Below are 68,109 nucleotides of genomic sequence, written 5' to 3'. Positions count from 1 at the left end.
ATCTAGCTGTGAGGCAACAGTGCCACCTTACTGCCCTAGAAACATAGTCAAATCATTATATGTAGATTGATATAGATTTTAGGATAATAAAACCAAAACAAATCTAGATGTGTTCACTGCCAGTAATACAAGTCTACATCATCTTTGACATATGCAGATGTCTACAACACAAACCCTCACGTCTTCCTGGCTAAGTATTTTATGAAAGCAGGTCTAAGTATTGTACAAATGCACATCAACTTTTTTATACCAATACTATAGTAAATACTAATCTAAAGCAAAGCACTCCAGCGTGTTTTTCTGCCTCCTGATGCACATCACCATAATATTTCATATCAGTGTATGTTGTATTATGGCTTATGATCAGAGTCTTGTTTTTGAGCCAGAGCAGAGCCTCTGGAATTCAATGCCATCCTCAAGTCTCAAGACAGAAGGCAACTTGGCTTTTGCCAGTTGAGTCCCTAGCTGTTGTAGCTACCTTCTTTATAATCTAAGGCTGTTGAATCCATATATATATTAAAAAAACCCTATAAGTCAGTGTCCATAATCTGACAAAACTTTTAGGTTTCTATTAAAATCATTTTTGACAAATTGTCTCTGTATTCCACAGTTTGTTTGCAGACAAATAATTAATGCATCAGAATTTAATTGCTCATCTTAACAGCTTGTCTGCATTGTGAATTGTTAATAGCACTGTTGATAGCATTGTTTGAAAAGAATGGCATACCAGAGGTTTATTAGCTTGCCCCATCTGTTTGGAGGGGCTCTGTAGGGCTGTTTACATCAGACAACCTGATATTTACGTCACTCTTTGATGCCTGTCTTCAGATGTTTAATTGATAAAAAATTGCCCACATTAAGTACAACAGAGTAACATCATTAAATTCTATTTTATTTGTATAGCACCAATTTGCAACATATTTCGCACTTAACATAGTAAGGTGAAGACTTTACAAATATGAAACAGAAAACCCAACAATCCAAAATAGTCTTTGGATTCCCTATGAGCAAGCAGTCTGCGATGGTGGGAAGGAACACCAACAGAAAAAAAAAGAGACTCCAACAGAACCAGGCTCAGGGAAGGCATCCATCTGCCTTAACCAGTTGGGGTGAGAGTGGGGATGAGGGACAGCTGGAGGGTTTGGGGTGTGGATAGCAGGTGGAGAACAAACAATACAAACAGAACAATGAATATTTTGGAGGTTGGTGAGGCCAGTTACTGCAGATTAGAGACATGTAGCTCCAGATCCAGAGACATCTGCAGAGAGCTCAAGTACAGGACCTCCAGGGAAACACAGAGTTAGTGACATGTAATGGTAGTACACTGAACAAAAATAGCGCAACACTTTTATTTTTGCTCCCATTTTTCATGAGCTGAAGTCAAAGATCTGAGACTTTTTCTATGTACACAAAAGACCCATTTTTCTCAAAAATGTTCACAAATTTATCTCGATCTGTGTCAGTGAGCCTTTCTCTTTGCTGAGACGATCCATCCACCTCACAGGTATGGCATATCAAGCTGCTGATTAGACAGCATGACTATTGCACAGGTGTGCCTTAGGCTGGCCACATTAAAAGGCCACTGTAGATGTGGGGGCGGGTCAGAAAACCAGTCACTATCTGGTGTGACCCCCATTTGCCTCACGCAGTGCAACACATCTCCTTCGCATAGATTTGACCAGGTTGTTGACTGTGGCCTGTGGAATGTTGCTCCTCTGCTCTTCAATGGCTGCCAACTTGCTGGATATTGTATGTATATATATATCTATATATATAGTTTCCAACCTAAGTTTACGTTATACTCAGATATGTAGAGACAGGGTCAGGGTTAATCCTGTCTCAGCAGTTTTACAGATCTTTTTGCAGGTCAAATGTAAACAGAGAGGCTATAAAAAAAATATAGAAGTACATCCACAACATATATTATATTTACATACATGTCGGCAATTTTATATTTCCTGCATTCTATCTAAAATATACCAAGTACTTATTGAATTATGTGTAGATTTGACCGTGGTGTCATCGCAGCTGTTTTAATGTGGCAACAACTATTGTGAATTTTTAAAGTTTAATTAAACCTACATAATCAGTGTCAAGTGTGAAGCAGTTAAGATGAACAGCTGGTAGGTAGAATTGGTAAAGCTACAAGTAGCAATATTGGAGGCCTCTTCCAAACAGGCATATTTTGAATGGGCACTACAATATTTAACATAAGTTGTCCTCTTCAGCAATAACCCTGTTTGTGAGACACATTCAAAGTTGTGCAGCATTTTGTATAATACCCAGTTTTACTTCAGAAGTAACAGTTCAGTAGCACAACAACAGAATCTGACAAAGCTCCTCTTTTGCTGCCAAAAAACTTCACCTAAAGTACATGATTATGTGTTCAGTTTAAAAAAAAAAGCAGTCCTCCTTTACAATCTGGAACATTTCTTACATCATCAATACATTTATTTCACATTCTTCATGGGGAAAAAAATTAAATGAAAGATTAAATGACTTGCTGAAAAGGCCTTTTTTGGCTTCTTTTTGCCCATTTTCTGCACTCTCATCATCGTGTTAATCCTGGGCTACTAATATTTAAATCTATGGCCTCTGCAAAGTGATCTAATTTACCTCCTAGCTCATTAGCAGCGCTTCAAATCCTCCCAGTATCACGTCTCCTTTGCTTTTGATTCGATCACTTGGGGCAGCTCCCTTGCCTCTCTCTCCCTCTCTTTCCCTCTCCCTCCATCTCACCTCTTTGCTCTTTTTCTCCTGTTCCTTTTGCTTCTGATGATGGTGCATGAAGGTGACTGGTCTTGCCTTTTAACCTATCATACATATGTTTCATGAAAAGTAGTGAAAACAGCAGGGGGAGTGGGTGTTTAGATAGAAAACAAAGACAGTTGTAGTGGGTAAACACTACCTGACAGAACTCTCAGGATTCTTACTTCCTACATTTCAGCCAAATACTTGCTGCATTAACACAAGATAGAAATGCTAAATACTGAATAGGGTTTTGATGTCTTTGGGAAGTCATTTCACCCTAAAGCGGGATGAAAGCAAACAGAAAGGAAGCATGACTGGAATGAGGTATGAATGCCATCTCCCTTAGGGCAGCCAGATTAGAAATGGCGACAGTGAGCACGGGAGGAAGAATTGCAAGGCATGGCAAAAGAGTAAGCTTAAGAGGGAAGGAGAGGGGGCAGGGGAATGGTTTATTGACACAAAGATTAAATGGATCTCTTTGTAAAACCGCTCGTTCTTTCCCTTGTTGATCACACACCCAAATTATCATTAGAGAAATAAATATGAAAGCTGGTATCACATGAGTAAATCAATACGCTTGTTACACTTTTGCTTTGGTATATGGTTGAATTAAAAACTAGAGGAGTGTGTAAAAGTGTGTTACCACGGTACAGCTTCAATGCCATACTCGAGATGTTAGACTCTGTGTGTGTGTGTGTGTGTGTGTATAAAGATAAGAGGTAATGGTAATCACTGCGGCAGTTTGTGCTCTTTTGTGGCCCTCAGTTTAAAAAATTAAAACTGCATCCAACAATTACTTGAAGGGACAATCCAATTATCAGTATGAGGAGTAGTTAAATATGTGCTTGAAGGTGTGTTTTTTCAACTTAAAGGATTAAAAAGATGCTAAACTTAATTATTCAGGAATCACTAATTGTTATTGCTTGGGTTTAGGTTCCAAAACTAAAAGCCAAGGACAAAGAAGCATAGATTTATATATAGCCCTGCTTCACCAATACCCATTTTTACATTTTGGGAAGGTGAGAAAAAAAGGGGATGGGATTGCTTTTCTTAGATTAAAACTGACATCAGCATCAGAGGTTAGGCCCATTTGGGTATTGAAGTATATTTTGCAGGTTAGCTGTAGTGTCCCAGACCACAAATGTAACCAACAATAATTCTTGAATATACTGGTATCCTATATCAAGTTTGCACAAGGAGCAGTAAAGTTGGTCCTCACTGGATTTACATATTTCATTTTGTTCTCCTAAAATAACAACAAACTGGATCTTCATCACCTATAGTATGGTAAAGTACTAAACAAATTACAATGCCATGTAGACTTGGCAGACCATTGCACTTTCAGTCTTTAAAGCAACACTAATCAATTTGTTATTAACAACGGAAAAGTTACTTTGTATAATATGGAAGTGCTCTCTTTTACATCAAGCTATATAACATGTTAAAGGAAAGGGAAGTTACAGGATATTTAATATTTAGTAAAGTGCTTTTAAAAAAATCAGCTCCAGAATCTAAATGTGCTCAACAGGACGGACAGGAAAACTAGCCAGAAGCCTTTAAAGAACACATTTCAAAGCTTAAGACAATCATGGGTTAAATTGTTTGACAGACTGAGGCCAGCTGACTGGCAGGCTATAGGAGTTCAAGGCTGACAAAAGGAGAACTGACATTGAGGGCAGAACTATTTTTTGACTGTGGAGATTAAAGTTAGAAGGTTAGATATAAAACAGAAGTGGGTGTTACAACCTAATGGGAAGAAATCTTGGTTGACACATTTTGTTTTTTTACACCTTCATGCCTTTCAAATATTTCTTTATTTCATTTCATTATGGATTGCTATTTTTCATTTACATTTAGGTTTCAGTCAGATTTGTACATCTGGATACTGCAATTATACCCCATTCTTCTTAGCATGCAATTCAAAGGGAAAACTTCCAAGGGGTTGAATGCTTTTTGTAGGCACCACATTAGATGGGTTGGGACTTGTCGCCATGGTAACCCAGAAACTGGAAGAGAATATTTAAACATGTTTTGAAAGGGTTGTATTTTAACCCAAACCATGACATTTTCCTCAACATAACCATTCAGTGTTTATGCTTGAGCTTAACTTAAGCTTGTAGCATTTAATTATCATTGTGAAAGTTTCAACCAAAGTGTGATATTTTCCCAAACCTAACCATGTAGTTTTGGTGCCTAATCCTAACCAAACATCTTGTGAAAACTCAAGATAAGCAACGAGTCAACATACAGTTTTAGAATGCCCAGTCTTTATCCCTTCCAATCTCCTTACGCAGACTTTGGAGAACTTTCAAATTGAAAGCCTTTCATACTTGTAGATATAAATCAGTAAAAGTCAACATCGTATCAAATTATCAATTCTTGTGACGTTCTATATCAATTCACAATATTGCAGGCTGTGGTTTACAAACATTTTATTCTGAATGTATGAAATAATAGCTTAAAATGGAAAATGTCATGTGTAGTTAACAGTTCAGTAGTTTTGTCATAGTTCTGCTGAGCAAGAATGGAAAAACAGAACCATACATAGCACTATCAAATTAAAAGAGTGGTATACTGGTATAACTTAAGCCGAATAGAGAATAGTTGTATGAATGCTGTACAAATCCAATATTGTTCATGTTGAGGGGCAGATGAGAGATGCATTCAATGAAAGATCACATGGACTTAAAGAATCTAACCAAATGGTGGCTTGTGAATTTCCCTGGTGATGGATCAATAAAGTTTATCTTGTCGTATCTCAATTCCGTCAGGATTTTCTAAAGAATATCTTAACTCGATCTGTCATTTCAGCCTGAATGTTATTAGAAAACAGAAAATGTATGCAAACAACTGGTTGACTTTTCTCCTGCAATAGCCATTTAAACAGCATCCTTTTGGGCAGTACTTCAAGAATGTCTTGTCTCATGTGTATACTTTGGGCAACTAGTCATCTTCGCCCTCTGTGTCAGTGACTAAATGCCGGGTGGGATGTCAGAGGGTTGCTCTGCGCTTTGATGATGACTCACTATGGCATGGTGCCTTTGATCCTCTCCCTAGCTTTGTGAATAAAGAATATACTTTGATTGACGCTGCACACATTATGGCCGATTGAGAGTTGGCAGGGGAGAAAAAGACGCGTCTGTCATGTTGAAAAGCTTCTTGTCTCTGCCGCTGAGGGCCAAGTTGGAGGAAAGCACTTTTGAGCTGATTTCAACATCTAACCCTACACTATGCCTGTTACAGGAGCCTACCGTGCACTGCAGCTATCTATCCTTTGTCATGTGCAGAGTGTTTGATTTCAGCAGTGTTTGATCAACACCCACGGCTATTTAAAAGCAGAGACAGCCAAATACAGATTGAGTTAGTTACAGTTATAGGCTAAAATGAACCTTCAGTGCTTATCACGCACACACAATGTGACACGGCAAAGTAGAGTGAGGATCAGCCTTAATCAACCATAATGGGTGATAAAATGAGCTTAGCTACTGCTACAAAACACAGCTCTCTTCTTAGTTTCAGATCCTCTTCAGTATTCTAACTCAGTGCAGCCTTATAAGCAATCACAAGCCTATTATGCAGGGATAACAAGAAAACAAGAGAATGAGAATCGAAGCGCAGCCAGTAACATACGAACCCCATGTACTGTGTTTTAACTAATTGAGGTGTGTGCCTTTGAATTTCACAGAGTAGGTGGAAAAGACTTATCCTGCCAAAAATGACAACGAAAAACAAAATGTTTAGAATTTCAGTTCACCACCAGCGATTCATCAGATACAGTAGATATACATATAAATAATGCATAGCAGGCAAGGCTAAGCCCCATGAGGGTAGCTGAGTCTGGTGGTTTTAATATGTTCAGGAAATGTATTGAGCGCACACATTCATCAGTTCAGTTAAGGAAATCAAGTAGACATCTTTGAATGTAGTTAGGTTGGTTATTGGTCCCAGTACAGGACATAACATACATTTTAACATATTCAGGGATCTGGGGATATAAAACCTTGCCTGTTATGATCAAGATATATGCAATCGGTGGGCAGTTACAGAACATTATCATGTTGTAAAAGGTGGAATAAAGATATGACTTGCAGACTGCAATCCCGTCAGCAACCCTTCAGACAAGAAAAGCTGAAAGTCTCCAAAAAAATTTCTTGCAAGCACACACACATATACACAAAAAAAGATGTGTTAAGTTCCTGTGTGTACAAGCATTTGTTCAGCTAAGTACTGGGGAAATTCAGAGCAATCTGCCACCTCTCCCAAAACTAGCCAAGCGCTCACTGTAACACAAAGGATGGCGCAGAACACCTGCTAAGATGATGGAGATGGCTGGCAGCCAAGACAACATATGAGTCTCATTCTGGCCCTAATGAAGACAACCTGACATAAAGATTGGACAAAACGGTCCACTCTGGAGACTAACGCTGTCTCCCGGCAGTGTTGCTGACATTGATGTAAATATTTGATCATCCTTTGGGTGTTAAGGACGGAGAAGGCAGACTGGAAGCGATGCAAGAAAACAAAACTGGTACTATATATTAATGCATAACAACACAGTTTCCCAGAAGCATAAACATGGCACTTCACTAGCCTACAAGTAACAGAACATACAACTGCAGGATGAAATGATTTAGCCGCTGTAAAGAAGTGCTTGCTCGCAACCTTCACAAGGCGTGTGAAGTGTCAGAATACCTCAGTGTTAAAAGAAAAGCTTCTTGGAGCTTAAAAGACTGTCTATTCTTAAGCTCTGAGCCTGTGTCAAAAAAGACAAACATCAATCAAGCAAGAACACAAGTAATTTAGTTAACTTAGTGCTTAAAAAGAAACTGTTTTTGATGCTCATATTTAAAAGCAGCACCTCGAAACAGCAACATTTAAATAATGCATACGGTCTTGATCATTTTTTTTTTTTTTTTTTACAGCGGCTTTTGATAAGGACAAGCAGCTGTGTTGTCTTCTCGATAATGACCCAGGAAAATGGAAGATTCAGGAAAAGAGATCCCCAAACCACCGGTGCTGTCGCTCCAAACAGTACGACATCACGACCGAGTGCTGCCGCTGGAAGAATCAGACNTTTTTTTTTTTTTTTTTTTTTAAATATAATAGAGATTAAAGGAATCCTGTGCCAAACTGTTCTTCCAGTTACACAGACTGCTTTGTTCTTCGGCTCAAACTGAACACCACTCCTTTTTAGAACAATTCAAAAAACAAACCACAAAAAGTCGCACTAAAGCAACTTGCTGTCCCAAACCTTCATCCTCGTTGTGATCCATGTGGAAGCCTGAGGCCAGTCAGGGAGGCTAACTGTTAAAATAAGTGCCTGACAAGGAAGCTCTGGCTGTTTAGAGAGATAATGGCCTGGACCACAGACACAATAATAGCCTTCCTCTGCGAAGAAATGTTATCCTGTCAGTTTATAGCCCTCCATGTTCCCTATTTATAGCACACCATAATTAATACACAGTAATCGAAGCCTGCAAGGAGAGTTAAAGAGTGCTAAACACACGGAAAAAAAAGTGAAGCAAAGATGTGAAATGATAGTCATCACAGCTGTCAAAATGAATATCAGTAGACGTTTTTTTCTATCTTTTTTTGTAATTCTGCATTAACATCTGGGATATTCTTCAGCCTTGAGTTGTATGTTACAAATGCTGAACAGAACTTGTGAAACAGTACAGCACACTTTTGTTCCCAACAGACAAAGGCAGTTTCAACAGCATAAGACAGAAAGGATCAATAATCATCAAATAATGTCAAAGTTTATCAGCTTCATGTTTTACAGGGTGCATGTGTAGCACCAAACCATGCCAGTGACATCTTGGGATCCATGTTTCACAGCTGAAGTCACAAGTCCTCAGGGGTTCAAACCATCCAATTTAGCATTCTCATGTGATATGCCGGTGGTAATCTGTTCATTAAGGAAACAATCTTTCTGATAATTGATGGCATTTAAATGATGATATGATGTACTGTACTGTATATGAGGGAACAGTCTTCCTTATACCACATTAATGATCCACAGCATTCTGCTAATCAGTCAATTAATCACCATCTTATGAATTTAATCTCTTACTTAGGCCCTGTTCTACATAATAGGTTTTAAGCATTCAAATCCATGTTTGGATTACAAATGAAGCTCATTCTGGTGCCGTGCTCATAAACTGGGCTTAAACTGACAGCCCTTCATTTTAGATGTTCTTAGGTAACATGTTGTTTTTCTTCCTCAGCACACAAGTGTATAACCCAATGACATTACAATGCATCCATTGGAATTTTTTGCAAGGATCTATTAAAACAGATTTATATTTTTTTTATTTTATTTTTTTTGTCCTTTATGGGTGTACCCAGTGAAGTTCATAGCATTCAATGGGGGTATTTTCTGAAGAAAAAAAATCATCAAAATTTTGCTTCAGTAATTTCACTCTGTAGGTAAAGAAAACAAAGTCATGTTTATTCATTGCATGCTTAAATATCTCATACCAAGAGCTTAGTTGGGTAAAATGGGACCAATAGAAGTCTCTCAATTACAAAAGTAAACATAATAGTGGATGATTTTGTAATGGATTCTGGATTGGCTTTTTGCAGTGAAACTAATCAGTTTCACTAAAAGTTTTTAAATAGTTTTCCTCAAATATTTCAAAAATGGCAAAATTTAAGCTTTGACCTTCAGTTTGTTAGAATTGTTGAAAATTTGTTATTGAAACCCAATGATTATTTTTTATTGGATTAATAAATTGCATTTTTACCAAACAGAAAATAGGGCTGTTTACAATTTGGCAATTCAAATTTTGTTCTTCTTAATGATTTAGAACTAATCTGTAAAGCCTGTATAAAGGATGTATGAACTATTCAAAAAGTCATTGGTAGCTTAATGTTTGTCAGTGGATTTCAGAAATGAATATAGATGATGTTAGCCATACTAGCAGTACGGTCTAGGAATGATGATATTGCCCAGTCAGGCTACTACTTTGGTCCAGACTGTAAGAGTCAGTGGCTTGCCAGAAGACTTCGTTCAGAATATGAACCCTGACGGCTTTGGTGCTGCCCTAACTTTCCTTCGACCACCACAAGGATGATGTTTGTTTTTTTGCATTACAACATCCTACTCTAGGGGGATAAACATGGTCAATGATTCTGCTTAGCATCACCATGTTTCCATTGTCAACATTATTGAACATGCTGGTGTTAGTTATCCGCTCATACCACTGCTATGCCAAGTACAGCATCATGGGGCTGTTAGCATCATTGTAGACTGTTTGTCATGTTGTGATATGCTGGAAACTGGACACCAAATGTTTTGCCATGCACACAGAATATTAAATATTATATTTTATTCCTCTCTGAGTCAGTATATTCATCAAAATGACCCTATTTGCACTCTTCTTTTTTTTTTTTGGAATGGAACATTTTGAGATGTCCACAATGCAGGAGTTTTCAGTGTTACTTGCTTTAGGCAAACTTTGTTTGTAAGACCACTGCCAGTGCTTCCTGATGTGATAAAGTCATATCTTAATTTGAAACATACTTCAGCTGACAGAAATACAAATGTGATTTGCGTTCTGCCTGAAGGATTCAGTGACAGGAGGAGAGGATAGATAAATTCTGTTTCTACTGAATGTGAGGCCCACTAAAGTTGAACTCAGGGAAATGTTCTTGCTTAATTAACACATTACAGTTTCTTTTACACAGCCTTGTTTTCTCTCCATGCTAATATTTAGACATGTTTTGTTATTTATGGATGAGTCCAGTGCACAAAGTGGGCTCCTGCTGGCAAGTTAAGCACTTGGAATCTGTACTTTTTTTCTTTTTTTTTTTTTTTTTTTTTAAACAGATGCCTTTACAGCCTCTTTGAACCTGTCATATGCTCCAACACACACATCAGCTCGAATACAAAATAGGTCAAAACAAAAACACCTTGAAATATCATTCAACAACAATAGAGTGTGACTGGAGACTGGAAATGGAGCTTTAACTGATGTAAAATTAAATACAGATGAGCTTATCATTATCAATATCAGTTTGATACATGAATACAGACAGTGAACAAGACACATTATAGATGAAATGTGATTTTGTTTTCTGAGCTGGTGTTGCACCACAAGAGAAGTTAGGATAACATTGCCTTTTAAGCCCTGACTAAAAATACTGCTGCATACATCCTGCAATCATGATTTGCTTGTTTCAGTCTAGAAACTGCATCACACTGACTCAGAAAATATGCAGGAAATGAACTGTCTGCCATCGTTTATCCCATTTTCCCTCACCCAAAAAGAAATGTAGTGCCAAGTAATGCAGAAAAAAAGAAAAAGACGTGCAGAGCAGTTAGCTGCTATATGAGACTTTTAAATTGGCTTCTACAAGTTTTTGTAATAAATCCTCTATTAATTTAACTCCTAAAATATTAAGCTACAGGGTAATATGGCCCCTGATATGCTGAATATATTATAATCATGGGTTGCCATGGCAGCATATTAAGCCATGCATCGAGATGTCATGAGACACATCACACACAATAGAGCGATCTTACGCAATATATTCTGTGCCATCAATAGTGAAACAGGCTATATTTGAGCCAAGCTGACACATTACTTGGCTCCTCATATGTAGAGGGCCGTTGGCAATGAAACTGTGTTATATGGCCCAGTAGTGCTGACAGGTTTCTTTCCCCCTCTTCTTCTCCTCCTCCCTCCCTCCCTCTCTTCTCTTCTTTATTTCTCCCTCATCTAGGCTGTGGAGAGGCTGGCACGTGGCAAGAGGAGGGGAAAGGATGGATCCTCAGCCCAGTGTAAGAGCCTCCCCCCAGGGAAGCCGGCCTCAGACGCAAGGCCTCATGGGCCGTTGACCTGCTGTCTCTGTGATTTATGGCGGCTGGGGGCCTCTGGCCACTGCAGACTACTCTCCTCCATTTCCCTAAACACACTCTGCAGCACTGCAAGGAGCCACACACACTGCACCACCGTCTACAGGAGTATCCAAAGAGGGATTCCTCATACGCGCTGAGCTTCAGCACACCTGTGCATATATCTACTGCTTACTGCACCGTCTCATACAAAAATAAACACCTTTGTAAACATTCCTACACTACAGCACAGTGTCGCGCCATCTCATCACATGTCCTATGGACTAACTCTGCTATCAGAGTGTTATTGCTTTGACTGTATGTTGATTGCGATCAGTCATGGTGTGTCAACTGTAGAGACTTTGGTGTAACTGCTGCTTAGGGGCAGAACTGGATCAATGAAAGTGCACTGAGTATCAAGGTGATGTTCCTGTTTTCTCATGGTCTGAGAGCAATCAGCTGCCAGCATCTCTTTGTTGACCTCATACAGGGCTGTGCTACATTGCAGTAATAACAGACCTTTAATGCAGTGACTTGTCGTATTACTTTGATATTAAACACACTGTAGCTGGACAGTTGCGCCTTTGCAAATCTGTCATACCACGTTAATAACCCTTTTTCTCCAACTTTAAAGCTTTGGAGTGTACACAGTACATTTTACCTTCTGGACTATTTTATTTTTACATTTGAAAGCTGTGGCCTGAAAGTGAGAGCCAACAGGTGCCCTCGCCATGGTGTTGCCGCCTCCAGACAAACGCCACGTGTGCCTGACCACCATTGTCATCATGACCAGCATGGCCTTCATGGATGCCTACCTGGTGGAACAGAACCAGGGTCCCAGGAAGATTGGTGTGTGTATTATAGTGCTAGTTGGGGATGTATGCTTCCTCATAGTGCTGCGGTACGTGGCAGTGTGGGTTGGTGCTGAGGTGCGCACCGCCCGACGAGGATATGCCATGATTCTTTGGTTTCTGTACATCTTTGTCCTGGAGATCAAACTCTACTTTGTCTTCCAGAATTGTAAGGCCGACAGGAAGAGTCTGGAGACAGTGGCACGGAAGGCTTTGACGTTACTACTATCTGTGTGTGTGCCCGGTTTATACTTGGTTCTAGTGGCTCTGGATAGTATGGAATATGTGAGAACTTTCCGGAAGAAGGAAGACATGAGGAGTCGTCTGTTCTGGGTGGCTCTGGACTTATTGGACCTGCTGGATATCCAGGCCAACCTGTGGGAACCCCAGCGGACAGGCCTGCCCATCTGGGCTGAGGGCCTGATGTTCTTCTACTGCTACATCCTGCTACTTATCTTGCCCTGCGTGTCACTCAGTGAAATAAGCATGCAGGGGGAGCACATGTCACCTCAGAAGATGATGCTGTACCCAGTCCTAAGCTTGGTCACTATAAACGTGGTCACCATCCTTATACGTGGTGTAAACATGGTGTTGTTCCAGGACAGCCGTGTTTCAACCATCTTTGTTGGCAAGAATGTGGTGGCCATTGCTACCAAGGCTTCCACCTTCCTGGAGTACCGCAGACAGGTAAAGGAGTTTCCCCACCCACAGAACGCAATGGCACTAGAGTTGCAGCAGAACTCTGTCGGCCACACGCAGCCGCTGCCCAATGCCACCAGTTTGCCACATGAACCCTCACCAGCGCAGGATGTCATCGACACATGACCACCAGCGCTGGACTCGGCTTTATTAGAAACTGGAACAGAAAATTCTAGGGTTGGAGGATAGAGAAATCAGCTGCATGACAGGATGATATTCTGCTCTTGTCAAGCCCACATGAACTGCTGTAAACCCATAAAAGAGATTTTTAGCATCACCTGCCTGTCAGAATATACTGTAAACCTATACTTGACTCTGAGTGCAGCGTGCAGACTTTAAAGTCAGAACAAAGGTTTTTATCGTGCTGTTGTGTTTTTATTTGTTTCAAATGTTTTAAAAGTCGAATCTTTATTAAGAGACAATCTCCAAACGGCACAGCTCGGTAACGTTATGTTGTGTAAAATGGACAGCTGGTTTCCCCTCACTGACTATCTTGTATTGTTTAAAGGTCACTTATTTTGACAGTGCATCTGTGGCATTTCCTCTGAATTCCAGCACCAAAGGACAAACCAGTCAAGTGAAGTACTGATGGAGAGCAGGAGCTGAGACTAACAAAGGTCAATGATGAGGGGTTATCTGTGCTGGGCTACAGCAAGGTTGGAGGCTTCTGTGTTTGGTTCTGCTGAGAAAGGACCTCTGTTGAAGCTACTGCCCCTGTCAGTGTAATGCTTTACGGCCAAAGGTCTGATTAAAGCACCGGCACACACCACTGTACCATCCACTTCAGGCATCCAAATGCGTGTTTTACACTGTGTGTGTGTGTGTGTGTGGGTGTGTGTATGTGTGTGTGTGTGTGTGTGTGTGTGTGTGTGTGTGTGCGAGCGCAAACATGCAAATCTATAGCGTTTGTGTGCCTGAATACGTGTGTGTTCGCCACAAGAGGTTTGGGTTATTTCAGATTGTTTTGGAACAGATGCAAGTGGATTACGGCTATTCATAACTGAAAATGAGACAAAACATGTTGGGTTGTCAGGAGTGAAACCACATGATGTAGGAAAGATAATTTTTGTTTCCTGTACTGTACATTCCTCTTAAACTAGCTCAAGTCTTGAAGTCAAAGAATGAAGAGATCAGAGTCCACAGAATGCCTCACAAAAGAATTGAATAAATAAAATGCAGAAATACAATAACAAAGAGCAAAAGATATTTCCATTATTATTATTATTATTATTATTATTATTATTATTATTATTATTATTATGTACATTCATTCAACATATTTACATGTTGGAGGCCAATGATGTTTTAATAAAAATATAATTGAAAAATAATAATAAGCATGGTTTCTTTTTCCATAGAGTTGACTATGATGAACTAAAATTTTTGTTACATTACGGAGTGTTTGGTGTCCTTGCTGTCCTTGAAAGCTACCTAACAACAACAAACTGTGAAGATACATCTGTTATGCTTTGCAGGAAAGCGTCCATACACAACATAAATATTTAGACTAGCAGCCTTTTTCTGGATTTTCCTGGAGCATTCATTTTTTATCCCTAAGGCCACCACGTTTGGGCAAAGCAAGCAATGAATTTATCTTTAAAATGTGATAAAAATGTATGAACCTGTTCTCAGTTTCTCCCTTTTCCTCCTAGTTCTCATTATCGCCTTCCGACTCGCTTTCTTTTTCTTCTGTCAACAGTAATCTTCTCTGCACTGACCCAGTATAATTTACCAAGTAGAACTTTTTCAGCCAATCAATTGCCTTCATGTTTCCACAGAGAATTGCATTAATGGACCTGAGAGCTGTGGAGGGAGGAGGAGAGGTCGGCCCCATGAGAAAAGTAACTTTACTGTCATTGGATTAACTAAGGTTAACTGCTGATCTCAGCTCAAAGAGACACGCTGTCAGACCCTCAATGGCCCCACTCAATTACCAATAACTGTCAGCTGCACAGTCGCAAAGAGACTGAATGAATCCAGAGGGAGGAGTCTCTTACTTTCACCTTAAATAACCATTATTTTGAACACTTTCATTCATTCATTCATTCATTCATATATATATATATATATATATATATGTATACATATATGAATGTGTCTGATAACAAAAATTATTCCACCAGCTTCATGGGCAACATACATGCATAGAGAGTGCGAAACAGAATTTATTAGACTACCTGTCAAAAACTTCTTTCATAAACTTGTTTAAAACTAGAAATGTTATTGTTTGGCAAACAACAAACTGAAACAATACTACTCCCTTTTACACATAATAACCAAAAAACATAGTATCTTGTATGGCTTCCTTTGGCCTTGATAACGACTTGCATTCTTGCTGCCACTGTTTCTATGTAGTTTTCGACAGTCTTTTGTTATGAAGTTTCAAAACGTTTTTAGCTGTTCCCACAACTTGACTTAGATGAAACGTTTGTGCCATCAGTCTTTGAAGATACTACATCCCAAATTTGTTCAATAGGATTCAGACTTTGACTTGTCCAGTCCATCAGTTCCAGTGATCCAGATTCTTTTTCTTGGTCAGATAGTCTCTCCACAGCTTTGAAGTATGCTTGGGCTCATTGTCTTGTTGGTATATGAACCCAAGACCAATCAGATTCAGTCTAGGAGGGAGTCCATGATGCACTAACATCTAACATGTTGTGGTAGATATTCTTGTTCATGATACTGTTGATTTTCATTCATTTGTCCACACCCAAATGGAACCCCATACCATAATAAAATCTCTACTGTGTTTCACTGTGGGTGCAATGTATCTGACATCAAAATGTTCTCCAGCTTTTACTGCTGACAGAAACACGACAATGCTGACCAAAGAGTTCATATTTGGACTTGTCCATCCAGAGTACCTTCTTCCAGTCATCAACAGTCCAGTGTTTGTGCTCCCTGGCAAATCTGAGGTGTTTATGGATGTTTGCAGGCCTCAATAATGGCTTCTCAGCAGCTATTCCTCCCTTTAAGCCTTGCTCCATCAGTCGTCCGCTGATGGCTACTTTGGAGACTTTCTCAGACTCTGATATAGAAGCATTCATCTCCACCTGAAGATCAGCAGTGGTCTTCCTTCTGGCTCTGGTACTGAAAATCTTGAGGTGTCGCATAAAATTTGTAAATAACTATAATTTGACATCTTAATGAAGATATAAAAATGTGCTTTACTATTTTTAAAAAAATTTTTGGAAGCAATAAATTTGAAAATTCATGGATAACAATAATAAATATATTCCAGGATTAAAAATATCATTTTGGTTAAAAAGCTTCTACATACTGGTATATTAACCATTACAGAAGCAGAGAAAAATATTGTAATTACCAGCATTGTTAATTGTTAATTTAGGGGAGCAGTGGCATAAACCTTACCTTGGGTGTTGGTCTAATACATTTTTTTAAGCACTGCATATACCTAGAATTGTTGTTTGTTTGTAAACTGCTACAAGTTGGACAATATTTTCTTGATTACAAGCTAGGATGATTTTTGCAAAATACACAAATTCAAAAAAAGAAATTTCACAACTACAAGAGACTGAAAATAAACAGAGAAAGGCTGAATTCATTTTTCATGCCCACTATGTTGTTGTTTTAAGCTCATCAAACAGCCGCGCATTAAAGTGAGCGAGTCGGATCAGTTTGAGGCTTATACTATCCGTACAAACTGCCAGTCTCTTCTCCTGGAATCTCCCTACAGAAACATATTGATTGTTCAAGATGGTGGAGTATTAAATATTTCTGAGGCATGGAGCGCATCCAGTTCATTCTGGTTATCTGTTTTCAATTCAGCTCCTGTCTTACAGAAACTCTCCACCAATAAAGCTAATGAATGAAATGAAAAATGTTGACATTGTGTAACTGTTGCTGGTATTTGCGAGGCATTTCCTATTGTTGAATTCTTCACCTTCAACTTCATGGTTATGAAAGAGCTCTACTGCTGTCTGTTGACTATCCAAAATTATTTATGTAACAATTTATGATGTTTCATGTTTTTTATTCATGTCTTTGCTGTTGCTGGAGAGTCAACAGCTGAGAGTATCAGAGCTTAATAAAAGGGAGATCTCAACATTGTGATTTGTTGCAACTTGGATTTTAATTTCATTGCTTTGGTCATATTTCCTATCAGTGCTAATGATATTAAACTCATCGAGTTAATTAGTGGAAACTGGGAACATGATGATACCTCTGTAAAGAGATCGAAGGAAAAACATATGTGGTCAGACAACAAAACAGGCTTTAACTAACCTCAAGACAACCATATTTTTTTCTCAGACATGAGTGTAAGTGCAACTCTTTACAAAACAATGCTATTGTTTCCAGTTGGAAGCACAAGCCGAAGCAACACACACTCCCCTGATTTTCAGCCAGGCAAGCAGCAAAAGGTGAACTTATTTTAACATTGATCCGAAATATGCGCACTTCCACAACATGTGTCCAGTGTGATTTAGCACTGACATTTATGAGAACATCAATTTCACTGCAGAGTACAAAGGAGGATAAAGGAATGGTGACATCTCATGGGGTAACTGTAAGAGTTTGAGGATACCATATTATAGAACTGATGTGATTGTTTTGATTTTGTTGAGGTAATAGCATTCTATGTGCAGCTTTGCGTTTTGCTTTTCATTCTACTTGATGTGAACTATTCTCTGATGTACATCAGCAGTACCTGAACTCTTCATGGTAGTAAACATCTATCAGAGTTTACAGGCCTCTCTAGTTCAACTTTGAACTACTGCATTAAGACAGTTTTCTTCTGCAATCACGGGCCATTGTCACATCATTACACATCTGTTTTTTCAGTTTGGCTAAATGCTCTGTTTTCACATAACTGCACATGTCACATTATTGCTTACTGTCAATCATTTATTACCCACAGGAATCCATACAGTTTAGCTCAACCCTAATAGATAATCCTTGTCACCTTGCAGACTTCACTGTCATATCCAGGGCTCTATATTTAGAGCATCCTTGTTAGCAGGGACAGCAGTTATCTGGGTTTGACATCATTCAACATAAACAAGTAGATAACAAAATATAATTACACACCTTATGCAACGCAAAATGATTTGTTATATGAAAATACGCTCTAACTCTAAATGTCGAAATGACACTGGTACTTCCAAAAAAATGTTAACACTCAAGATGCAGCATCGTTAGGTGACAACACAGCTGAAAAATTGGTGCTTATGTTGACAGATGACAGCCTGCTCTGCTATCTGCTGCAACTCACATTATTAAATCTCTCTTATGCCACCTAAACAGTAAATTCAGCAAAAGTTTTGTTGTTGTTGTTGTTGTTGTTGTTTTTTTGTCCCCATTAGAAAATGGGAATTGAGAAACAAGTCCTACGTTTAATTAAAAATGTCCGATTGTATAAATATGAGCTGCAGAATCGTGTACCAGTTAGAACCTTTATATTCGTGACTAAGACCAAATCTTTTTTTTCTCATTGTTATGCTTACAGCGTAATGCCACTATTGTTTGAATAAATCTTGTCAGCCTAGGTGGTTGAAGGGGAAAAAGTAAATGGCAAACTTGGGAATAGAATAAATTACCTGTGGTTGCTTTTACAACGGATCCCCTTTTGGAGACCCTCTGAGCAAGGGAGTCATCCATAAATCACCAGGGCTGCACATCAGGAATGTAATTGTGCTCTCTCCATGTGTAATAAGTCGTTAAAAGTGCTTTTCTCTCCCTGCATCTGATTTACTATGTATCCATGTGTTCCTGAAGCACTCAGTCTCAACTAATTAAACGCAGAACCAATAAGATGAAGGTGGTATTGCCAGGATTAGAATTCACTGTTGACCATTTTTCTGTTTGCTGACTTGCAGGAGTTTGTGCACTCAGTTTCTTCACCTGGTTGCTCTCTGTATTTCACACTTGATAGTAAATGTCTCCGTTTTCATGTCATAATCACTTTGGTGGTTACAAAGTCTTTCAGCTGCACAGTCCACTGTGCACAGTAATCTACAGGGAAATCACTCACTGACTCCATCACACAACTTCAGTGTATTTATTGTCCACTGTACAACAAACAAGGACCTTCAGTCAAGCGGAATGATGCTAAATGCAAATGAGACAAAATGCATTTTGGATAACAACATTTCTTCAGCATTTGGAAAAAAAAAATTGCATATTTACATCTATCTGCAAGAGTCCCATTCTTGACTAAAAATTAGAGTTACATTTCCTGAAGACTATACCTGTAATATTAATCCCATTCACATTTCTCTTTCTAATGCCAGACAAAAGAACAAATTGCTAAATTTATTCATTTACATTCCAGAGGTGCAACAAGCACTGTGTGACCTGCTCTATATTCTATTGCAAGGATGACAAGTTAAAGATGTAAACTGCTTTAAACGCGCATTTAATAAAATGTTTAAATATCATAGGAGATTAAACAATTATCCCAGTTTTTGACTGTGTTCAGTTACATAAATAAAGAAACAATAACAAAGAAATAAAATAATTCCAATAAGAAAATAATAGGTGCTTTCTGTGATCAGTGTCTGACATTGAAACAGGTTGGTCATTTGTCATTTGATGCTGTCAGGATCAGCATCTAAGTATTGAAAATTCTGCAATCAAATTAACTAAACCAAAAATTATATAAAAAATAAAAAAAAAACCCTGGATCAAATTGTTATTTTGATTTGAGTTTCCAGTGACTCCGATTACTCTGACTTTTCAATGATGGACACACTAAAACCCATACGTCTTTATCACAAAAAATATCAAGCATACATTTTAGTTCATTCTTCAATTTATTATAGGTCTTCTGAAAAACCACAAAATCCGTCGGGTCAAAAATGTACATGAACACAAATTCTCTGCTGTTCAGTTTTGATTTTGTTTAAATATGAACATCTCTGTTTGTATATTTTTTTTACTCAGCAGATTTTGTCATATTTCCAGAAGACCTACAATAAATCTTTGAAAGAACTACAATGCATGTTTGTTTGTTTTTTGTGACAAAGACACATAAGTTTCACAAGAACGCACAAGTTTCTTACCATAATGCCGAGCGTATACAAAACAATGTGGAGGCTAACGGTTACAGAAAATACAAAAGAACTGAGTGCAGCCTCATGCAATCTCGCTTAGATGTCAATTGATTTAAAGTTGTACGTCACATTTCAACGATTGCATTATTTTTAAGTTGAATAGTATTTCCTCTTATAAACAATCAAAACCAAATACTTTAAAATGTCTATATTGACAATACAGGCCCCAAAGTAGAAACTAAATGCAACACGACTGAATATTCCTTTGACAGCTGCGATCACTGACAAACAAATTTTTAAAAGGCAGACACTCTCTCTACTTTTAAGGTTTGGCTTAAAACTTTCCTCTTTAATAAAGCTGATAGTTAGGGATGCTCAGGTTTCCAGTGATGTACTGAGCTCATCTCCTCTCCTCTACTCTCCTCTCTTCCATGTAGTTATTACCACCATTACATATCACTAACTCTGTGTTTCCCCCGAGGTCCTGTGCTTGTTCTTTCTGCAGACGTCTCTGGATCCGGAGCTTCACGTCTCTGACCTGCAGCCGCTGGCCTCACCGACCCCCAAAACGCTTATATTCATATTTATTGTTCTGTTCTATTGCTTGCTCTCCATCTGCTATCCTGTTGTCCCCACCCCCTCATCCCCACTCTCACCCAACCGGTCCAGATAGATGGCCTCCCTCCCTGATCCTGGTTCTGCCAGAGGTTTTTTTCCCCTCCCTATGGGGGGGATTTTGGTTCCTTCCCACCGTTGCCAACCGCTTTCTCAGAGGGAATCCAAAGGCTACTTTGGATTGTTGGGGTCTATACCTTACTATGTTAAGCGCTGTGTGATAACATGTGTTGTAAACTGTGCTATACAAATAAAATTGAATTGAATTGAATTGAATTGAATTGAAGTGAATTGAATTGAATTGAATTGAATTGAATTGAATTGAATTGAATTGAACTGAATTGAATTTTTTAAAAATGTCATCACAGTACACCTGTGAGTTCCAATCAGTCTAACTGCACTATCATGGTCATTAAATGAGCTGTAAGCACAAGAACTTTCTCAGTTTGAACCTATTGGTGTGTCTATGTGCATGGTGGCTTCATATGGAAAAGAATTGCCAGATGAACTGAAAGACCAGATTGTGGGACATCACAACAATGGAAAAAGGATACAGGAAGATGTCACAGACAATGTGTTACTTGTAGAATGTGTCTTTGAAAAACAGAGCGGCAGGTGCTTCAGACTTGGCACAGGGTTTATCAGTGGATATCAACATTTCTGTGACCTCTCAGGCAGTGTCAAGGACAATACCTAACATCGACTTCTATGGATGGCACCCAGGAAAAATAAAACCCCTGCTTTCTTTGTGACGCTAAACTGCAAGATGAAAGTTTGATCAGTAAAATAAAAAGAATAAAAGAAATGAATTTTGGGGAGACATGTTTGGCATGAAATTGGCCAGGACTATTCAACAGAACACTTTTCGGGTCGGGGCTCTATTTAAAATATAATAAATCTAAACCGTTAGTGGAGTTTGCATGTTCTCCCGGCTTCCTCCCACAGTCCAAAAACATCCATCATCATCCTGCACCGCTTAATCCTCACTAGGGTCGCGGGGGAGCTGGAGCCTATCCCAGCCGACTCAGGGTGAAGGCAGGTTCACCTGGACAGGTAACCAGTCTATCACAGGGCCACACTTAGAGACAGACAACCAAGCACACTCACATTCACACCTACGGACAATTTAGAATCACCAATTAACCTCAACATGTTTTTGGACTGTGTGGGAGGAAGCTGGAGAACCTGGAGAGAACCCACGCTGCACGGGGAGAACATGCAAACTCCACGCAGAAAGATCCTGGGTGTCCTCACCGGGACGCGAACTGGCGACCTTCTTGCTGCGAGGCAACAGTGCTAACCACCGAGCCACCTTGCTGCCCGTACAAAAACATGTTGAGGTTAATTGGTGATTCTAATTGTAGGGTTAAGCGGTGCACAAATAATGGAAGGATAGAGGGATGACGTGTTCTTTTTTAATTTGGCATCAAAGCAAATACTTTGCTGTTGATGAAAGTTAGACGTATTTGACATTTAATTAATATCAGCACAGGGTGTACCCACCTTTGGATTTTAAATTTAATCATTACAACATTGTAGCAATTTCTGTAGTAAACCAACCTCAAAAATTAGGGGGAGTACATGCCCCCTCATGCTGAATGGGCACAGAGCCTTCCTACAAAAATCTACTCTCTAACGCCACTCTGTAAGCACACAGGGCATTTTGCTGCAGAGAGGTATTTCTCTCAGGAGTTCATGGAAACCAAAACTAAGTTAAAATTACAGTGGATATTGAACCACTTGACATTTCATGTGGCCAGAAAGGCAACTCTAAATGAATGCTAATGTTGCTTCTCTATTGGCTGACATGTGTGCGATACCATCTTTATGTGGCGAACATGTCATTGTTGTATTTACAGGCTATTGCACTGCACTACGTGGCGAAAAAAAACAATAATTATGATGCAGCACATAATCAATCAGTGGATTCAGGAGCAAGCAATTAGCACAAGTCGAACACTGCTGTAGCAATGTGGAGCTGAGCACCGTGGAGATGGTGTAGCATTAGGCCACATACAAATGATGTGCAAATGTATCACATTTTAAATATATATTTTATTTTTTATTTTTTTAAATGTGACGGAGATGCAAGAGCAATGAGAAGGGGGAAAAAAGCAAAAAAAGAGAGACCAAATGAAATTAATTAAAACAAGAATCACTGTTACTGCTTTAATTTAACATTATACTTGGTTCTATAACAATCTATATTTCAGCCTGTAAATGCAAACCTTGGGCTGTTTCCAACACTAATGTGTTCTGTAATGATAAATGTCAGTGGAATGGCCCAACAAAGGTCCATAACACTTAGTGATCTATACTACACTACACATCCTGACTCTAACCTTGATTAAAAGGGTTCAGTGCATGACTCATCATTAGCTGATTTTTCCACATGGTTCTATCAGAACTATCAGTCTTCATTGCACACTACAGGCTTCACCGGGCCCAACTACTTAATATTCATACATACATAGATAAGAGTGTATTGTGTTACCTTCATGAACTGTACAGCATGTGCAGAATGGATTAATCACTGAGCCACAATGCACAGGGGAACAGACTGTGGGAGCTGTCATAAACAGATAAGCATAAATGAAAGCTGAGCGTGCAGAGTGGTAGAAAGTCTTGCTGTTAGTTGTGGATATGGCTGACTGTCCTCTGAGTTTATAGTTTGATTTTTGGGCTATCTTAAAAGTGGCTTAATTATACAGTGGGTTGCTAAAATATGAAAGACCCTAAATAGCCAGTGACCGCATGTTACACTGATAATGTCACTGTCCTCATTAATATTCAGTTTATTTTAATTTTATCGAGTTGTAAAGTTTACAGATGGTTTAAATACCAGGGAAAGGTCACATGGTGCTAATGGAGCACCATAGAAATGAACAACTAAGGACTGTGGACTGTTAGCTTTCAGATTTGAATTGACCCAACCATGGATTTTTAGTGTTGTGACTGACTGACAGGGACATGGGTTAGTCAAGGAATAAGTGCGAGTGACAAAGTCAGGAAAACCAACAGAATTCCGCACACATGACAAGACCAGTATGAGAGTACACATCACAAAACTGTCTTTAAAAAAAGATCTGAATGTACACAAATTAAAGTATGTACTACAACATACTATCAATGACTTAAGATCCCTTGTAAATCTTACTTTGCTTGGATCCTCATGGTCTACGGTCTTTGCTGCAGTCGTGTGCAGAAACGAAAGCTTTTAGAGTCACATGTCACCAGCCTAACAAACGGAGGTCAGTCAAATGACAGTCAACAGCAACATGATCCCAAACAGGGAGATACTACATGTTTCTTGATAAAATACTAGTCATGTTTTGATCAGGATTTTTTTTGTAAATAGGACTATGACAATAGGTGAGAGTGGTGAGAGATAAGTGAAGAGATGCTACTGCAGGCACAGAGACAGAATATCAGAGATGATCTTTCAAAACCTGGACAAATAAAGCCAATGCTATCAGCATGACTGCTACATCACACTATGAAGTTGAGGAAAACCTTGTGTGTCATTTGGGTGCACGAACACTTTAAGCAAAAACACATAGCCAAATGTCATCTGCTGATTCTACAAGTCCACTGAGGAATCCAAAACAAGCCAATAGTTAAGGATGCAACCCACAACACCTTGTGTTTTGCAGCACCAGATGATTATGAAGGACTGCAGCAAGCTGCAGCAACCCAGTTTGCTCACCATCCATCACTACAGCACAGCAATTTACCCAAACAGCAAAGTGGTGTCAAAAATACTGGCAAGGCACAAACAAGGAAAGAAAATGTCCCCAAACTATAACTGTGGAGGTGGTGGCTGAACAGATAAACAACTTTTCAAAGCAGGATTACAGTGCTGTATATGTCAAGGGCAGGATGTGTGGGCCTTGTCTAAATGTGGCACAACAAATGGTGGAGGAGAGCTAAGCCAGCGTTCACAGGAGACATGCAGTAGCTGCCCAAACGGGCTTGTTAGGGGGCAGAGAAGAAACTCATCAGTGCACAAGATCACAGCTGACAGAGAAGCTTGTTAACTGCAGCATGGTAGCCATGAGGGTGGCTCATTAGGGAGAAGCACCAGTAGCCTGCACCAACCCAGATGGTTGCCTGTCTCGTTGATGAACTGCATGGACATCGATCATTAACAAATTATGTGCTGTATGTTTTAGTGTGCATGAAACCATACAGAAGACATTTATTCCACTCAGGATTTGACTTTGCCACGCTTTGATATTTTAAACTTTGGATCACAGAGTACAAGAATCTTATTCACTTGGGTGAAAAACCTCCATAGCAGTTCATCCTGAGCTGCAACAAAGTTTGTTGACGACACTGGGTTATGAATCCTGTTGCGACATTGCCCCCTACTGGTGCTACTAACTGGAAGTCCAGGCTAATGGAGGCATGATGCCATCAAAACGTGAATTTTCACATCACTCACCCCTCAATGGGCTCTTCATGTGTTACCAGCCATCAGTAAAAATAACAAATTGTATGCAATCACCTTGTCTTGATAAACACAGCTCTACAGCCTGATTATCACACAAGACAAGTTTCCAGTAAGATCAATAAACCATGACTCATCATTCACTCCTGGAGAAATAGTTGCTGCAGCCACAGCTAAATCATAAGTGGGATTTATTCAATTGAATATTCTCAGTGATGCTTCAACCGAATGGCAGATGGTTTATTTGCTATCTAATCTCACATATATCCCAGAATTAAAGGCATTGTTGCATGGTATTACTTTGGGCCCTGGCTGAGTGTGAATTTACCCACTGCTGATTTGATTGGAAGATGCTGGAGCTTAATTAAAAAAAAGTGAATTCCGCACTGAAGAAAAGCAATGCAAGCAAAATGAAAAAATTGAGTTTGCAGTCCAGCCAGAGTGATACGACCAGAATATATTAGAGTTTTAAAAAGGGTAGATAAACTACTTTTCCTGAAAAGAAAACTTTAATCACTGCTGGTACAACAAAGCACCAACAACGTAGCCATAAGGAGTACATCAAACTCATTAAATTTACCTTAAGGTTGTTTCACCTAGAAAGATTCATTTCATATCTTAAACTGCTTACTGTGTATCAAAACTCTTGAAGCTGGACTGATTAATTTGGCTTTTGGTTTAAAGAAAAAACTGGACTGAGTCAGCAAGTCTGAAGTTGTCCTCCAGCGTTGTCACTTCAGTTAATTAAATCTTACAAGAAATTAGAATGAATTAAAGAAAAAAAAATGTTTCTGGACAAGAACTAGCAGGAGCAGAACAGCAAATGCATTAATATGTTATTCTGCAATCTTTCAGAAAATAAAAGTTCAGTCATCAGGGCAAATTCAAGCAAATATCTGTAAATCTATGACAAGAAGGATAGCTTTTATCCAGTGGATGAGGGTGAAAAGTACTACTTGACAAGCTGATCATATGTTTTAAATGTAAATTCCCTAATCTGCAAAGCACCTACAGCTGTCCAAAGAAAAAACCTTAAACATTGTTCCGCTTCATTAATGTAGTCCCTTACAAGTAGAAATATTGCATTGAAATGCAACCTTTAAAGAGAATGTAGGTGTTAAAAGTCAAAGAACTCTGGGGCACCTGGATAGCTCAACAGGTTGGGCAGGCGACCCATGTACAGGGCTATAGTCCCTGCTGCGGTCGTGGTTTGATTCCAGCCAGCGAGTCATTTGCTGCATGTCCTTTCCCCATGCTTCTCCCTGTGTTTCTCTGTCATTCTTTCACTGTCCTATATTAAAGGCAGAAAAGCCCCAAAAATATCTTTAAAAAAGTAGAACTCTGCAGAAAAATGTCCACTATAACTGATATTTTAAATTACACTGCTAAATTATTAATACTGATGTATGAATTTAAACAGTCTTTTACTGTTGTAGTGCATCAACATGTACGATGTCCCATTCAAGGTATATAAACACACTTGAGGGGTTTTTAAATTATCCCTGGGCGAGGATGGATGGTAAAACATTCGTCTGCTACGTGTATTTTGGGAGCATTTTGGAAATTTGAACTTTTCCTCTTTGGGCCTAAATTGTGATAAGATAAGCACTGCATACACTGTGCGTTCCTACAAGGGGTCACATGAGAAAAGAATTAGCAAAAAGCAAAACAGGAAAACAAGTACTTCAAAAATCTACTTTGGTACTATTCTTAAGTTACTGTCTACCACATTAAAAATAGTTGGCAAAATGCCCTTTTTAATCATTTCAAACCTTATGAGCCCATGCTAGAGGAAATAAACAGCAGAATCAAAAAGTACATGTACAAATGGCTTCATTTATTCATGTATTTCACAAACAATCCAAGAACTTATGAGACAAATGTACAGGAATTATTTTGCCATTTTATTTTTTTTCTTCACATTATTGCTTTACAGTAAAATGCATTGGTTGGATATGTCCAGTATAGCAAGACAATACATTCATATAAGTTATACAGATGTCCTCAGTAATGTTTTATAGTCATTAACTTTACATTAAATATATTTTTTTTCATCATTTATTATTCTTGACAAACAACTCCCACATCACATTGAGCTCACAGTGCATCAGGTCGCATTCAATAAAGAAATACATACCAGTCCTTTCGGGTTAAATTGCCATTTCTGTGTGTTTGTTCTAAAGTGTGTGCGCTTATTTTGTACACAGGATTTCCATACAATCTGGATTGATGCAGAGCTACAACAAGTATGGCATCAGACGTCTATGTTTTTTTTTTTTTCCTCTTCCAAAAGAAGTGACTTAGTCACAAAGATGCGAGTCAGACAATTGGTGAGAACGGACGCTATGCGCTTCCTTCTGTGTGCCAAAAGAGGAGCAGTGTTTAACCTCTCCTGTGGTGGAACCATTTCAGCCTAGCAACCATGACATGACCACACAGAGCAACGACATAAATACACACAAAAACCTTAACACTGCACATTTTGAATCAACTCAAGTACAGTACAGACATGCCTTCTTCACAGAAAGCAAAAATGTAGGCCATGTATGTACAGAAGTCCCACTGAAAAAATTGAGTTGGAGGATGGGTGTTGTATGAGGGTCTCAGAGGGTGTTTGAAGAAGTCTGTGGGCCCTGTGTGGTCACCTCTATCCAATAAGCACAGACTTAAATCACTGTTTTTACTGGACAGAGTTTAAGCAGCTCTAAGGGGGTCTGACTTTTTTTTTTTTCTTTTTTTTTGAATTGTTAGTCTGCCATCACCCAGGACTTTTGAAAAAAAGAAAAAAAGTCTTGCGGGTAGATGAGGAAAGCCATCCATTCATCCACCCTGCCTTCCGTGCTGCCCCTCTGCTCGGGTGGTGAACAGTTAATGCCCTTGTGCAAGAGTAGAGAGCGATGAAACAGGAGTGTGTGTGTAGGAGGAGAAATCAGACATCCATCAAAGCCTCTGCTCCAGAAAAACGTCCATCCTTTGCACCCAGTTCCTCAGCTGTCACAAACACACACCTGTGAGCTCACACATTAAGTACTACTAGACAAACTGACATCACATCTCCACGGGATCCCCTGCCTTTATATGGCAACCTTGCAGGGGCCTTCTGTCACAAATTCTTTACACTGATGATTGCATATACAAGTGCCTGCTGCCAGCGGTGTGGCACAGGAATATTTTCAACAATTAAACACTCTCCACACATGTTCGTTTTTAGTCTCTCAACTCATGTTGTGGACTCCTCACAGGCATTTTTGCATGATGTCAAAATGTCTGGATTGCAGTGTAGCTCGTAGCTGCCGATTTTTGTAAAGTGGGTGGGGCGGTATTCATTGGGACGCCCAGAAGCCCACAGCTTTTGCTGTGCTGTGGAGGAGCTGCGTTTAAAGTCCCAGCATGCACTGCAGACAAGAGGCGGGTGTGCTCATGTTGTTTCAGTCTGTTTGACAGTCCAGAGCCCAGAGTGAGAATCGTAGTGTGGGCCCACACTGAGCACGTACAAACGCACACAATGATCTCTTGCACACACATACAGTCACACGGACACATATACACTGAAAATACACACGCACAGAAGGAAGCACTAGTTGATTCAGAATGAGAGGACGGCTGTTAAAGTGCAATATCTACATGTAACTCAAGATCAAGAGATCATCACCATCTCCACCTCTTGGAGTTGTCCATCTTCGAGTTTCCCTGATAACCGACGGCTGTGTCGCCACCCTGCCCCGGCTCGAGGAGCTGCAGTAGCCCCTACTGGCCAGAGAGTGTTAAAGCAGTCAGTGTTGAAAACCGTCTGGTTTCTTTGCATTTTTTGAACAACTACCTTTGTGATGCTGCTGTCTCAAAGTGAGAACAAGTCACCTGATGATGAGAAAGATTAGATGCATCCCACAGATGTGGAGCCAGTATTTTTTTTCTGAACTTGTGCAGAGGGACAAATGGAATGACCTTTTGCTGAACAAAAAAATTACCGCAGTGGAATCGCCATCATCAGCCACATACCCCTCTCAGTGGTCAAATCTCCTTACAGCACAAAGCAAGAAAAGCATTTCCATGTGCAATTTGTTTCAGTGAAAAACAAGCAATGTCTGATATTTATATAAGTTCTACTCCATATTTCATACTAGACAAAACCTTGTTTTGAAAAAATAAATTTAAAAAAAGTGTTTACAAATTTACATTGTGCAGTGCTGCATATGCATAACACTCTCACAGTCAACTGATGTGGACTGTGACACATCTTGACACTAAATGTCCTGAAAAAAGGTCATTTTTCTTAAAGAAAACAAAGCAGAGTTGATGAAACAGATGAGGGTCAGCAGTTGCACAGGGTGATTGAAATGAAGCACTAACAGTGTCTGCCCCCTGATGCCAAAGGCCATGCCAGGGGAGTCAGGTCCAAGCAAGAGAAGAAGAGCTGCCAAGGACAAGACCCTCTTACAGGGGGGGTCAAAAGGGGAAAAAGGAGTGTACTTGTTTCTTTGGGCACTGGGGTAACTTGGTGATTCTTTCAGGAATGACATTAAGGAGGGTTATCTCTATGTGAGGGTTTTGATGAGAATAAGAGTTTTTGGTAGGTTTTTTCTCTTGACAGGCTCTGGTTTGGTTTGTGGAAAGCCTTTTGAAAAGGTGTGTGGAAATCTACAATGTGAACAGTAAAAACACACCAACAATCAACAGGGGCACTTTTGATTCTGGAGGTCCCCAACATTTAAAGGCATGCTAGATGGGTAGAAAGTTAACAGGCGCAAGGAGGAACTAAAGACTTTACTGCAGTAATAGGCAATGCCCAAAATAATGGGCATTAAGGACCGGCACTGTGTTGCCAGGGGACAAATTAGAGACATTGAATGGAGTCCACACTTGCAGCGTACCGCCTCACAAAGAAATTGGATTCATATTTGGAACGAAAGGATTACAAAGAATAGAGTGGAAGGGAGGAGAAAAACAGTCTGCAGATAGGTCCATTATTATTGAAGAAAAAAACCGAGGGTTGCCATGGGAGCGTTGAGGTTTTGGTATTCGAGGCATGCTGCTGTGCTCTACTCCTCCATGCACATGGGCAGGTTGACAAAAGTGAAGACGTTGTATTCTATCATGATGGAGAAGCAGAGGAAAACTGCATACAGGATGAGGACGTAAATACCGAGCTTCACATCCAGCCGCCACTTGTTCAGGTGAATCCCCAGCACCTGCACACACAAACAGCAGAGTGGCTCGTCACGACACCAGCGCAACCCAAAAAAGTCAGAGTTAAATTATATATTTCAAGTCTTTTTTTGTTAGAATTGTGCTTGTTCTGACTAAAATCTCATGAAAATCTGAAATCAAGAATTCCAAATTACTAGAATATATCCTAAAGTCAATTTAAATAACAAAAAAAAAGGATGTTTGGGGCTCCTTTACTGCATCAATGCAGTGTGGCATAGAGATGATGAGCCTGTGGCACTGCTGAGGTGTTATTGGTGTATAGAGGCCTTCTGCTCATCTGTATTTTTGGTTGGGCGTTTCTCATCTTCCTCAACAATACCCCATTTGAGGTTCTATGGGCTTCAAGTCAGGCGAGTTGGCTGGCTAACCAAACATATCATGGTCAGCAGTCCATTTAGTTGTAGTTTTCTCATCGATAGTCAATTCTTCTTCTAAACCAGCAACATGTCTGTTAGACCCCATCCCCACCAGAATGTTCAAGGACACCTTTCCTTCAATTAGCACTACAGAATTAGACATCATCAAGTTCTCCATAGTAACCTGCTACATACTGCAGGCTTTTAAAACAGCTTCTCAAAAAGCTTACTCTAGATCCATGTGTTTTAGCCAACTATAGACCCATATCTAACTCTCCTTTTTATTTCTAAAATTCTTGAAAAAGCTGTTGCAAGTCAATTATGTGACCATTGGCACAGAAGTGGTTTGTTTAAAGAGTTTCAGTCAGGATTTAGAATGCATCATAATACAGAAACAACACTGGTGGAAGTCTCTAATGATCTTCTAATAGCCTTAAACAGTGGACTAGTTTCTGTACTTTTTCTGCTGGACCTCAATACTGCATTTAATACAGTTGATCACAGCATCTTATTACAGAGACTGGGACATGTTATTAGAATTGAAGGAACTGCACTAAACTGGTTTAAATCATATTTATCAGACAGATTCTAGTTTGTTCACGTTAATGATGATTCTTTCACTTACACCAAAGTTTTAAGTTTTGTGTAAGGACCAATACAATTTACTTTGTACATGCTCCTGTTAGGCAATATTATTAGGAAGCACTGTGTAAATTTCTATTGTTATACAGATGACACCTAGTTCTATTTATCTATAAACCAAAATGAAAGCAATCAGCTAGTCAAACTCCAGACATGTCTGAAGGACAAAGGCCTGGAGGACTTGTAATTTCCTTCATTTAAATTCAGACAAAACTGAGGTTGTTGTATTTGGTCCTAAACACCTCAGACACACACTGACAGTCCTCTCAAGACTGCGTTATTCCCTGTTGCTCAATATTAAAAACAAAAAAGGCTTAAAAGGAAATACCAAAGGAAAAATGGATTTAACCATTTTTCAATTTGATACTTCTATTTTCTTTGCGTCAAAGTGTGATAGTTTTTCATTAAAATAAAGCTACATGATAATTTATGTGCTTGCAAAAATATTTGTTATTGAAATTGTTATATTGTGCACTGTACACCCAAGACTGTACACAAGACAGATATATATATGTATTTACACAGAGCATAATCGTACAGCTAATCTATACCATGTCCATCTTCTGTCACTGGTTCCACCACAGCTTGTCTTTTCAGGTTTACTTAATGGAAATATACAAGTTTTTGCTCATTTCTATTGAAATAAACTTAAAATGTCTCGTTATATTTTCAGACCACTTTGGAACTTAAAAACATCTTATAACCTGAGGTATTTTGACTTAAAATAAGGACCTGAATGAATCAACAATTGAGAGTTTACGCAATTCATTTAATTACATTTATTTAAAAAAAACAGGATGTAGGCAGATTTCCCAGGATGCATTATTGGAGAGTTGCAATTCCCCAGGGACTTTTGCTTTTAGTAGTTTGAGAAAACAGACATGGTGGAAACTTGCTGAGTTTCTTCACTACGTATTGAATTAAGCTATGGTTGTTTCTTTCAGTAATTTCCCAAATAATGACAAAGATTAGTACTGAATTCAATCCCTGCACCTGTAGTCTTAAAATTTATCTCAGTATAACTGGGAGCAGCCTCACAGGTTGTTTTTGTACCAATTCTGGTCAAACATGACTTCAGCGGCTGATGCCAGAGGTTCTCAATGCTAAATAAAGAACTAACTATTTAAACTCAGAAAAAATAAAAGCTAAGCAAGTCTGTCTCTAACCATTGTCTATGAGACTACTTGATTCAACTGACTGACGTTGATTGAACCTGTTTAACTAAGTTAATTTAATGCTTAGTTTTACACTTTCACAACTCAAAAGATGACTGAACTGATGACTTAATCAGAATGCAGTTATCTCACAGTTTTAAGGCAGCAGGAGAAGTTATGTTTCAAAGCTGAAATAACTACGTGCTGTAGCTGGCACTTATGTCTTTGTTCAACCACTGACCACCTTCAACCTATGATGAAACATTTCAAGACTGATGTTCGTGGCAGTGCCTCTATCCTTGGGATACAAGGGGTCACTATGTGTTGGACAGCACTCTTTAGCACCAACATCAAAACATCAAATGAGGAAATATCTGTTGAAAGAACAAAGTAAATCCATCCAGCAGAGTTCCAAAAAACGTAGAGAAACAATGGCAAGGATCACTAAAGCTCCTCTGGCTTTATTTTGTTGCCCAACTGTAGTTCCAGTTGAACGTGGGGATAAGAAGTAGAAAATGGGCCACTACTGAGCTACCAAGGTGGGAAATGACATAAGATAACGCACATGATATTTCTGCACAGAATTGTGTCCAACTTTCTGACTTTAAGTCTGAAGACCAACAAAGAATCGTTTTGATGATTTTAGTGTCACACATTTGAGTCTGTTATGGAATGCAGCAGGAGACCAGTTACAGTCTGCTTCAGTTACTATTGTGTAACAGTGATAAGAGTAGCCAAACAGCAATGCTGCATCATGCACAAAATTTCTGGGTTCTTACTTTGAACATTTATGTTGCACTACAACAGTACAGTAGGTTATCTAGCATTGGTGTAGTATAAACATCAAACTATTGTTAATATATGCTCACCGTTAGGGCCACAGAGCCCAGCAGAAGCACCACTGAGTACACCAGCCCCCGACTGTTAATCATCACCTGAAATACATAAGGACATAAGATCAGCAATTTATCTCTTTAATCTCATTATTCGGTCCCAGACATGAGGCACAGCTGAATTTTGTTGGTTCATACATTCATATACTCAATCCAAACACATGGCGGTCTGGGTTCTTGCAAAGTGAACTCGCCTCTCACCTCTGATCCATAGCTGACACACATGGTCTGTATCGCCCAGGGGACTCCAAGTCCCACTAGAATATCAAACACATTACTGCCAATCGTGTTGGACACCGCCATATCCCCCAAACCTGTAAAAAAAACAAGGTTCAAATAAAGTTAGCAGGGATATATCCAGTTATCCTTTTGCTGAGATGAACCACTTTATTTCTAACTACTCTGCTATTCTGTACCTTCTGATATTTCACAAGGGCCCCAACCCTGCTCAGCTCAGAAAGTAGTGATACAGGCCTGTATTCTAATATTTATTAGGAGCTCTGCACTATTTTGGAAGTTGTACATCCCTACTTGCACAATTTGTTTAAATGAACACGGGAAACAACTGGCACATATTTAGCTCTACACTGCAAAAGATGTGCAAAAGCTAATCAAGTGCACAACTTTACTTAGTTGAACTGAATCTGTATGCATAGTGTTCTCTATTTACAAGTTTACCTGTTACAGCTACTGCTAACTCCATTTGCACATAAATAGACTACAATCCATACTTTGATAATTCAATGCATTTCTCTATTTTCATCTCTCAGCTTTAAGTTCAGCAAATTCAGCTCAAATTACCAGCCCCTGTATCTATATCTGTAGTGTATATAAATACGGATGACTTGCACAGCCAACCTTCAGGGGAAGTCATAGTTTAAGAATAAAATGGGGATATCCTGGGGGACTAGGGGTAGAAAATGTGCAGCATGTAATCATAAGATCCATATCTGGCTTCTGCTGAATCACAAGTCCACAAAATCCCAATGTAAAAAGGTTCCAGAGAGAAAGTTATACCTTGCCGAGCCACAATAAGACTAGCTATGCAGTCTGGGACACTGGTGCCTGCTGCCAGGAAAGTGATGCCCATGATGACATCTGGGATTCCCAGAGTGTAGCCAATTATTGTCACCTGAAAGAATACAGTGTCAGAGCTCAAAATAGCCTGGATGAAAAAAAAAAAAACAAAAATAACGCAAAAGCTTCTTATTTCAAATCCTATTTAAATACTCTGAAAGTGGCAAACTACAGTATGAAGCTTTAGGCTCCCTTGTTTATTTCAGCACGTGATGAAGCAAGATTATTGGTTTCAGTTAAATATTCTGGGTAAAGGTAAACTCGCCTTGTTGGCTATATCAACAACTTTATCAGATCTGTAAACAAATATTGTAATAGGAATGTGTAATCTGCTCTCCAAATGCCATTGCAGCACTATCTGAATGCTCCTTTCATGACCCTTTTGTTTGGTGATTCAGTTTTTCACCTGCAAAGTTACACAATCTGCCTGAGCTGTCAATGCTACTGCAATAGCAATTTTTTATTTTATTTTTTTTTAACAAAATCTGTGCTTATGGCATCTTTATGGCAAGCTGCTTCAGGATTCTACAGATGAACTTGATCTGACCCATAGACTGTATAAAAGGTGGACGTAGCAAAAATGAAGCCAACCCGGAAGTGTCAAAAACCTGCAATATCACTACGTCCGCTAGTTGCTGGCTCCAAAAAGCCCTGGCTCCCATAGAAATGAATTGGAAAAGAAGTGATCACAGATCACGAAATACCGCATTCCTACAGCTCATGATTTTTTAAAATTAGTTTTCATGGTCAAATCCAGAGATCAGGTGGCCAATCTGAAAATAAATCAATACTAGTTATTATTATTTTTTTAAATCGTCAAAATTTTGCGGGGCAAGGGGCGTGGCTGGCTTGATTGACAGTCGGCAGCGACGATGCAGACGACGCGAGCAGAAGGTGGTAAATGCGGGCAGACAGAGAGGGCCTGCCTCTCAATCCGTCTGACCAATTGCTGCTCCTATGGCTCCGCCCCCCTCAGACGATTTTTGCATCACTGGCTCCAAAAATCCAAGATGTCAACCAGGAAGTAGCAAAACCCTGGCTTCATTTTCTCAGTGCAGAAACCAACAGTTGACGTCACGGTAGCTACGTCCATCTTTTCTACAGTCTATGATCTGACCAGTAAAATATGCGTATTTTAATTCTTCTAAGTCCAAAAGAACATTCTGAGATATTTACAATGTCATTCTTCCAGGACAAGAGACGTCACTCATACCATTCATGCGTTTCTCATTACAGATATAAGCAATCAAAACAAGTTGTAATTAAGTTCAAGATATAGCTAATTCCCCTAAATTCAAAATACTATATTATCCTTTTTACAATAACTTGAATTAAGTTCCAGCTAGTCACAATGACATTGTAGATAACTTGAACTGGAACATGTGTTTCGTTCACCCAACAGTCCAAAAGCCAAAGTAACTTAATTTGGAGTAAAACTCAAACCACTAAATTCACACATTTCAGAAGCTGGAAATTAAAAGTGTTTAACCCTTTTGATTGATAAATTTGTGCAATTTAGAAACCAACTAACCATTTTCAAATTACAGGCAACTTGAAATTCAACGTGCCTGGTGGATCAATGTCCTCTGAAGAGTGCCATTACTCATAAAAAGCACAAATTAGCAAAGCAGAATCTCTGGCATACAAACAATTACACTTACCATCCAAACCATCAAATAGGAGAAGACCGCAATCCAGACAGTAGATAGGATGAAGGAGACCATGAAGTATTTCTCCCAGCGAGGCTTGGCACAGTTTGGGACAGTTAGGAACAGCAAAAGAAGCAGAGGCCATGATAACAGCCACTTCAACTTGCTGCCAATACCCCCTGCAGCGAAAACACATGAGATCAGCACGGTCAGATAGTTGTGTCAGACTTTTTTTTCCCCTAGTTTCCAATCATGTATTGTGTGGTAAATGTATTGTTTAAGCAACTGGATTGCTTAAGCAGACACTATGGCCACTTCTACTTTGAGTGCCAATGACATTTTTTACATAATTTTTTCTTGCCAATTTGTTCCACATAAACTGCACCTCGCCTGAAAAGAGGACAAGAACAGGCGGCAGCAGGGGGCAGGGTTTAAAGTTTAAAGTTGGGAGCCAAACTGGACAGTTAGCAGCAGCTTTCAGTCTGTACTTGAAGTTACTGAAACATACAGATGTATTTAAACAGCTTTCACTGGTATATTTGCTAAGTAGTAGAGGAATTAAATCAGTCCAACGGTAACATACAATAAACTAGAACATTATATTGTCTGCAGGTTTTGACTGCTCTGAGTGTCTGACCATCACAGACACAACATGGATTCTGTTAATTGAATATTTACAAAATCAGATGAATTCCATTTCTATCAAAGACGATATTGTTGAGCCAGTTGTTAGATCAGGTGACAGCCAGATGCTTCCCACCACGCCCTAAAGCCACACATTTGGTGAAGTGTAACTGCGTCACCTGATCACCTTGATCTTATGATGTTGTCGTTAAGTCATGTCGTCAGAGCAAGTCAACATCAGCATCAGACAGAAATCTAACCAGCAAGCATTGTGCAGCAATCATCGGCGATCAAATCTGTGCAGGTCTGACTCATCTCAAGCGAGCCTAATGTTTTTATTCTGTTTCACCCTCATCCTTGAATTCTTTATGGTGTACTCCTACAAATGTGCAATAAAAGGTCCCTGTGCAACATAACCGGTTGCTCTGACAGCCAAATGGATGAACAGGTTTAATGCCATACCAACACTTAACATGGGGAGTTTGCAAATGTGTAACCACATGTCTTTTTCTGCTGTATTTTCAGCAAAGTGCCATAACATTACAAAAACATTTGGACTTCATGTCACACAGAAGACAACTGTGTCCAAACCATGGTTCGCATTTACATTGTTGCCCCATCTCTCAATCGCCACACACACAAAGCTTTATTTATTTATTTTGCAAAAGCTTTTAATACATACGGTATTCTCCTGTTTTGTGGTGTAAAACGTGAGTGGGCAGACTGTACAGAACACCTTAAACAGCAACACGTTACAGCCTAATATAAGGCAACAACACTTCCATACCCTTAGATGAATGTGACCATTTCATAAAACCTCTGACTAATCAGATTAAGAGTCTTTTCAGCAGCAGACTGATAAAAGGGCAGCATTGCTCAGAGCTGTCAAAGTGGATGATCATTAGCTGGTCTATGAGAAGCCACTGACTAATTTGAGTGAGGACATCAATAACTACTGAAGCGATAAGAATATCTCAAGCAGATTGAGCAAAACTGTCCAGCTTCTTACAGCACTAATAACACCCCAGGTTCTTAAAATCAGGACGTACAGGAGGATGTATAACAGATTTGGAAATATGACTTATAGGTCAAGATCAGATCTTTTTAAACTAAAGTATCCTGCCATGTGTGCCAAACTACAACATCAATCCAGGGAATACATGAATCACATACTTGGAATATGAAACGGCGAGATAGTTTCGTTTTCTTCTGCCTCAGTGGGTTTGTCCTCTGGAACGTTTCCATTCTCGATTTCAACCTTCCCGTCAATCACTTGTGTCTCCACGCCATTGGCAGCTTGCACCAACTTCTGGCGCTTTCAGAAAAAAGAAACTAAGTCAAAGAGCACATGAGCAGACGTGCTGCTACTTTGATGATTTGCTGCTACAACATTTTTAACGCATTTTTTCTGCAGTCAAAGAAACAAAGTGTGAAGTGTTCAAGTGAGAAGAACTTCCTCAGGCCTTCTGAACACTTCTTAGAAACTAAGAGCAGAAACATAAAGCCTAAAGAGTCTACAATGTTAAGAAGTATTAATATGTAGCTGTAGCACCTAAATCTAATCACTGAAGCAACAACAGCCTTCTGTACCTCTGTAATGATGAGACGACTGGCCATGCGCAGACGGGTCTTGGGTCCAAAATGGCTGGTGACCATGACACGGAGGCCTGCCTCAGGAAACCTAAACTTTGAAGGGCTGGCGTTCATGATCTCGTCCACCATCACCACTGAGCCACGGCTGTAGGCCTTGCTAGGCTTGACTGAAGGAAAACTTAGATTGTCAGTTACACTCCTTATTACAGAAACCCACCATGCAAGCTAGAAGTTTGCAATATCAAAGTATAATTTCAGTTTTAGCCATTAAATTATGGACTTTATGATATATATCGCAAATGTCAGTTTGTAGTCTAAGCATTAAGGTCTCAGAAAAAAAATAAATAAATCAATGCTAAAGAGCTATTCTGTCACCATTTTAAAGCTGCACCAGGCAATGTATTTATGGCAACAATGTGCACCAATACCTCAATCCCAAGGTTAGCTGGATGAGGACAGTTTATTGCCGACACAAATCAAAACCTCCAGCAAAACCTGCCCCAAGCATTAGCGTCAATTTCTTGTCTGACCAAATTTTCCAATGCTTTGAAATTCCATTTCTCCTTTCTCTCCACTCCATCTTTTCCTACATAAAATGGAAAATGATGTTGACACCTTCATGATGCTTGTTGTCTCAACAGGGACGATGGAAGTGACTCTTGGTCACATTGCTCAATAAAGAACACTCCAGTTTTATCCTTCAAAGAAAAACTGTAACTTATCATTATGGGCAGGTTTAATATTAGTATTTCCCAAAATGTTGAGATTAGTGTAGTTTGACTTTCTGCAAATGGGCAGACCATGAAAAGCATGTATCAAATTTGGTGATTTTTACTTTTTCCTTAACTTGGACCTTAATTCAATGTTTTATTTTTTGAGAAAATTCCTCCCCCTTTTGATGATAACCAATGACAGAACAGGGTAAGTTTTCTCTGGAAAGTAACAATATGGAAAAAGATTAGCCTTTGAAGGCTACATATAACTGCATTTGGTGCTAGTATCTTCGCTGGCACGTTACAGCATTTTCCACTACCTATAGACCTTTGCTAGGAATTTGTATTAAGTCGCTGCATGCTACAAACTAACTAGGAGCTCAGAAAAACGTCACAGTGAAAATTTAGGCCACTTCAACAACAATGTAATTTAAATGGAGCAGTAAATTAACAGTCCCAAATGATCCCTGCTCTGCTGGACTTCATTCGGCTTCTACCAGCAAGTAACTTGGTAGACAGAATGCTTGTGGATGAAAGGAGGAATGTAAAACCCCTTTGACTCCAGTGTTGGATGCTTCACTCCCCTCATGCCTTTTCTAAAAAAGCTAGGTTGGTTAATATGAGGGTGTTGTTCACAGTTGATATGATTTTTTTGGTACTCAACTTCAAATAGCTTTCCTAAATTGCAGCTTTGAAGTTTGTCTACCAGTTGTGAATATTTTTGGGTCAACCAAGATTCATTTTGAAATCTGTGACTCTGAAGATGCAACCTCTGGCATCTTTAAACTGGTGCCCTCAAACTGTCATGTAGGTGGCTGACAAATGTAAGTGTGTTTCAGATACATTTTACAATGCTTTATTGGCACCCTATAACTCAACATTTGCTCGCAATTAGCTATAAGATGTGGTGTATAGAGAATAAAAAGAGTTCTACAGTACACTTATTAGTTTAACTTAGCCTTAATTTGACTTATTATGCATGCACCAATGCACATAAATTAACTGTGTAAACAGAGCCGGCATCAACATTTCCTCTTGTGAAATTCATTACCACTTCAGGAATGAGTGGGTCTACGCCCCAGAGACTGGCAGAAGAGAAGCAGTATGCAAGCAGAAAGAATTGGCACACAGCAGCACAACACTGTTGACAACAAGCAAGAATAAGTTTAGTAAGGCTAAACAGACAGGCATGTTAACAATGAGCCAAAGTAGGAAAAAAGACATTTACTAGAAGGGTTAAATGCCACTGATTAGAAACTTTAGAAAGTCAAAGATGGGAGAGGAAGAAGTGGAGAACTGTGGCTATAAGATGTTAATTAAAAAAGACAGACTTTTCCACAAGTTTTTAATAAGTGAGACCTAAGACAACAAGTCCCCTGACATTAAACTGCATTACCGAAAAGATTAAAGGATATCGTCAGTATGGAGCTCCCATTTTAAACAGAGCATTTCATTTTGTGCCCCCTGTATGCTCAGATAGGCTTCAGGGCTTAGGCTTAGACAATGAACAGAGAAACATATGACTTTTATAATTACCAAAAGAAAAATGTCACAGACAAATATGACAAACTGTCTCTTCAGGTAATGCAGTTCACTGAGATCAAAGGACATTTTCTGGATCTTTGTGCATCTACAGAATTATTGACTATTAGGAAAAGTATTTATTTGCTTTCTTGCTGACAGTAAGATGACAAGATTGATACAACTCTCATTATCCGACTCGCTGGATGTAGTTTGCAGGCATAAGTCTGCCACTGGTTACGCATTTCATACAGATTTGTGCTTCTCATCTGCCATCTACAGTCATGAACAAAAGTTTACATACACAGACTTTCCAAAGACTCCTATAACTCTGTATGCGCTGTGATGGAATTATTAAAAACCCATGTCACTTGGAGCCATTTGAAAGGAGTTACAGATGCCAAATCATCTGTGCAAACAATTGCTTGGAAGTACATAAAGTACTTGACACAGTTGTGTCACTGCTACAATCAGAAACAAAACACCAGCTATCACCTTCTGCTGAGAGACAATTGGTCAGGATGGTCAAGAGTCAATCAAGAATCACCAAAAAGCAGGTGTCTGATGAATTAGAAGCTACTGGAACACAGCTGTCAGTGTCAACAGTTGTATGTTTTACATCACCATGGGCCCAGAAGCTTCTGTTAAAACTCAACTGAAGTTTCCTGCCGATCAAATGGGCAAAGAAAAGGCCTTCTGGAGGAAAGTTCGGTTATCAGACGAAACCAAAATTTTGCTATTTGGCCACAATGACCAGAAATATATTTAGGGACAGAAGCTGAGACCTTTAACCCCAAGAAAATCAAACCCACCATCAAGCAGGGACTGTGCTGAGGAAACAAGTCTGTGTCAGAAAGTCAGCAAAGGTAGTTTACCGGAACCAATTATGTCAAGAGTAGTGGTCAAAGATACAACCACGAGCTTGTGGACGGCTACCAAAAGCACAGTTATTAATGTTAATTTCTAGAAGACCTACAATAAATCTATGAAAGAACCAAAATTATGATTAATTTTGTGACAAAGATGCATGTGTTTCAATGATTCCTTCATAGATACTTAAGACTTGTAGAAGTCATTGAAAACTAAAAACTTTTGTTATATACATTGTCTTTACAAGTATATGTAAACTTTTGTTCACAACTGTACATGTTACCATTTTTAAAATCTCTTTAAAATCTTTGGCTAGCTGTTTCCCCTTGTTTCCAGTCTGTATGCTAATGAATGAATGCCCTTTATTGTCATTATGCAGTGTACAACGAGATAAGCTAAGCACAGCAGCTATATTTAAGGGAAACATATGAGAGTAGTATTGACCTTCTCATGTGTTAACAAAGACGCAGAAGTTTCACTAAATTGCTTTAGGGAATTTTTCTGCGGAAAACAGTTTAAGTCAAAGCAGTTCATGTTACTTCAGCAGAAAGAAGCAAAGGTTAAAGCCACAGAATCTTTAACAGTAGGGCACACCCACAGTCTTCCAGAAAATCAAAAGTAAATAATCTAGTTCCATTTCATGGAAACAGCTCATTAATTTCCTAGCAGTATGTAGCCATGGGGAGCCAGCCTGTCTGATTAACCTTACCTGTTGAGAGCAAAGGTGATGACGGGTCGTCATCCCAAACATAGTCATAGCTAGTATTACCGTCCTCCATCTCACTGCTGGCTGCCGCGTTACCATTGGCCACGTTTTTGTTGGACTTCCCCATGAAAAATTTCTGCATGCTGGAGTTGAATCTAGTAAACAGATGGAACATAATCCCTAAATTAGAGACACTGAAATAGTTCTTCTTAGAGTCTAAAAAAGCAAACAAGATAGGACATTCAGTGTCAAGATTCATATTTGCATTTCCAGCTTTAGAGAAAAGGCGTGTTTGAAATATATTATGCATTAATTAGCCAAAAGAACCTGTTTAATGTCTTCTATAGAATTAGCATTTATGATGGCCTAGTTTCTAAAAAACAGCATCAGCATTAGGCTACAATGTACAAAAAAATGGCTAATATGCTGCTGTGCATTAGAGTTGAAAGAGAAGAGAAAGTAAAAAAAAAATGTTCAGAGAAGGCAATCACATGGCTTTCATCAGCCACACAGACCTGCAGTTGAGGCCATTTGGGTGCCATTACATAAAAATGGATCACAAATACTGAAAACTCCGGTGCTGCCTTTGAACATCGTGTGTGCAGAGGTTCACAGCATTACAAGAGCTACACAGTCTCCCCAATACCTTCAGAGGCCATAATTAAAGCCAAAATAAGGCTTTGATTACACTTTAAAAAACAGAATTCGGTGCTATTATTTTAGTTTAGAATATAAAACAGTACAAAGGATGATGTATTTTGTAGACTATCGAGCAAAAAAAAAGAAAACGGTACTGACAAATAAAATAGGACAAACTTTTCCTTAACCTTCAATGAGTGTCCAGTAAAATAAAATAAAAAAAATCAGAACAAACATCATAGTACTCATCCATGTGAAATACTGTAGTGTGGCATCACTGCATTCACTTTTAAACACAAGTACAGACTTTAGCCAGCTTTTAGCTTTAAAGAATTTCTTTCAGTTAATAAGATTTTATCTTATTAAAGAAAAGCTTGTAAAGTTATTCAGCAAATACCACTATGAGTTAACATAGTCCGAAAAAAACCTAGATTAAATAGCAAGCATCTTCAAAATACTAAGAACAATAAAGTCACTGACTTATTTCCAAAGTGATGCTTGATAAAAGAAGAGAAGCTGAGACATTGTTATGAAGACTGCATTTGTCAGTTTTGATATGCTACAGGAAATTCCTTAGTTCTATTCTATTAATTTTTTTAAATTTATTTTTTGCCTTTATTATTTTTAGTAGAGCAGTGAAGCGAGACAGGAAAGGGGAGAAGAATGGGGAGAGACCTGCAGCAAAGGGCCATGAGCGGGATTCCAACTATAGGCCCTGTTCATGAGACGCCGTCTTATCCGGTTGAGCTACCAGGCCGCCCCTTAGTTCTATTTTTAATACACGGTCGTACACTTGATTAAGCACATCTTAAACTAATTCTCGTGATTTGACATTCAAAGTATTTCTATTGATTTGTTTCCCCCCCCATCATTTCAGCATTTATCACATTTTTCCTCTGCCAGCTTGCGTGCTCTTCTCGGAGAGAAAAAGTATCACAGGTCACCTTAGAGCACTGATCGCGCTATATAAAACCCACTCTACTCCATTTTGACTGAAACGGCCCAAAATGGTCAGCAGATATTTTGGGAGAAGGGAGACATATGACAGCATATCCTACAGTAAGCACTTCTTTCCTCCAAATGAGAAAGGAGAGGAGTGATCCGTTTAAGCCTGTGCTCTTAGCCACTGCAGAGGGAGAAAGATTAAACTCTTATGGCAGGGAGAGAGCAGGCTGCTGCTGAGTGTAACACAGATTACCAGCTGGACAGAGACAGCAGCACAGGACAACGTGGTTGGTTTTCAGTTTGGACTGTAAAGTCCCAAACATGGCCTGATGGAGTCGGTTGATGTTGAATGTGGACAGATAGGTCTGCAGTGAAAAGTCAGCAACAGGAAGTCTCAGGGCAGAGTGACTACAAACACACACACACTCTGATCCTTCTGGAAATAAAAATGTAGCTTCATAAACTGCAAATTTAGAGTTATTTGTTGAAACTAAACCACTACAATGCCAGACTATTGACTGTAAGATGCTTCAAATGAGAAGTAAAATGCATTTTCACTGTGTCACATTAAAAACTGCACTTTGTTGTAACGAATGCCTCGAGTGTTTTCCAGCAGAAGGCTCCTGGGTTGACTGAACGGGATACTCCTCTCCAGCTGTTCTCTTGTGGGGAACACAGTTCTACTCATCGTAAGCATTGGTGTGTCAGAGTGTAAAGCAGAAAATGATTGTACTCTAAGAATATGCAGAACTCACTTCATGACGAGGATGTATCCGGCATACATGACGACCAGCACCAAACTCTCCCACCTGATGAAGGAGAAAAATACAGGATGAGGGATAGAGGGACAATGCATGGTCTTGACACATACAAAGCTTAGCATATTTTAGCGTCTGAGTCTGTATGTGTGTCATGTTTCTAGCAGGCAGGCTGTATCTGCCTGCTGGAAATATTGTATGGGAGCATTATCAGAAGATTACTTGGGAATTTAAAAATTAAATTACATCTGCAAGCAGAAACCAACAATACTTGACCCTAAACTAACCGGGAACAAATTTCCTAGTTGCAGACGCTTTACAGCCTGAATTTTACTTTTGTTGTGATTAGTTAATGGCCATGAGTTACACTTACGAGATGAGTGGAAATCAGTTGCAACTGTAGTACAGCAGTGTAGAGTAATGCCAATTACAGTGCCATCCATGTAAAATTTGCTGAGGGCCATTATGGGCTCCTGGTTCTGTATTTGTTACGTATGATTTTTGCTCCCCAGTCATGAAACAAAACATGTGTTTTCCTTTTGGAAGTAAAGTAAGTAAAATACACCAAACTCAAGAAGTAACTTACCAAACTATCTTCTCGTCATAAATGAACTGAAAAATTGAGGGAAACATACCTTTTAGATTACATAAAAACATTCAAAGCAGACGTTAACAGTCGGTGATCATCAATAAATGCATGTTGCGACTTACTGCAATCAAAGCCACGACAGACAGGATGTAGTAGAAGGAATCCCTGAAAACAGCCCACCAGGTCAGCATCACCACCTAAAATTTTACAAGTAAAAGTCATATTTGAGATTTTACTTTAACTGTATCTGTTTATAATTAGAGGTTTGCATTTGTTTTTTTTTTATTTTATTTTATTGTTTGGGGGTTAATATATAGCACTAACATACCGAATATGTAAATGGACTGGACTGTAAGAGCCAAGACACGAATCACACATCTATAATCCTCCAGAGTTTACTTCTCCATTTCCACTACAGCCAGTTCTGAGAAAACTAACTGAAGCAGATGGCTTTGTTTCCCCTCAGCAAAAAACTTCTGTTTATTTATAGAGCAGCACATGTGTAGCAGAATGATGCAGCTGTAGCAGTAAGTCACTCCCTCTCTCGAACACACACACACACCTGTCCTGCAAAGATGCCACAGACACCAATGATGCATAGGATGTTGAAGACCGCTGAGCCAACGATGGTCCCCACCCCCACATCACCGTGGGTGATGAAGACACCTGCACACAAGGAGGCAGCCAGTCAGAATCAGTGGTGACACCAACCATCTGGGAATGTCTGTGTGTATACAACCTGTGTGTGTGTGTGTGTGTGTGTGTGGTGTGTACCAATGACAGATGCAAAAAGCTCTGGTGCAGAACTGCCAGCTGCCATGAAGGTAGCTCCTGCAACATCTTCACTCAGATCTAGTTTCTACGGGGGGAAAAAAAAGCAGGAGATGTTTGGTTTACATGGACAAACCAAAATCGTGAAAGTGTGACCTGAAAGGATAAGACTACAACTCTGTACCTCACAAACTTTCTCCAGCGATGTAACAAAGTATTCGTCGCATGTTATGGCGAGGGCCAGAAACATGTAGAGTGTCTACAAGCAGAATCAGCAGTTAGTTGAAGAGTGCATGTGTGACAAGGAGAAGACAGATTCAAGAATACAAGTGGAAATGTGTCCGTACAGATACACCTCAAATCAGCAGAAATTAGCTGAATTAATAGAACCTTGGCTGCGGAAAATATTCTCCCGCTAAAGGACGGGTAAAGAAGAAGCACACAAACTGAAACCACATTAAATTTAACTGAGTTCAGCGACAAGCCGTTTTCCTTTGCAATGTAAAATATCTACAGAATCTACATTCTCTTGCCGCTATTAGAGGAGGGGGGCGGGAGGCAGCCTATTTCAGCAGCTGAAGCAAGATCTATAAATTATAGATCAGGTGTGACAACATCAGGGCCCAGCTCTGGCAGGCATGCTCTGCTCTATGCTATCCACAGGGGGCAGTGCAGGACTGCAGCATCAACAGGCCCTTCACACATTTTTATCCCCTTGCCAACAGTAAAGTCAGGACAATATTAAGTTAGATTTCAAAGTGGATCATCAAGCTAGAGAGCTGTAGGTGCAGTTGACTGGACTGCAATGCAAATCCCAGTTTAAAACTTATCACACCTCAAAGCTTCGCCAATAAAAAAATATCCAGCGAGGGTCAGAGCTGCAACTGATGGCATTAAGTGTATTATAAGCTTAATGCAGCATTTTTGTGACCCGACACGTCTACATTGACAACATTTAAAAGAACCGACTGCAGTCCTGGATGGGTTTGAGGAAAAAAATAAAACACTTTGTAAAGCAAGTTAAATCCAGCATTAAGTGTTCATTTACAGATGCATTAAAATAAACAATGGCGAATAAGCTTTGAAAGTCACAGGTGGCTTATGTCTTTATGTCAAGTCAGTGGAGCTTCAAATGACTGGAGGTAGACAAAAATAGTTTCTACCATGGAGAAGAAGATCAAACCCATTAAAAAGGTTTCAGATTCACTCTTGTGAATCATGCCAACATCTAAACTGGGACTAAAAACACTACTATCATATTGATGAAGCTTACTACACACACTTTTGAGCAGAAGATCTCCAGTGAGAGACAGTTTTATGACACACAGAGCTGTAAAATAAAATAAGGGCCTTTTTATAGTTGCTCAGTTGTTACAGTGCATTCAACACCTTCCAAGATAGAGACTGATCTATACACAATAACAAAGTTAATCTTAAGTTATGTCACATTCTGTTGAGCCAGCAAGCATTTTTTTATTTCTTATAAGGCCTAGAAAATGTGAATGTGCAACTTAGATTTTGTTGTATTCCTTTCACTTGCAGTTGGTGTGTACAGTATCACACTATGTCTGTACTGATTTGTCTTCTTGCTCCCTGTACAAGTTATGAACCGACATTGAAAATAGACAAATAATTAGGAAAGACACATCATCATGTTGTACTATGTACAACAGCAAAGGAAAAAATGCTTGAGTTACATTCCGTTTTATTTTATGATCCAAAATTCTAATTTATTTCCGTTATCCTCTTGTTCCTCCCCCTTGTATTGTCCTCAGTAAATACATGATCAACTGTGTCTCAGTTTGAAAATAAATAGAATTATCTTCGCATGAAAATGGGTGTATTCTGATTTTAATCTAATCATGCGTTTCATCACTAGAGAAGTTAAAAGATCGTGTGACTATTTTACAATCTGAGACAGGGACACAGAGACACACACACACTCTTACCGCCACAATGTGCAACAGAATGGCTCCACTCTTTCGTTCATTGTTGGTGAAAAGGTCATCAGGGAACTCGTGTATTGCTGAGGAGAGAGGAAATGTCACGGTCACCACACATCAGCAGCATGACTGCGAGGTACGTGTCCCCGCCCCACCCTGAGAGGACTGTGTGACTTCATGATGGGTATCGGTCTTGGAGGCACAGGCCTGGGGATCCCTGTCAGTCCAGTAGGCTTACACTGAATGACTGTGGTGCTGTCATTTCTCTTCCATCGCTTTCCACTTGATTAACTAACACAGCAAAAATGTCTAGTATACCTAAAAGCTGCACACCACAACCAGATCAAATGCAAACTGAACAGCAGCCAGTGATAATCATCTAAAAAAAAAATGTTTTTAAAAAAATCAGAAATACAAGGGCTTTGAATTCTCTAAGGAACTGAAATGGCTCAAAATGTTTTTCAAATACTCCTAAACTGCCGTATGTCACATCACTGAGCCACCGATGACTTCATACCTGTGCAAGAGAAAAAAAAGAACAAGAACAGTCAACCATCACATCTCCTCAAAACTGATGTAAAAAGCTCAGGCTATATTAAGAGCCTGAAGTCATGCAGAATTAAAGCAAGCAGGCAGAAAAGTCGCCCATGCTGAGGGCTCATTATCCATCATCCGGAGCTCCAGCTGGAATGCAGTATGATCATGGTACAACCATACGGCTCAGATCTCTCAGAGCACAGCTACTCTATGATGCACCTGGATGGAGGCAGAAGCTGGACGTCTCCATGACGACAACCAACATCTGTGGGGAGCGGCCTCTGTCCTACTTGTTCCTGTTGGACCTAAGCTGCAGGCTCACATCTCACCTCCCGTTTTGACAGGCCTGCAGCATTTCTAGTATATACTTCTACTTACAGAAATATCTGAACTACAGTTAGATTTCTACTTCACGCAGGCTAAAGAATCGTCGGCCATGCTAGCAGCTCTGTGACGCTCTACTAAGCTAGCGCAGTGCATTTTTAGTGTGTTAGAAGGCTAAAATTTGTCACCTAGCACTAAACCATGCAGATGTTTGATGGTGGTACAAGATAAAAGGCTCACCTCTGTGATTACAGGTCCTTCTGAGCAAAGCATGAATGTACATACCAGCCTGTGCAATGTTTTGTACCACAAACCTGAACTTCAGACCAGTTGTTTCTGTAAAGCTATAGATAGTGCTCTTGATAAGAGAAAACTGAGTTACTAGTGACACTGGAGACAACTCAAGGAACACTGAGGTCAGGAGTCATCCTCTGAGGACCATACAAAACCTCATGGCAAGATATTTCAGTCTGGACCACAGTGGAGGACCAACTAACCAACTGAACTCACCACAGCCATGCCACTAGAACGATAAAACAAAAGCGATGAGACTGCAATGTTCCACTTTCTATGATACGATGAAAAAAGTAATAATTCAGATTCACAAGTAACATTAGAGCAAAATGCTGCAGTCAGAGAGTAGAACAATGTTGTTTACTACAGAAAATAAAGATAAGATTTGGGTCCTAGTCACATCTGTCCTCACCGCTGTTGGTTTTTATGACATTTCATTGTGCACACACATGACTTAGACAGCGCAGCGTTTAAAACTCTGTGCAGGCAAATCAAATACTCCACAGGATGTAGTCCAAGATCACTTAATCAGCTGCATGCCTCATGGATTTCATTTAATTACATCACATGAGTGAAAATGGGGAACACTTTGTATCACCATATGTCATCTCACGTCATCTTTTAACAAAGTCAAGAAGCATGGCACAAAGAAAGTACAGTGCTTTCTGCCTATATGACACAAAATGGATTAGAGGACAGAATAACAGAAAGTTATAGCAATATATGAGTAGTACAGACTATGACCTTTATGTGTAATGAGAAACTGAAAACCTTGATGACATTGAAATGTTACAGCAACATTGACTGTGGCAGGCAGCTTTAGCTTATTTCATTTGACAGGTTTATGTGCTGAATGAAACATTTCAGAAAGCTGACGGCCTCAAGCAAAGATGCAGTCAATTACACAATTTGTCAGCTGTCCCCTCAGAGGTGATCGAAAACAAACTGATGCCAATACAGAGAGCTAAACTCCTGATACCTCATGACACCAACATCTCACAAACATACATTACTCTCGCTGTGAAAGGTTAGGCGTCACACTTCTGGAAAAACATGGGAAAAGTATCAGGTGTGAATTTCCTGCCGTCCAAGCCTTTTCACCTCCTACTTTCATCTTCAGTTAACAGCACTGCAGGTCTTCCATTAATCAATAATTAAATGCCATAGCTATCCAAGTTCTTTAGTTACTTGGTCTGTCCTTTGCACTGTATAAAAATCGGGTCTAGCTGACAGTGTTAAAAATAGGTGATCACAAAAGGTGCTTAAAGGGCGCCAGCACTGGGCCAGCAGAGCGATGACAGGTAGGCAGTGGGCACCTTCCAGTCCCTGTAAACATTCAAGCAGACAGCGTCTGCAGGGTTCATCTGTGTCTCCTCACAGTAGAGGTCGAACCGGACATGAACATGCTTCCACAGCCAATTCCCACAAAAGAACAGGACAGGATGTACACACAACAGAGCAATAACGGACAGATTGCTTCAGTGAAGCATCTCAAATGAGGTACATAAATAGAATGATAAATAATATTTACCGCAGATAAATCAAGTTTCCTATTTACAGAAACTGAATGGATAAAGTGGACCCAGCAAAGTGCTAATGTATACCGCAGAAAAACAGTCTACGGTGTGTTTACTCTCAAATTATTCCAGTGATTCATCAATAATATCAATGAATGTAAATTGTTAAGAGTTGCAACTAACAACATAAATTGGCCAGTTACATTCTTGATTAATTATTTGGTTCGTAAAAACGTCCGTTTAGAAGACTGTCCGTCAGTTTTTGGGTTACCATGTTGAATTGCTCGATTTGCCCATCCATTAATTCAAACATCATCATTACATAAGTCAAAGAAACCTCACCAAAATAGTTGCATTTGTTTTCTGTTTATAGTAAATAGTGAAAAATAAAACAACCACATACTGAATACTTAATTTTTGGAATTTTGTTTCAGGTACTGACTTATAACACTTGTCATGCTTAACCTAAACAGATAAGTTGCTATTTTTTTCCTTTTTCCTGCACTGAGTCTAAATATCTACATATCTGGAATCTTGAACCAAATGACATCTGCCTGCTTTGACCCAGGCCTGAACTTCTAAATCTTCAGGTAAACACTTAATATATTTTTCACAAGGCAACCTGCTTTCAGAAAATAATCTTCTGTGCTGCACAAAGGTTTTGTGATTGCACAATTGTGAAAAGACAACTAAAGCAGGACTCTATCCTGCTGTTCTTGTGTTTGTATGGGACTTTTTTTTCTTTTTTTTTTTTTTTAAGTGAATGAGGCGACCTCTGGACTGGAAATGCAGGCAGGAGGCAAAAAAAGAAAAAAAAAAGCTGTCTTCAAAAGCGAAGCAACAAATCTATAAATAAACCTTGTTTGGACACTTGACTGTGCTGCTTATGCAAGAAATTACAGGCAACATTTTTGTTCATCAGCCAAAACTACAGTTACCTCCTTCTCATCATATGAACCCAAGAAGTAATTTACAAGTCCACCCAGCGTTCACACGACTATTGTAAGTATTGAGAGCATTTATTGACATGCATTGAGAGACAGCACAAAAAACTCACTTCATATGTGGCTCTTACACTCAACTACACCACATATGCTGATATCAGTTTTTTTTTTTTTTTAAACTCAGAAGACAATAAATAGATGTAAATGATTTAATTGCATCTCTACTAGCAGACACTCGTTTTTTAAGTATAAAAACCTAAAATTTGTCATATGAAAGTGGCAAATAATATGTTTAGTGGCTATAGGCCACACATTGGTGGTGACAGCTTATGCCTTTTTTTTTTTTTAAAACAAAAAACAAAAAAAACGATAGGATTCTCCATTTTTTCATTAACTTGCATTTGTAAATATTTTTCCTGCACAATTGGCAGCTATGTAAAAAATGTATTGATTTATTTAATTAAATAGGATGAAATATAATATTTTGAGACATTTAGAGAGGGGTTGGTATTTGTTCTAAGTAAAGGGTTCCAAGAAAGAAAAAAAACTGTTGTGAGGGCCGTCCTTTTCTAAAACAAGAACTGTAAGGCTCAGACTTGCTCTCTACCCCAACCTAATTTCACCTGATCACTGGTTTTATTACATATAAACAAACAAGCTCTATCATTTGATTTGTTTCGGCTCTGCTACACAAAACAATTAAAAGTTCAGTGAATTAAAAAACCTGATGAAGTCAAAAGTATTTATGTTTATAGATGGGTTACTTTCAACAGTTATAAGTCTCAGTCAAAAATCCTCTCAAACAAATTACATTTAACGGCAGAGCATGATAGTCTTTACCTTTCTGCAAATATTCTATAATTTGGTCATATTCCAGATATCACGGTGCTGTTACATAATACAGCTTGGTATCGAGTGCCTTCTGTTTTCCCAGAGAGAGAATGAGTGGCAGGACAGTCTTCACCAACACCCCTGCTGTATTGACCTGAGCGATAAACCTTATAGTTACACAGACTGAAATGGAAACATGCCAAAGTCTGTTTTCATATTCTTATCTGTGGCCTATGACTGATGAAGCTAAAAAAGTCTGATTGGAAAAAACAACTCCTTTACATATTATACAACCAAATAAAAATGTGACGTGACCAAGATGGGCAGAGTGCCTGGTACTACCTTCTGCTGCAGCTGGGCACCAACCCACAGACCAACCAGGTCATTAAGTGAAGACAATTGACTCTTCAGAGGAGAATGATTCCTCTGGGTCATTATTAGCCCATTAGATAATTAGTGTGCTCCAGAAGACATCAGTGAGCAGCATGATTTGACTGCAACAGACGACCATTCTTGTAAACAGGATGACTTCACCACAAGCCCACTTATGGGAAAATTTCCAGAAACAAGAAGTTATGAAGAGTGCAGGGGCTTGGTTACCCAAAACACATGATTATCCTCTTGTTAGCTCAATACTTTCACATGCTCAAACATCACATGTACAAGTGCTCTCACATGCTCCTGTAAGCACTTTAACACATGCGATTTCAGTTGCATGAACACACTCGCATACCTATTACACTTCTGTTTTAAGCGTGGATTCCCATCAGCCTTTATGTGACCATGTGTGAGTAATCAAGCCGTTGGTGGCTAAAAAGATGCCTGGTTCAGTAACCTAAAGGGGAAACTACTGTGAAGCATATGCATTCAGCTGTGTACAGGATGAAGTATGATCTTCCAACAAAGAGAACTGAGCACCTTCTGCCTCAAAACCAGCCAAATTATTATCTTATGCCTCAGTTCTAATAAAGTGTGACACGCTGTCTCTAAAAACTTTTAAAAATCAATTCATGAGTAACAAAATACAGCAACTCTAATGCAAAACAAACTGAGTGGATAAATGCATAAAGGAGGTCACGCATGTTTAAACTGCGCAGCACAGGAAAATGCTGTGCAGGTGCTCGTGCCTGCACTGCCCTCTGCGCTGCATTGTTTCATCGTTGGCATGCAAGCGAGAAGCAAAGTGAGGTCAGTTTCCATTATGCACAGCAGCATAATCCCTGCTTGTGTAATTCCCTTTTAAAAAGCCTCCTTCTGGTGTTTCCCTGGAGTTGACAAACCTGCAGTCCAACATGGACGACCTGCTCTCCACTGCCAGTTTTACACAATCATGTTGGCGGGCAAATTTCCCCCCCCCCCCCCCCCAAAAAAAAAAAAAAAAAACCTCAGATCCTGTCTTTTGTTTGCCCTAAAGCAGAACTCAGACTCTACTCACTAACAAATATCTATTTCAAATCAAAGCCGCAGCAGAGGAATGCCACTCTCTCTTCAGGCTAGAGCTCCTGCTCTTCCAAACTAATTCTCATGACTAACATGAGACATGTACACCCCCCTACCCATGAGCAGATTAAACAACTATTAACTCATAGTACAATCCAGGCCATTCTTATCCCTTTGCTTTGTTGTTCCCCTTTTCCGTTTTTGGTTCCATCTGCTTTTACTGGGACAATTATGCCACTCAAGTGGAAGCTTTCAATAAATGGTATTAGCAGAATAATAAAAAAACAGCCATTACCTTTGTTCCAGACTCACAAGTTTCCACATTTAGGTGACAAATAAGAGTGCATTTGTTCCATTTGTCATGGGACTGCGACAGGGAGACATGGTATGGGCTGATGTGACTCAAGGTCTGCATGTGATAGCTAACTAAACAGTATTCAGATGTTGTATCAGCCACTTAGAGTGTAATTTGTAGATTGGAAGCGTGCTTTGTAATCAAGCAAGACCACAGAAAGCAGCTTGGACGGTACATTGCACCAGCACCGTCCAGGAGTTGCTATTGACTGGCCAATAAAGGAGGCACTTGGGATGAATGGGTGCCTGAACAGCAAAAGTCTCAGGTCAACAAAACAACATTAGCACTCCACGAACCCAGAAAAGGACTCCCTCACTGATCACAGGAATAATGATGAGGGAAAAGGCAGAGACCAAAGCTAGCCGAGTGTAATGTATGCAGCCCACAAACAGACACCTAATGAAAATGGAGCTTCAGATGTTGTATACACTCAGCATGAAGCTTCCAATAATTACTGTCATCCAGCTGAGCCTGGTTCCATCCACAGTTAGAGCTTTTCCTTGGTGCTACCACTGGTCCGCTACTGAGTGCCAGCACTGGACAAAGAGCTGCACAGGGAACCAGGACAAATGCACTTATTTGTGATACAAACACGTCACTTGGTGTCAGAATAGTTAAAACATGATGAAAAATTCCACTAAAAGACAATGTTCTTGTCCAAGAACCAGAATGCAATTCACACATTTAGACAAGTCTGTCATCCAAGAATATTTGTCATTTTCTAAGTACACCATTCACAGTGAGTCTGAGTCATACTTAGCACCGTCGCTTTAGATTCTTCAGTGTCGGCTCTTCCTATCATTGTGAAGCAGAATTCACCAAGCGTTGGATTGTTCACCCACTAATAGGGAACGTGAGCTGGGTTTAGACCGTCGTGAGACAGGTTAGTTTTACCCCACTGATGATGTGCTGTTCCAACAGCAATCCTGCCCAGTACGAGAGCAACCAAAATCTCTTCAGGGAGACCACCCTGAAGAGATTTTTTCATTAGAAATTATTTAACCAAACAGTGCAACATAACCAAGTTAACTGCAGAAAAAAACAGCTGTATTTAAAACTATACAGTTTTACCTATACTGCTTGAAAACAGCCATATTGTTCAGTAGACTTGCGCTGATTATAAAGGTCTAGAGGCCTTTCATTGACTTCTTCAGTTTTTCAGAAACCTATGGTTGTCCCGTAAAAACATTGGCAACAATAAGTCAGTGAACTCTTTGGAATATCTGCATTTATGAAAAACTGGACATATTTGCAGCAACTGGCCTCGGATGGGAGCAGGATCTGGTTGGTGAGAGTTGATTGCATATGTACAATAACAGACTCGTGCACCCTGAATGACAGGCAAACAGAGATGACTGGCAAAGAGACAGATAGGGCCTGTAAAACATTACGGATTTTTCTGAAGATGAACCAGCCCACCAACACAACAACCCACAAGGATTTGCCCTGATATGTCCACTTTGTTTTGTGAACAAAGACTGAATTATTTGGGGAGGACATGCAGCATGGCATAAAAATAAAAGTACCAAGTCCAATAAGAGTAACTTAAGACCCCCTGAAAATCATACTAAAGGATCGTCTTGCACAGCTACGTTCAGAAACACATTTACTGCTCACAACGAGCCAAATCAGACCAACCTGTCAGCTGAGGTGGTCTGAAGTCTACAACTATGACATGGTTATTCACAAGACCAAGGCCAAAGAACAGTCATGTGATCGGCTTACACTGATGAGGCAGGTCAGCAGTGGGATAACAGGAGGGAAGACTTGAGCCAATAAGAAATGTGTGGAATGTCTAGTCCAGTATGATGCCTCCGGTGTGAAAGACATTTCAGTTGAGAAAAGGCAATTCTGAAGGATTAGCAGTAAAACTTCCAGCACACCGTTTTGTTCTATTAAACTCCGTTTTTAAAAAGCATCAATCTAAGTGGCCACAATAACAAGCAGTGCACTGTAAGTGGTATAAAAATGTTTGCTTTGCTTGTTTACATATAAAATAGCAGGTTATAATGCGGATGATTCTACGAATCCCTGAGTGATTCTGCCTGCTGTGACCACTAATGAAGTAATAGTCTGGGAGTCCTCACTGAGTCAGATGTGATGAGGCACAGTAAAGACTACATTTAACACTTCAAATTACTTCCAAATTGTCTGTGCCCTGGGGTCATCCTCTGTGTTGTAGTGAAATACACAATAAAACAAATGCCAGTGTGAAGATGCATCGTATGTAGCAAAACAATAATTGTCAGGGATTAGATCTTCTTCACCAGGTTTCCTTTCCACCTACAATTCAACATCGTGACTTATGATTTAGAAGTTAGCAACCCCTGCATTTTGTGCAACCAGTTGGTATTGTTATATTTAATAAGAACTGGCCAAATAGGACGAAACGTCTAACCCTGGCAGCTTTAATGCCATTCTCTTCCCACTGACTCACACAGGATCATAGAAAGCTCATGTGAGCCAGGGTTTGTAAAAACAAGTCAGAGTGAGGCAATGGAGATGACACATAGATCAAATATACAGACAACTAACAGGGCTTTTTAATGTATTTTTTTCCATTGCTACCACTGCTCGTAGTGTAAAAACCAGTCAGTGTTCTAAGTAGCCAGTGAAGATTTCCACATGCGGTCCAGTATAATTCATTATAGAGAATGCCGTTTCCTGTCTGTGTACCAAAGCTGTTGAAACATAATCAATATCTGACCTTTTAATAGCACTTTTGTGGTTTATTAGAGTACAAGTGATCTGAACTGAGCTGGAACAACATACACCGAATAGAAAGTTGAATTAAAACAGCATATGAGCTTACAAACACCACAACCCTTTGACATTTTAGTAATGATTTTTTGATATATATTTTTTTTATTTTTCTCTAGAATCTCAGCTATTTAGATTTCAATTACATATGTGCACCGATTTATTTTTAAATAACATGACTTATACCCCATATAATTTCTTGATTTCAAGGCCACAATCATCAATCTGTTGAGAATCTAAATTTCATATTTAGAGAACACAATTTCCAGCGTTACTGTTTGTCAAATGACCTGTTGGGCTTGACATGTCGAGGTGATCTTGACATAAACAATATAGTTGGCAAAAAATTTAAAATTACACATTTAGCTTTTTGTTTTTTGGTTGGTTTTTTGCCATTTAGGGGCAGTGGAACAAGGTCTTATCAATACTGACATCACCTTAGGACAGTAAAGGCGTTTAGCCAAAAGTTGTCCATTAACAAATCCAGCAGACAAGTTGCAAGAAGTGCGTTTGTTTTTGTGTCCAACAACTCCTGCGAGAAATATCACTATTTGGTTGTTTTTTTTTTTTTTTCATGGTTTTAGGTTTTCTATGTTTCCAGCTCTGTCCAGGGAAGTTGAACAAAACAGTGAAGTTATTACACACACAAATCTTGATTAGGGGCCGCTTTCATTCAGAGTAGCATACCTGGCTCTGAACAGTTCTTCTCCTCCGTTTTGTTTTCTGGTACTGAAGCCATCAGCCTTCTCCCCCAGTGTTCAAGGTCTGGATGTCCCTCCACTATCATCCCGTGGCCTGAAACAGAACAGAACAGCTTTGATGATCAAACATGAACATAAATGCAGCATTTAAGCTCGTCACCAAACCTACAGCACATAATGTTAGAGGCTCATTCTCAAAGCCTTTACTTTTACTGCAGAGAAACCCTAGAAACTCCTTTTTGCATAGTTTAGAAAAGCGATCAAAACTAACATGGCTGCTGTCTCACTGTGAAGGTTTCATGTCCTGAAACATCTATGTTGAAAATCACACATTATTCCAAACAAGGTTGCTTCTTTTTAATCCCTTAAAAGTTCTTGTCTATGTAGATATGACATTTTCATCCAGCGGCAGCAATAACACATCAAAATGCAGCTGTGCCATTATGTTTTTGGGGTGGGAGTTTTATTTTTTTCATTAAACTGCTCTTAAGCCTCTTTAATGACAGAAAAAAAAAACTGCAGTCCCAAATCTATTATGTAAAATCATCCTGACGAGCTGAACAGTCCTTGAAATGCAGTTTTTGTAAAGTGTTACCACATCCAGGCAATGTGAAACTGAGGAAGCCGTATCTTACTACAGGATGATTGAACTGTATTGCTGCATATACAATTATGAGCTGATCACTAGGGAATACTTTAAGTGATGGTCTGTGTTTAATTCATATACAGGCTGTCTATTCATTTCCAGCTGATAACAAGTATTAGCACATAAATGCTGAATGTCTGATGTAGGTCTGCAACCAACAATTTGAATCATATGTTTAAACACCTCATGCAAATGCTCTTTTTCTGACTTTCTGAGCTGTTGACAAGTTCTTGACCACTGAGTTAATCCACAGCCTCATCTGATGTGGCTTCAAAGGACAATGATCAGGGACAGTGATCATTACACACACATTCCTTTGACCAGAACTAATAAAATGCATATGACATGATGCCACAGATGACAAGATAAAGACAAGAATAGGCTCTTGGCATGCTGCATGCTGGTATGTCCATTAGGTACGAAACAAGGGATTTGAACGTCCACTGTTTTTGTCCAAGATATCATTTCAGACAGCTCTGAATCGACAAGTCTGACAACGCGATAATGTCTTCCAAAATATCCACCAGGTTCGCTCAGGCCTTCCGGAAGAATGGGACAACACTCGAGCATCCAGCATCAACAAGCTCATTAACGCTGCAGCTCAGATGTTTGACTCTTTACTGACTTGTGATTTCTGTTCTATGACCCCCACTTTCCATCTACTCATTATCCTTATCATCCAATATAGTCATAATCAGATGTTTTATGATGTTCACGCTGTTGTAGAGATTCTGTGTGTTGGAACAACAAGAACCTATTCTCCTACGTTAAAAGAACAGAAAGAATTTGATAAAATGCTGCATTATTTTTTGTTCAGTATTTTCTCAATAATTGTTTCTTGCTATACAAGTCATTTTCGTAATGCCAAAGGTTACGTCATCAGCATTTCCATTTAGTCAAACCCTAAAACATGGAACAAAGAAAACCTGAAAGTCCATATGTTGTAAAAGGTTGACCTACAGAATGTAACATTTCTGCTTCAAAAAGGACTTGTGAAATAATGGATTTAAACAGCTGCATGTCAATAGGCTTTTCTTTGGCTCCAGATTAAAGCAAAATACATTTTTATAAAATGCACAATGTCGCAGTCAGTACATTGTTTGGTCAAATTTAAGGCAATAAGAACTGAACACAATTTGATTCACAATTGAATTGGCCACTTGAGGACAGTGGAATAAGCTATAAACAACACATACATCACATGAGCTTTAAAAGCTGTTGGATGACACTGGAGTCAACAACTATTCATCTTGTGATATATCTCTCACCATTCAGTGAATTAATTTTCACTGTTCACTGCATTTAGCTCAAGTTTTGGTCTCTACCAAGAGTGACCCATGTTAGATCTTGTCACTCATTTCCTAATCTACCAACTTTCAGTTGATGCTTTTCCAAAATCCTCTACCTCGCCCAAATTTGCACACATATTTTCAATTCACAGCTTTCAGTCCAGCATAGTTAGACAGCCTGGAGATCAGCAGGTGCTGGAGAAACAGATTGTACAAAAGGTGTCCACAACCATTTACCACAGTTCTTCAGTCCAAAAAACAAAACCCTCCAGTCATCATTCCAACCTGTTCCTTCCTACTAACCAGTTCACTTTCACGTCTCCACTGCCTCTGGTCCTCCCCTTTTTATTCAAGCAAGCCTCACCATAAAATGCTGTCCAATTTCATGTCAATAGAGAAAGAATAAAGGCCCGTTTTTACACAACATGTGGATGCTGTGTGCCAAACAGGTGGTTTTTGGTAAGCTCACTTTTGTCAAAGCAATAATAGAACACTGAGTAGGCCACGAGAGCTGAATTTTTCACGTTTACACAAACTCTATTAGACCTACTGAATCACAAAATTTTTTTTAAGGAAAAATTGTGCACAACAGTCCATCTAAATGCAATTGCAGAGCCAACTATGTGTGGAATCACTTGATCACAACTATCAAATCTCCAGTTTAGAAAACACAAAATCTGCACCATCTCCTGGAAGCCTCCACAGGGCAGAATGGCTGCCTGTACACACATGAGCTGTTCAGCACACTGCACTCTTGCTGCCAAGCATCTGAAAGGAAAAACAATGAAGACGTAATTCTGTCAGTACTTCTAGGCAGGCTGGGGGTAAAATAAGAACTGCAGTCCGCTGTGGCCATGACGCTGCTGGCTCATGCTACATCTGCTTTCTTCTCCAGGCCAGTTTACATGTTTTAATTAATTGTCTTCAGTTCAACTTCAAATGTTCATGTTTTTGATGTTATGAGATCTTGAAGGCTGCTTTTAACCCTGACTAATCCATGCAAGCCTGTCTCAAATCTCATATATTCCAAAGATTTTCTGGTGTTTTTTTCTTTTTTCTGGACAGAGAAGTGAGCCACTAACCACCCGATTTATCTTTGCTGTGATCTGGATCTGACATCATTTATTAACCATTTTATTAATTTAACACATAAAAACAACACGTTGCAGGGACCCCTGGAAAAAGTGTGGGCAGCTGTGAGACAAATTTGGTATTCATTTTGACATTTTACAACTTCACATTAAAAAGATTATCATCATTAAAGGGTAGTGATTAGTTTTGGTGCAACACTAAATTAACATTTAATTTCAGCTTCTTCTTTCCATGTTAGTAGGAGTCAAGATGTCTGTTGTATGAGTTGCTTAAAGATTTCAACACTAGCACTGTGAGTAGTCCGTTAATTGATTAATCACCAGAAAATTTGGAATGAACTATTTTGACAGTCAATTATATGTTTAAGCTAGTTTTTAAACTGTTAATCTCTTTTAGTCACTTGTTATACGCTGACATCTTGACCTCTGCTAACATTGAAAGAAGGGGCTGAAATCAAATGTTTACTTACGATAGAACCACAACTAGCCAAAATGGTAATATTTTTCATATAAAAAGGGAAAATCAGGAAACAAATGCATGGGCAGCTGTCAAGCTTTCAGTATTTAATATAGACTGCCATTAAAGGGGAGGGATTGTACACTGAATTTGCTTGTTTTGGTTTTTAAAGATGTTAAAAGCACATTGTTGTTAAAAATGTATTATTTCAGTATCGTGATGCTTCATTTGATGTAGAGTCACCATAGGTATGTCTCACTGCCCTGTCTAAATACCTTTCCCAACACAACTGTCCACCAAAAACAACCCCACTGGTTGTGCTATTACAACCCATTATTTCAATTCATCTTCAGGTGACCTCCACTCAAACTACATCAGTTGTTTCAGCAAATGTCCCACAACATACATACATTTAAAGCCCTCTAGAGGCACTAGTAATTAAGAGGGAGTGAAGGACAACACTAGCTGATGTTTTAATGTGACAAAGCCCATGTGAGGATGAGTTCAGAGTGGATGGATGGGTCAGTACAATGACCCATCACTTCTAGTTTCAAACACATAGTGTGTTGTTTGTATTAATCATGACAATACTTACTCATGTTAATCACCGTTACTATGGCCAAAAAAAAACGTTAAAAAAATTGCCGTGCCTTTTTGCTTGATCTAAATCCTCTGCAAAGCATGGCACTGTGAGCCTATACAGGTCGCTGCTTGGGAAGTTGTTGTTGTTGGTTCCAGGAACAAAGAGGATTTTGGAAACAGTAACACAAAGATAGTGTAAAAAGTGAACATCTGCTGAGTTTAGTTCCTGTATAATTAACCAGGTTGTTTTTGTTTCCAAACCTAACAAAACCCTCACCTCACTGTTACATCATGATATGTTTGTCATTTATTTTCTTCGACATCAATTGTTAGCACTTCATGTGTGACATATCTTCTGTCACTGATATCCTCCTGTTAGTTGTATTACGACAAGCAACCGGCATATAGTTTGGGTCGGATCTGTCAAGCTGTATAAGTTAAACTGTTTGGTAGACACATGGTGTAAAAAAAATAAAGAAATAAATGCATTCTAATACCTGCACAATAATAAACATTTGAAAAAGCTACTCAAACTCTTTGGAGCGGAAACTAAATAAAGAGCTAAAAAAGGACTGAAAAAAACAAAGCTGTATTTACACTTCAAGCTGATTATCTTGAGCAGCAGAGGGACAAAGAGTGGGCCGGCTATAATACCACAGTGAAAATGTCATCCTCCACCTTAGTTCAATCAGCTCAGGAGGGAGATAGACCAAGGACAACCATGCATCAATCTTCCCATGCTGTGAACAAGCTCTGCATCCCCCTCAGCCATCACAGTCAGCCTGCTGCAAGTACCTGTCAGAGCTCTGCCCTGCTTCTCTAAACACCTGTTCTCATCCCCCATGTGGAGCTTCGTCCATCTCTCTCTCTCTCTCACACACACACACACACACTCAACCTGATCAGCATGCATGACAGCATGTCGTGCCCCACCCTTACTCATGGAGATGTAACCCAGGAGTAGTACATCAGAACCCATCCATCTCTACCATTCAGGACTATCATCACTCCTCCCATGCTACTATCAATCAATTTGGTGGCAAGCACAGGGAGCAGGTTTTACTGTGACATGACAAATGTTTGTTCCTGTTGAGATGGTTGAAAGAAAAGAAGGCCACAGCTTTTCAGGTAGACAGATTTGATGACAGTAAGCTTTGGATCTTGTGGTTCGGAGGGGATTTCTGTTTTTCCTCTCATGTATGTCACCTTGAAATCCCACCAGTAGCATCAGTACGGTTGCTGACAAAACAGACTAAAACCCACCAGAAATGGCTTCTGTCAAATGCCTTCATGTGACAACTGCTGCGAGGGTCAGGCAAACTTGATTAAATGAAAAAAAGCCGGCCATTAGTGACCAAGGGGGGCTTACTTTGGGCCTGCCTTTGGAGATAAGAGATTTGCAATAGCCTGTATGATATCATTCCAGAATAATCTTTTAAGCCTCTTGTTGTTTTAATGTAATTAATAAAACTGCCTATATGTCCGTTTAGAGATACAGTCAGCCAGTAGCTGTGGTGAATTTACAGCTGCGGGACCTGAGTGGTTGCAAATGGATGGATCCCAAGAGAGGGAGGGAGGCTGAAGTGTCGGTGGAGAACAACTTTAAGGGGGTAAAAATAAAATAAAAACACAAAACCTCCCTTCTTTCATGTAAAAATGACTGATTTAAATACAAAAGCAAGTCTCGCCAGTGCTCAAAATGTTCAGAAAATTCATCCTGCGCCCGAACAGTCTGGCTGCTCCTCACATGAACCGCACAATCCTGAGCGACGGTTTTGTCTTGTTCACCTCTGATCCCAGTGGTGTGTCAGATATCATTTCTCACCAGCCGAACGTCGAGGTTGGCTCTTAGATTACATAACTGTGTGTGAGGCTGTGTGGGATGCTCTGCGTGTCAGTGTTAGCACGAGCCCGCGGTAGGAGTTTGGACATGTGTGCTCGGGAGGGACCGCTGCGTGGAGAGAGTGCGCGCCTGCACGGGGGCATCACACGCATCAATAACCGTCTGAACCGTTTGCTCAGCGCACACCTCGCTCATTAGCAGTGAATGTGGCAATGTCTAAGCAGCCCGGTGTTACACCCCCCCCACCCCTCCCCTCTAAATGATCAGCGGTGGCCTCTGCGTAAAAATCGGCATCCCTCGATCTCCATGCGGAACCGGAGAGCGTGACGATGCTCGTGATCCAGGGTGTGCAATGGTGTGTGAAGACCCGGGCCAGACACGATGATGCCTGCATTAACCACGATCCTGCGCTCTAGTGTAGTGTGACCGACAACGAGCCTGGCGCCAAATCTTGTGTGGAAAATAAAGCAAGCAAACCAAAACCAAACGGCGTCCGTGCTGGGGTCGGTCGGCTGCCTGGTCTTTTTGTGCATGCGGTGTGCGTGTGTGTAATTATGAGCTTGGCTCTCAATTTTAAAACGTGCCGCTGCCACGGCGCGCACACTGCGGCATTTACAGTCAATCAGACGCATATATTGCCTCAAGTCCAGCATGGGATTTTTTAAAATGATGTGACCTGACGATAACATGTGCAGATGGCATTTTTTTAAAGAGTGATGGGCCACAAACAGCAAACGCACATATCTATTTTAATGCAAACTGCACATTTCACCTACGTGGTTGGAAGCGGCTATCAGTAGCGCTGCATGCGCATTTTGGACGAGAAAACGGAGCCGCTACTGCTCGAAAATCCTGTGTTTTGGTCCTGTGCCCTTGACATTGAAGCCTGATGGTTTGTTTATGTGATCGATACGAGGTAGCTCAATAAACAAATAACTGGTGTGCGTGCGGCTGCATTATCACACTGCAGAATTCTGGTCCACTCTGCTCGGTCCTCGGCTCGGTGGAACCCGGTCTCCCCTCCTCCCCACTCACCTGTCTTGGTCAACAGCGCTGACATGCTCCACGCTACGAAGAGGACACTGCAGATAAAGCACACCTGAACAAATAACATCTCCCTCCTCTTGCGAACTTTGAATATCTTCGCAATTATTGTCTTTTTGGATGGGCTCACGGTGTCGGTGTCGTCCCGCTCCATGCTTCCCAGCTCGGCCGGCGGCCACTTTTTGCGCCCTTGAGAGCCGAAGAAACTGCCGCCCCGATTGCCTCTTCACACGGAACACAACCGGGATGTGCTCCTCATGTCAAGCCGTCTAGTGCGCAGATAGGGAGTAGTACAGCAAACAGTTTATTCCCTCTTCTCGTCTCCGCCGCTGAGAAGATGCCTTTCAGTTGCTGGGACTGGTAAACTGGGCAATGACACGGCGGTCAAATTCGGATATAGATCTCCAAATCAATTCAGCGATACTCCTGAATTCGGAATCTGCAAGAGGTTGACAATCGGACGGGCTCCCATTGCAATATGCATCCTGTCCCGTGGAGAGAGAGAAAAAAAAATCAGGTGCAATATTCTCAATCCGTAGTAGAGTTTCAGTGTTTGGCATAAAATGCGTCAGTGTCCAGTCATAAACGTGGAATGGCTCAGCTGCGCCGGATCGCAAACCCCACGCACCTGCGGCTGTTAAGTGAAACCAATCTGTGTTCATCAAGGTTAATTGTTAAATTCGGGCAGCAGTCGTGCCGCTCGCCTCGCTCGGGCGCCTCCCCTTCCACATGGATTCCTCCTCAGTGGAGAAAAGCAGAGCTGCTGATGAGAGAGAAGCGTCAGCTCGGTGAGCTTCCATCTGCAGCCTTCCCTCCGTCAGTGACACCGAGCTGCTTTAACTTTCCTCAGCAGCTGCAAACAGCCAGGGGAAAAAAAAAATCTGATTTGGTTCTTCTCTCCACCGTCCACGTTGCTGCTCATCGATCACACCAGTCCTGCGATCTTTCACATTATGTGTGTGGATCGGAGTTGACTGGATGAGGCGAGTCCACTCATGATACTCAGAAGAAGCGCAACAGAAATCCCGCATCTCACCAAGTCCAATATCTTTTTTTTTGGTCCCGAGCGCAGCCCCTTTAATAAGTGGCCTCCAAGTCACCTGCTATCCTCATTTTGACATCATGCTGAATAACTGAGGTTATAGATCCTCCAGCTCACGGGCATCAGTGCCTGCCCTCCCCCCAAATCCACAACCATGAAATCAGTTCTCGTTCCCGGCCTTTCTTTCCCCCCCCAAGATATCATAACTTATAGGTTTTGCTACTCGGAAAAATGCTTCACACAGAGTTGGTACAAGAGATGATTAAGCCAGAAATCAAATTTGGGCAAAACATATCCTGCAGTCAGCGACCATAATAAAACAAACGATTATAATAAAAATGTGTTGTATATTCAGTAATATGAGGGAGTATAGCTGTTTTCATAAATCACTGCACTTCCATGTGTCATATGAATTTGCCATCAGATGTGTATGTCAGCTCATAATGCTGAGTGGAAGCAGCTCTGGCCTCAGCTACAGTCTTAATTAGTGTTGGATAGCTGGCAGCTTTGCCGGAGTGTGAGCAGCTGAGGAGTCCTGCAGCTTCTACAGCATGAACCTGGTGAATGTCAGGTGAGCACTGAGCACCATTTACCTGGCTGTCAGCACCTGGAACTGTCACTTTGTCTGGTAGGAAATATTTGGAGACAGCTGTTCCCTGGACTCCAAGGTGTATTGTATGAGGGGGGATTTATTTCATATTTACTGATAGCTTAAATGCACCTTATTATAAAGCATTGTTTTGGTTGGTTTGTTTGAATATATACAGGAAGTGTGAAAACTACTGGCGAATTACAGGAGGTTTTATACAGTATGGGAGCTGGGTCTTAATGCTAAGCTAAGCTAACCTGCTGCTGGCTGTAGCTTTATACATAAAAGCGTTACCGATCATCCCTATGCAAGACAGTATATAAGTTCTGTTCTCAAAATGTCAGACTGTTTCTTTGACACTCAAGTCCAACCGTGTCTTGCATTTACAATGAGCACAACCATGTTGAGGCTATGGAGCACATGCTGCCTCCAGGCCTGCTGCAGGTCACCTTAGCTGCCAAGATAACAGACAGGAAAGCTGCAGCACCCTCACAGTCATCTACACGCACAGGTTGACAAGGCTAAAACAGCATGTCAACTTTGTACCATCACTACTGCTGCCCACTTAAGCAAAAAACCGAGCAGCATGTAAGGGTCAAAAGCCCCACAGACTGGCACAATCTTCTGCAGACCAAGGTTATGTAAGACCAGAACTATCTCTGTTGGTACAGTGTGGGGCAAGCCTCCTGTCATCCCTGACAGACATCCGAGACGTTGTGTGAAGGGTGCTAGTTAAACACGGAAGGCGTTGCAGGTCAGAAGTTGAGGTTTTCTGAGCAGTCAGCAGGTTTTGTCTTTATCCTGTCGCCTGGGTCCTCTGTTTCCACACACACACACACACACACACACACACGCACACATCAACATGTGTGAGTCATGCCCATGCCAAGGGATTAGTCCCCTCCAGGCCCCTACCCACACAGCGGGCAGGCAATCGGGGAGCAGTGCCAGGGCCTGCTTACGGAGATTTAGCCACCGCTTTATGCCTCGGTCAAATATACACATGGCCTGTTTTGCCTTCTGCAGGGCGTACTGAATGGCCTCTGATCTGCAGCGGAGATATGTGTGAACTGTGGTTTTTTGCTGCAGCAAGACAGCAAGAGATTGGCTTCATAAGGGTGTTTAATGTGGGCAGATGTCAAAAGGAGCAGTCAGTGTAATTTGTGGGTAATGTGTTGCTTGAAACAAATGCCAAACGTGTCATCTCCTTGCACTGCAGATCACTGATGACTTAATGTCAAGTGTGTTAACAATGAATCACATGATTGTTGCACCATTGTCATTTGACTCAGCCTTGCTCATTTCAGCTTCCATCTTTACTACTGCTTTGGTGATTCATGTGTTTTTTTGCTGGTTTCACAGTGATTTGGATCTTTAAGAGCAGTGTGGCAGAACTATGCCAGTTTATTTTTCTTGTAACTGTGAAGATAATTAGCAATACTGGCAGCATGTGCCTGTAAAGCACCGAACTAGAAGTATTTTTTGAACGCTTTCAGAGTTGAATATCTAGTCTGTGGCACTGAATGGGGACTGATCCTCAACTGCTACTGTTTGTGATAATGATATGTTGTAAAGTTTGAAAAATGAACTGAAAGACTGAAGTCCCATTAGGTTACCTACGCAAACTGATGTGGGAACTAGATAAGTTGTGAAATGAAACAGTTTTGATTTTCAGGTTCAAAGGTGACATTTACAGAAACATTTTGAAATTTCTGATAAAGATATTACGTTTAAATTCCCCTTTACTTGTTCATAGGATACAAAAGGAGAAAAGGGCAGCAGAAATACAATATGTCCGTTCGGACTATTTGCAGAATGGATTAATCGTGCTGGGATATCCTATGAGTGAGGCAGATTGTGCTGAAGTGCATTTGAGGTGAATGGAGTTGACCAGGTGACACTGAGCCAAAGAAAGAAGTCGGACACCTTCCATTAATGCACTGCTGGCATTGTA

At 39.9% G+C, this 68,109-nt stretch overlaps 2 protein-coding genes and 1 long non-coding RNA gene across 3 annotated transcripts; 2 read left to right on the top strand and 1 right to left on the bottom strand.

The window, feature by feature from the left end:
* The first annotated feature begins 12,321 nt into the window (after nucleotides 1–12,321).
* tmem121ab (transmembrane protein 121Ab) lies at nucleotides 12,322–13,266 on the top strand. The gene has a single exon (XM_008276745.1). It carries the CDS (start codon nucleotides 12,322–12,324, stop codon nucleotides 13,264–13,266), a length of 945 nt encoding a protein of 314 aa, XP_008274967.1.
* Nucleotides 13,267–16,162: 2,896 nt separating this feature from the next.
* LOC103353656 (uncharacterized) lies at nucleotides 16,163–33,287 on the top strand. Its single transcript, XR_520014.1, has 3 exons — nucleotides 16,163–16,244; nucleotides 32,723–32,732; nucleotides 33,274–33,287. It is a non-coding gene; the product is annotated as an uncharacterized LOC103353656 (long non-coding RNA).
* slc24a4b (solute carrier family 24 member 4b) lies at nucleotides 27,035–64,855 on the bottom strand. The gene is made up of 17 exons (XM_008276744.1): nucleotides 64,516–64,855; nucleotides 57,559–57,666; nucleotides 47,876–47,952; nucleotides 46,111–46,185; nucleotides 45,930–46,014; nucleotides 45,718–45,821; nucleotides 45,278–45,352; nucleotides 45,153–45,178; nucleotides 44,564–44,617; nucleotides 42,228–42,379; nucleotides 38,412–38,581; nucleotides 37,995–38,136; nucleotides 36,210–36,376; nucleotides 34,489–34,603; nucleotides 33,673–33,785; nucleotides 33,448–33,513; nucleotides 27,035–30,407 (listed from the first exon to the last, which is right to left on the bottom strand). Exons 1-17 carry the CDS (start codon nucleotides 64,676–64,678, stop codon nucleotides 30,258–30,260), a joined length of 1,842 nt encoding a protein of 613 aa, XP_008274966.1. The 5' UTR covers nucleotides 64,679–64,855; the 3' UTR covers nucleotides 27,035–30,257.
* Nucleotides 64,856–68,109: the final 3,254 nt, after the last annotated feature.

The sequence above is a fragment of the Stegastes partitus genome, unplaced genomic scaffold (genome assembly GCF_000690725.1).
Source record: "Stegastes partitus isolate 25-593 unplaced genomic scaffold, Stegastes_partitus-1.0.2 Scaffold80, whole genome shotgun sequence".
In the NCBI taxonomy this organism is placed as follows: Eukaryota; Metazoa; Chordata; class Actinopteri; family Pomacentridae; genus Stegastes; species Stegastes partitus.
This window is presented reverse-complemented; position numbering and strand designations above follow the sequence as displayed.

What these genes read in the sequence shown, in the direction of transcription:
- slc24a4b (XM_008276744.1), bottom strand. Translation starts at nt 64,678, where the DNA reads ATGGAGCGGGACGACACCGACACCGTGAGCCCATCCAAAAAGACAATA. An exon ending in CTGTCGTGGCTTTGATTGCA is followed by an intron (nt 45,179 to 45,277) that starts GTAAGTCGCAAC and finishes TCAATTTTTCAG; the next exon opens with TTCATTTATGACGAGAAGAT. An exon ending in TATGACGAGAAGATAGTTTG is followed by an intron (nt 44,618 to 45,152) that starts GTAAGTTACTTC and finishes CTCCTTCATCAG; the next exon opens with GTGGGAGAGTTTGGTGCTGG.
- tmem121ab (XM_008276745.1), top strand. Translation starts at nt 12,322, where the DNA reads ATGGTGTTGCCGCCTCCAGACAAACGCCACGTGTGCCTGACCACCATT.